The sequence below is a fragment of the Triticum aestivum genome, chromosome 7B (assembly GCF_018294505.1).
Source record: "Triticum aestivum cultivar Chinese Spring chromosome 7B, IWGSC CS RefSeq v2.1, whole genome shotgun sequence".
NCBI classification, from domain to species: domain Eukaryota; kingdom Viridiplantae; phylum Streptophyta; class Magnoliopsida; order Poales; family Poaceae; genus Triticum; species Triticum aestivum.
The window spans coordinates 259,285,938-259,358,026 of NC_057813.1; the positions used below are offsets into that span (position 1 = coordinate 259,285,938).

At 43.4% G+C, this 72,089-nt stretch overlaps 1 protein-coding gene across 3 annotated transcripts; it reads left to right on the forward strand.

Annotated features, from left to right (window-relative positions):
• The first annotated feature begins 41,597 nt into the window (after positions 1-41,597).
• LOC123157026 (protein MULTIPOLAR SPINDLE 1) lies at positions 41,598-48,750 on the forward strand. 3 transcript variants are annotated; one of them, XR_006478658.1, is made up of 12 exons: positions 41,600-42,015; positions 42,097-42,154; positions 42,227-42,376; positions 42,472-42,531; positions 42,712-42,794; positions 42,877-42,934; positions 43,909-44,037; positions 44,931-45,120; positions 46,259-46,329; positions 46,913-47,123; positions 47,286-47,436; positions 48,163-48,750. XR_006478658.1 is itself a non-coding variant. In XM_044575249.1 (11 exons), exons 1-10 carry the CDS (start codon positions 41,698-41,700, stop codon positions 47,095-47,097), a joined length of 1,302 nt encoding a protein of 433 aa, XP_044431184.1. In that variant the 5' UTR covers positions 41,598-41,697; the 3' UTR covers positions 47,098-47,123; positions 48,163-48,750. The 3 variants fall into 3 exon arrangements, 1 of the variants encoding a protein (XP_044431184.1); XR_006478657.1 differs by having other exon boundaries at positions 47,286-47,396; XM_044575249.1 differs by lacking the exon at positions 47,286-47,436 and having other exon boundaries at positions 41,598-42,015.
• Positions 48,751-72,089: the final 23,339 nt, after the last annotated feature.

Consider the following 72,089-nt stretch of genomic DNA (forward strand, 5'->3'; position numbering starts at 1 on the left):
GATTGAAACTGATGTTGATCTTGATAACCCACAATCAAAGAATCAACGTTAGGATAAGAGAGATTTTGTTGCTAGGAAGCACGGTAAATAAAGAGAACCATGGGTTCAGAAACCCATGCCCTTTCCTCCTAAACCATCCAAGTCAAAGGATGATGAGGATTTTGAGCGCTTTGCTGAAATGATTAGACCTATTTTCTTATGTATGCGCTTAACTGATATGCTTAAAGTAAATCCTTATGCTAAGTATATGAAGGATATCATCACAAATAAAAGAAAGATACCGGAAGCTGAAATTTCCACCATGCTTGCTAATTACACTTTTAAGGGTGGAATACCAAAGAAACTTGGAGACCCGGGTGTGCCAACTATACCATGCTCCATTAAAAGAAATTATGTTAGAACTGCTTTATGTGATCTTGGAGGCGGTGTTAGTGTTATGCCTCTCTCTTTATATCGTAGACTTGAATTGAATAAGTTGACACCTACTGAAATATCTTTGCAAATGGCTGATAAATCAACTGTTATACCTGTCGGTATTTGTGAGGATGTGCCTGTTGTAGTTGCGAATGTCACTATCTTAATGGACTTTGTTATTCTTGATATTCCCGAGGACGATAGTATGTCTATTATCCTTGGTAGACCTTTTCTTAATACTCCAGGGGCTGTTACTGATTGCAACAAAGGCAATGTCACTTTTCATGTTAATGGTAATGAGCATACGGTACACTTTCCGAGGAAACAATCTCAAGTTCATAGCATCAATTCTATTGGAAAAGTCCCAACTATTATTTTTGGAGGTTTTGAATTTCCTCTCCCTACTGTCAAGAAAAAGTATGATATTCTTATTGTTGGGGATTTTCATATCCCCGTTGAGGTAACTTAGTGTTATTCGAAATTTCTCCGGTTCCGTGTTATTCGGAATGAGTTTGTTAACAAGACTTGATAAACCTTGTTAGTGGATTCATTTTGATGATTACGAGATGGATGAAACTAGAAGGCACAACCTTCTGTACCCTCTTTTTACTTTTTGTTATTTAGATTAAATAAAGCAAAAATAGTATTATCCGTCTATTTTCTGAATTATCCGTGCAATAAAAAATAGTCCGAAAATAAAATTGCTCCAAATGCCCTGCAAATTTAGTATGATTTTTTCTAGAATATTTGAGGATTTTAGGCACTAAAAACACTGCAGGAGGGGCAAGCACCAGACCACGGGAGTGGAGGGCGCCCCCCTATAGGGCGCGCCCCCCTGTCTCATGGGCCCCTGGTGGCCCCCTCCACTTATGCCAGCACCCACACACTTCATCTTCTACCCAAAAAAAATCCCCATCCAGCTCAAGCACGAGTTCTAGCTCGTCTTGCTGCGATTTTTGATCTCTTAGCTCAAAGCTCCATTCACAAAACTGCTTTGAGAGATTGTTGCTTGGTATGTGACTCCTCCATTGGTCCAATTAGTTTTTGTTCCAGTGCTTTATTTATTGCAATTTTTTGCTGCATAGGTGACCATGTTCTTGAGCTTGCATGTTAAATTTTTAAGGTCCCAAGCAATTCCAATGCATGATATAGGCTCTAGGCACTTGTAGGGGTAGTTGCTACCATTCTTGTTTACTTTTATTCACTTTTATTTCGAAGTTACTAAAATTTCAGAAATTTTCAGAAAAAGAAATATGCTTAGAAGAATGTACCAAGGTGGTTCCTCGGCCAAGAAAGGGCCAAGGATTGCTATACATGAGCAAGATGTTCAATTGCCGAGGGACGCAAATGTACGGGCTTGTGAGTGGCCATCCGATGATTTTATGGTCGAAGCAGGCTTCAAGGAGGAATTTGACGCGTATGTGCGTAATGCCGAGCTGGAGGACTTCTTACAAGATAAGTGTCCTCAATACTATCAATTGACTGATTCTTTTGTGTGGAGGTTCCAATATATCTGTGCGCGTAATTCTCCTAGGGTCATGTTTGATATTTATGATACATCTTATGCCATGGATTTAGAGGATTTCACAACTGCTTGCAAACTCCCGCAGTGGGGTAATATTAATGATCCTCGCAAATCTGAATTTAGAGATTTTCTTGCTAGTATTACTATGAGAGAATCTAGGGACATAGCACAAGCTACCATAGGGAGCATTCATTTTCCTGCTATACATTATTTTGCTCTCTTTATTGGTAGATGCATTAACGGTAAGGACGAAGCATGTCACATGTGTGTCCCTGATCTTTGTGTCCTCAAGAGTGCCGTGTCAGGTTATAAAGGTTATAACTTGGGGGCAATAGTTGCACGTAGGTTGCAGAATAATAGTAGAAGGGGGGGATTTATTTGGAGGAATTTATGCAACCCTTGTGGCTAATTTTCTTAATATAGCCCCACAAGAGGGGGATATGATTTTACCTCCTGTTTATTTGGATAAAGAAACTATGTTCGATCATCATTTTCTTGAGAGGAATGAACAATTCCTCCATTATCGACTAATCTATGATAGATGCAACGTCGTCCCTGTTACTCTTCCTGCTCCCTACCTTTTTGATTATCAGGCAAAAGGAAGATATGTTGTCACCAGGAAAGAAGCAACTGAATATGAGAGGAGAATGGAGGCAGCTCGCCAACACGCTGCTGCTCAGGAGGCGGTCGCCTCTGCATCTCAGTACAACCCCAGTTTCACTTATGGATATCAGCCAGGCGGTCCTTGGTATTAGACCAACTTAGGCCAAAAGTCTAAGCTTGGGGGAGTACGTATTTCTCACCAACTTTACATCCATGTTCACACACTAGTCGTCGGTGCTCATACTCTTTCATTGTATTATCCATGCTAGTTTAAATTTCTTTTTCTAGTTTTCTTCTTGTGTGTTTGATAAACTTTAAGAAAAAACAAAAAAAATAGTTAGTTTAATTTCCATGATTGTAGTAGAAATTAAAATGAAAACCCAAAAAGATTTCTAGTTCTTCTTCTTACTTGTTGGGAGCTTTCCCGTGTAAATAGTTTTGTTTTCTTTTCTTTCCTTTGGGGGTAGAGAAGACTATATTGAAAATGCTTAGTGGCTCTTATATGCATGATTATTTATTTAACTTAGAGCCCATATTACTCTGTCTTCTCTCTTGAGTTGAATGCTTGCAGATTCCAGCTTTGTCCAGTGCACGTACACTCTTATTATTATACACATCGTTCGGTCGTGCAAGTGAAAGGCAATAATGACGATATATGATGGACTTATTGGGATGAGAAAAGTTGGTATGAACTCGACCTCTCTTGTTTTTGTAAATATGATGATTCATCGTTCCTGAGTCAGCTATTATGAAGTAAACATATTCGCAATGACATCTAGAGATTATAGTTGCTTGTGCCATGCTTGATTAGCTATGAGTTATAATTGTTTACCTTGCGTGCCAACATGCTATTAGAATGATTATGATGTGATACGGTGGGATGGTATCCTCCTTTGAATAAATTGAGTGACTCGACTTGGCACATGTTCACGCATGTAGTTGAATCAAATCAACATAGCCTTCACAATATTTATGTTCATGGTGGATTATATCCTACTCATGCTTGTACTCGGTGTAAATTAATTTTAATGCATGTTTACGACTGTTGTCACTCTCTCAGTTGGTCGCTTCCCAGTCTTTTGCTAGCCTTCACCTGTACTAAGCGGGAATACTGCTTGTGCATCCAAACTCCTTAAACCCCAAAGTTGTTCCATATGAGTCCACTATACCTTCCTATATGCGGTATTTACCGCCGTTCCAAGTAAATTTGTATGTGCGAAACTCCAAACCTTCAAATGAAATTCTGTTTTGTATGCTCGAGCAGCTCATGTTACAACTAGGGTTGTCTATATCTTCCATGCTAGGTGGGTTATTCTCAAGAGGACTGGACTCCGCTCCTCATTCACGAGAAAGGGCCGGTAACCGGGATGCCCAGTCCCATGATCCAAAAAGATCAAAGCAAATCAAAATAATTAAACAAAACTCTCCCAGGGCTGTTGTATGTTGGAGGCACTCGTTGTTTCGAGCAAGCCATGGATTGATGCTTGTTGGTGGTTGGGCGAGTATAAACCTTTACCATTCTGTTTGGGAACTGCCTATAATGCATGTAGTACGGAAGATACAACCATCTCATAGTTGTTGCGTTGACAGCGAAAGTATGCCGCTCAAAATGTTATTCAATCTCTATTTTAAAATCGAGCTCTGGCACCTCTACAAATCCCTGCTTCCCTCTGCGAAGGGCCTATCTATTTACTTTTATGTTGAGTCATCACCCTTCTTATTAAAAGCACCCGCTGGAGAGCACACTGTCATTTGCATTCATTACTATTGGTTTATATTGGGTATGACATGACTGGATCTCTTTTATCATGAATTACAATGTTTAGTGAGTCCTTGATCTTTAAAGGTGCTCTGCATTTATGTTTTGCGGTCTCAGAAAGGGCTAGCGATATACCATTTTGTTATATCATGTTATAATTATTTTGAGAAAATGTTGTCATCCGAGTTTTATTATTATGGCTCGCTAGCTGGTTATGCTATTGATATGAGTAATTGTGAGACCTATGTGTTATTGTGAGTATGGTTAGTTCATAATATTTGCTGAAACTTGAATGCTGGCTTTTCATGTTTACAACAACAAGAGCAAACAGAGTTTGTAAAATTTTTTCTTCATCACTTTCAGTTTATCAACTGAATTGCTTGAGGACAAGCAAAGGTTTAAGATTAGGGGAGTTGATACCTCTTCAACGTATCTACTTTTCCAAACACTTTTGCCCTTGTTTTGGACTCTAACTTGCATGATTTGAATGAAACTAACCCGGACTGATGCTGTTTTTGAAAGCACAAGTGCTCCCTAGGTGGTTTTGGTAATTAATGTCAACATATCTCTTGTTGGACTAACACTTTTATCTAGTATGTTTCAGATAAGTTCAACATTTGAGTGGCATGGACTAAAAGATGTGGGAACTCCTTCAAGATGATAAGGACAAAGAATTGGCTCAAGCTTCAAGCTCAAGACTCTTCATCTTATATTTTAGTGATCCAAGATCACATTGAGTCTATAGGAAAAGCCAATACTATCAAGAAGGGATGAGGTGTTGCTTAATGAGTTTCTTGCTCCACAGTGCTTAGTGATATGCTCCAAAACCCTCAACTACTTTCCCACTTCCACACATATGTCCTAAACCTAAAGTCAAACTCGGCCATACCGATTCTTTCTATCCGGCGCCATCGAGTTTAGATGACATAGCCATTGCCACAAACCCTAGGCAAATCGGTCTCACCGATAGGGATCTCGGTCTCACCGAGATGGGATTGTAATCTCTCTGTGTATGACCATTACCAAAATCGGTCTCACCAAGTTTGAGCAATCGATACTACCGAGATTACAATGCAAACTTCCTGGTTGACTCATTACCAAAATCGGTCCCACCGAGTTTGTGTAATCGGTCCAACCGAGTTTGCCTGACCAACTCTCTGGAAGGCTTTTTACCAAAATCGGTCTCACCGAGTTTGTGTAATCAGTCTCACCGAGATTACGTTATGCCCTAACCCTAACCATATCGGTCCTACCGAGTTGCATGTCGGTCCCACCGAAAATCCTAACGGTCACTAGATTTGCTAAATCGGTCCGACCGAGTTTGTTGATTTGGTCCCACCGAGTTTGGTAAATTGTGTGTAACGGTTAGATTTTGTGTGGAGGCTATATATACCCCTCTACCTCCTCTTCATTCGTGGAAAGAGCCATCAGAACAAACCTACACTTCCAACTTGCCATTTCTGAGAGAGAACTACCTACTCATGTGTTGAGGCCAAGATATTCCATTCCTTCCATATGAATCTTGATCTCTAGCCTTCCCCAAGTTGCTTTCCACTCAAATCTTCTTTCCACCAGATCCAAAACCTATGAGAGAGAGTTGAGTGTTGGGGAGACTATCATTTGAAGCACAAGAGCAAGGAGTTCATCATCAACACACCATTTGTTACTTCTTGGAGAGTGGTGTCTCCTAGATTGGCTAGGTGTCACTTGGGAGCCTCCGACAAGATTGTGGAGTTGAACCAAGAAGTTTGTAAGGGCAAGGAGATCGCCTACTTCGTGAAGATCTACCGCTAGTGAGGCAAGTCCTTCGTGGGCGACGGCCATGGTGGGATAGACAAGGTTGCTTCTTCGTGGACCCTTCGTGTGTGGAGCCCTCCGTGGACTCGCGCAACCGTTACCCTTCGTGGGTTGAAGTCTCCATCAACGTGGATGTACGATAGCACCACCTATCGGAACCATGCCAAAAACATCCGTGTCTCCAATTGCGTTTGAATCCTCCAAAACCCTTCCCTTTACATTCTTGCAAGTTGCATGCTTTACTTTCCGCTGCTCATATACTCTTTGCATGCTTGCCTGATATGTATTGTGAATGTTAAACTTGTGCCTAAACTCCACTTAAACTAAAAAGGCTTAAAAACTGCAACTTTGTCACTTAGTGTCTAATCACCCCCCCTCTAGACACCTCTTCTCAAGGTCCTACAGTTTTCAGCAGAACTGCCATGATGTTGTTTTATGTGTAGAAAAGAAAAGTTCTCGGAATGTCCTGGAAATCCACGGAGGCACTTTTTGGAATTAATAAGAATTTTTGACGAAAGAATCAAGGCCAGGGGGCCCACAGGCTGTCCAAGAGACAGGGGGGCGCCCCCCCTAGGGCGCGCCGTCCTATCTCGTGGGCCCGCTGGACCTTCACGTTTGGGGAGAAAAAAATTAGAGAGAAAGTTTCATCACGTTTTATGACACGGAGCCGCCGCCAAGCCCTAATCTCTCTCGGGAGGGCTGATCTGGAGTCCGTTCGGGGCTTTGGAGAGGGGGATTCGTCGCCGTCGTCATCATCAACCATCCTCCATCACCAATTTCATGATGCTCACTGCCGTGCGTGAGTAATTCCATCGTAGGTTTGCTGGACGGTGATGGGTTGGATGAGATTTACCATGTAGGGTTTGATCCCTAGTATCCACTATGTTCTGAGATTGATGTTGCTATGACTTTGCTATGCTTAATGCTTGTCACTAGGGCCCGAGTGCCATGATTTCAGATCTGAACCTATTATGTTTTCCTGAATATATGTGTGTTCTTGATCCTATCTTGCAAGTCTATAGTCACCTATTATGTGTTATGATCCGACAACCCCGAAGTGACAATAATCGGGATACTTCTCGGTGATGACCGTAGTTTGAGGAGTTCATGTGTTCACTATGTGCTAATGCTTTGTTCCGGTTCTCTATTAAAAGGAGGCCTTAATATCCCTTAGTTTCCGCTAGGACCCCGCTTCCACGGGAGGGTAGGACAAAAGATGTCATGCAAGTTCTTTTCCATAAGCACGTATGACTATTTACGGAATACATGCCTACATTACATTGATGAACTTGAGCTAGTTCTGTGTCACCCTATGTTATAGCTATTACATGAGGAATCGCATCCGGCATAATTATCCATCACTGATCCATTGCCTACAAGCTTTTCACATGTTGTTCTTCGCTTATTTACTTTTCCGTTGCTACTGTTACAACTACTACAAAAACCCAAAAACATTTATCTTTACTTTTGCTACCGTTACCTTTATTATCATACCACTTTTGCTACTAAACACTTTGCTACAAATACTAAGTTATCCAGGTGTGGTTGAATTGACAACTCAACTGCTGATGCTCAAGAATATTCTTTGGCTTCCCTTGTGTCGAACCAATAAATTTGGGTTGAATACTTTACCCTCGAAAGCTGTTGCGATCCCCTACACTTGTGGGTTATCACACCACGATCGAGATTCAACAAAAATAGACCACTCTTCAAGGGTGCATGACCATAAAAGATATTATTCATACAAATAGAATAACCATTATTCTCTGATGAATAACCGTCTCGCACTAAACAAGATCCAAATATAATGTTCATGCTCAATGCTGGCACCAAATAACAAATATTCAGGTCTAAAACTAATCCCGAAGGTAGGTTTAGAGATAGCGTGCCGACGACGATCACATCAACCTTGGAACCATTCCCGACACGCATCGTCACCTCGTCCTTAGCCAATCTTCGTTTGATCTATAGTCCTTGTTTCGAGTTACAAATATGAGCAACCGAACCGGTATCAAATACCCAGGCACTACTACGAGAATTAGTAAGGTACACATCAATAACATGTATATCAAATATACCTTGGTTTACTTTGCCATCCTTCTTATTGATACGTCTCCAACGTATCTATATTTTTTGATTGTCCCATGCTATTATATTACCCATTTTGGATGTTTATGGGCTTTACTTTACACTTTTATATCATTTTTGGGACTAACCTATTAACCGGAGGCCCAGCCCGAATTGCTGTTTTTTTGCCTATTTCAATGTTCCGAAGAAAAGGAATATCAAACGGAGTCCAAACGGAATGAAACCTTCCGGAGCGATCTTTTTGGAACAAACGCAATCCAGGAGACTTGGAGTGGATGTCAAGAAGCAGCCGAGGCGGCCACGAGGGTGCAAGGCGCGCCCTAGGGGGGTGGGCGCGCCCCCCACCCTCGTGGGCCCCTCGTGGCTCCCCTGACCTACCTCCTTCGCCTATATATATCCACGTACCCCGTAAACATCTAGGAGCACCACGAAAAACTATTTCCACCACCACAACCTTCTGTATTCGCAAGATCCCATCTTGGAGCCTTCGCCAGCGCTCCGCGAAGGGAGAATCAACCACTGAAGGCCTCTACATCATCTCCAAGGCCTCTCCGATGAGTTGTGAGTATTTTACCACAGACCTTTGGGTCCATAGTTATTAGCTAGATGGCTTCTTCTCTCTCTTTGAATCTCAATACAAAGTTCTCCTCGATCTTCTTGGAGATCTATTAGATGTAACTCTTTTTGCGGTGTGTTTGTCGAGATCCAATGAATTGTGGGTTTATGATCAAGTTTATCTATGAGAAATATTTGAATCTCCTTTGAATTATTTTATGTATGATTGGTTATCTTTGCAAGTCTCTTCGAATTATCAGTTTGGTTTGGCCTACTAGATTGATCTTTCTTGCAATGGGATAAGTGCCTAGCTTTGGGTTCAATCTTGCAGTGTCCTTTCCCAGTGACAGCAGGGGCAGCAAGGCACGCATTGTATTGTTGCCATCGAGGATAAAAATATGGGGTTTATATCATATTGTTTGAGTTTATCCCTCTACATCATGTCATCTTGCTTAATGCGTTACTCTGTTATGAACTTAATACTCTAGATGCAGGCAGGAGTCGGTCGATGTGTGGAGTAATAGTAGTAGATGCAGAATCCTTCCGATCTATTTGTTGCAGACGTGATGCCTATATACATGATCATGCCTAGATATTCTCATAACTATGCACTTTTCTATCAATTGCTCGACAGTAATTTGTTCACCCACCGTAATACTTATGCTATCTTGAGAGAAGCCACTAGTGAAACCTATGGCCCCCGGGTCTATCTTTTATCATATAAGTTTCCGATCTACTTTTATTTGCATATTTACTTTCCAATATATATCATAAAAATACCAAAAATATTTATCTTATCTTATTATCTCTATCAGATCTCACTTTTGCAGGTTCCCGTGAAGGGATTGACAACCCCTTTATTGCGTTTGTTGCGAGGTTCTTGTTTGTTTGCTTGTGTAGGTGCATGGGACTTTTGAGGAGCCTCCTACTGGATTGATACCTTGGTTCTAAAAAACTGAGGGAAATACTTACGCTACTTTGCTGCATCACCCTTTCCTCTTCAAGGGAAAACCAACACAGTGCTCAAGAGGTAGCAAGAAGGATTTCTGGTTCTGTTGCCGGGGAGGTCTTCGCTCAAGTCAAGACATACCAAGTACCCATCACAAACTCATCTCCCTCGCATTACATTATTTACCATTTGCCTCTCGTTTTCCTCTCCTCCACTTCACCCTTGCCGTTTTATTCGCCCTCTCTTTCCCGTTTGCCTCTCTTTTTCGCTTGCCTATTGCCTCTATGTCTGAAACTGGGGAGGTTACCGTTGACAAGAACAATAGTAATAACATGGGAAATTTTGATGCTTTTGATGATCCTGTTGAAGAACCACCCATCTTACATACTAAAATGTTTTGAATCGGTAGTGGTAATATTATTGGAAAAGGGGTTATTCAAGATTTCTTTACTTGTGCCGGTGCTTTACCCGCTATGGGTGGATCTATTCTTCATAGAACAGGTAGTCTTGCGGATGCTATCGCCATGCTTATAGTTGAACTTGAAAGACAATTTATGCATATGCATCCTTGCATTCAAAGGATTTTCCTAGAATTTTCCAATATTGAGCATTCTTCTGTTAAGCGTGCAGCTACTATCTTTTTGGCTCATGAGTTCAGATTTATAATAAAAGAAGCCAAAGAAATTTTTGCGCACTATAGGGTGGACGCTGGCCATCCTCCCATAGAGGCAATCCTCTTCGATCCAGAGGCCATATGCATTTTCAATCTTTAGATTATGCTGCTTTTAATGAAAACCTTAGAAAAAAGGTTCCTACCAATATTCTAGTGGATAGAATTTCTGAACTTAATAATGATTTTGCTATACTAAACAATGAGTTAGGATATTCTCTTGAGTATAGGCTCATGACCTTCTTCCAAAAGAATGCTTATAATGATGAATTGGTTGTGCAATATGAAGGGCCAAAGGAGGAACCCATACCTCCCCAGATTGATCTTGGGGACTTTTGTCCCATTAAATTTAGCCCTTTTGATTACTTTTGGTTGCCACAAAGAAAACTTGCTGCCGAACGTAGAGAATATGAGATGAGTTTTCGTGATCTATCTTATTATTATGGCAATACTTAGATCTATTCTCGCTTTTATGCCTAGCTAGGGGAGTTAAATGATAGCGCTTGTTGGGAGGCAACCCAATTTAATTTTTATTTCTTACTTTTTGCTTCTGTTTAGTAATAAATAATTCATCTAGCCTCTGTTTAGATGTGGCTTTATGTTTTAATTAGTGTTTGTTCCAAGTAGAACCTATAGGATAACCTCCGGTGATAGTTAATTTGATTCTGCTGAAAAACAGAAACTTTTGCGCACGAGAATAATTTTAATAAATCACAGAAACGTGATTTTTAGTTGAAGTAGATGAATAGACAAATTTTCCAGGACTTCCTATTTTGGTAGGATGTTTGGAGTTCCATAAGTATTCGAAAGTTACAGATTTCTACAGATTGTTCTGTTTTTGACAGATTCTGTTTTTCGTGTGTTGTTTGCTTATTTTGATGAATCTATGGCTAGTATCGGGGGGTATGAACCATAGAGAAGTTGAAATACAGTAGGTTTAACACCAATATAAATAAATAATGAGTTCATTACAGTACATTAAGTGGTTGTTTTTCTTTCTTGCACTAACGGAGCTCATGAGATTTCCTGTTGAGTTTTGTGTTGTGAAGTTTTCAAGTTTTGAGTAAAGATTTGATGGACTATGGAATAAGGAGTGGCAAGAGCCTAAGCTTGGGTATGCCCATGGCACCCCAAGATAATTCAAGGACAACCAAAAGCCTAAGCTTGGGGATGCCCCAGAAGGCATCCCCTCTTTCGTCCTCATCTATCGGTAACTTTACTTGGAGCTATATTTTTATTCGCCACATGATATGTGTTTTGCTTGGAGCTTCTTGTATGATATGAGTCTTTGCTTTTTAGTCTACCACAATCATCCTTGCTGTACACACCTTTTGGGGGAGACACGCATGATTCGGAATTTATTAGAATACTCTATGTGGTTCACTTATATCTTTTGAGCTAGACAATTTTTGCTCTAGTGCTTCACTTATATCTTTTTAGAGGACGGCGGTGGCTTAATTTTGTATAAATTATTGATTTCTCATGCTTCACTTATATTATTTTGAGAGTCTTTTAGAATAGCATGGTATTTGCTATGGTTATAAAATTGGTCGTAGAATGATGAGCATCCAAGTTGGCTATAATAAAAACTATCATAGAAAGTGCATTAAACACTATAATCAATTTGATGCTTGATAATTGTTTTGAGATATAAATGTGGTAATGTTAGAGTCATGCTAGTTGGGTAATTATGAAATTGAGAAATACTTGTGTTAAGGTTGTCAAGTCCCGTAGCATGCACTTATGGTAAAAGTTGTGTGACAAATTTGTTGCATGGGGTGCTCTTTTAATTGTCTTCCTTATGTGTGGAGGTCGGGATCGCACGATGGTTAACTCCTACCAACCCTTCCCCTAGGAGCACGCGTAGTAGTACTTTTCTTTGAGGGCAAGTAAACTTTTGCAATAAGTATATGAGTTCTTTATGGCTAATGTGAGTCCATGGATTATACGCACTCTCACCCTTCCACCATTGCTAGCCTCTATTATGCCGTGCAACTTTCGCCGGTATCATGCACCCACCATTTACCTTCCTCAAAACAGCCACCATACCTACCTATTATGGCATTTCGATAGCCACTCCGAGATATATTGCCATGCAACTTTCCACCGTTCTGTTTATTATGACACGCACGATCATTGTCATATTGCTCTTTGCATGATCATGTAGTTGACATTGTATTTGTGGCAAGGCCACCTCCATAATTTTTCATACATGTCACTCTTGGTTCATTGCATATCCCGGTACACCGTCAGAGGCATTCACGTAGAGTCATATTTTGTTTTAAGTATTGAGTTGTAATTCTTAGTTGTAAATCAATAAAAGTGTGATGATCTTCATTATTAGAGCATTGTCCCAAGTGAGGAAATGATGATGAAGACTATGATTCCCTCGCAAGTCGGGATGAGACTCCGGACTTTATAAAAATAAAAGAGGCCAAAGAAGCCCAAATAAAAAAAGACCAAAGAAGCCCAAATAAAAAAAAGGAGGCCAAAGAAGCCCAAATAAAAAAAAGAGGTCAAAGAAGCCCACAAATAAATAAAAAAATGAGAGAAAAGAGAGAAGGGACAATGTTATTTTTTTTCCACACTTGTGCTTCAAAGTAGCACCACGATCTTCATGATAGAGAGTCTCCTATGTTGTCACTTTCATATACTAGTGGGAATTTTTCATTATAGAACTTGGCTTGTATATTCCAATGATGGGATTCCTCAAAATGCCCTAGGTCTTCATGAGCAAGCAAGTTGGATGCACACCCACTTAGTTTCTTTTGTTGAGCTTTCATACATTTATAGCTCTAGTGCATCCGTTGCATGGCAATCCCTACTCACTCACATTGATATCTATTAATGGGCATCTCCATAGCCCGTTGATATGCCTAGTTGATGTGAGACTATCTTCTCCCTTTTTGTCTTCACAACCACCACCCTATTCCACATATAGTGCTATGTCCATGGCTTGCGCTTATGTATTGCGTAAGAGTTCAAAAAGCTGAAGCGCGTTAAAAAGTATTAACCAATTTCTTGGCTAAAACCGGGGTTGTGCATGATGGGAGTATTTTGTGTGATGAAAATGAAGCATGGCCTAACTATATGATTTTGTAGGATGAGCTTTCTTTGGCTATGCTATTTTTGATAAGACATGATTATTTGTTAGTATGCTTGAAGTATTACTATTTTTATGTTTTATAAACTTTTATCTTGAATCATTTGGATCTGAACATTCATGCCACAATAAATAAAATTACATTGAGAATTATGCTAGGTAGCATTTCACATCAAAAATTCTGTTTTTATCATTTACCTGCTCGAGGACGAGCAAGAATTAAGCTTGGGGATGCTTGATACGTCTCTAACATATCTATACTTTTTTATTGTTCCATGCTATTGTATTACCCGTTTTGGATGTTTATGGGCTTTACTTTACATTTTATATCATTTTTTGTGACTAACCTACTAACTGGAGGCCCAGCCCGAATTGCTGTTTTTTGGCCTATTTCAGTGTTTCGAAGAAAAGGAATATCAAACGGAGTCCAAACGGAATAAAATCTTCGGGAGCGATCTTTTTGGAACAAACGCAATCCAGGAGACTTGGAGTGGACGTCAAGAAGCAGCCGAGGCGGCCACGAGGGTGCAAGGCGCGCCCTAGGGGGGTGGGCGCGCCCCCACCCTCGTGGGCCCCTCGTGGCTCCCCTGACCTACCTACTTCGCCTATATATATCCATGTAACCCGAAAACATCCAGGAGCACCACGAAAAACTATTTCCACCGCCGCAACCTTCTGTATCCGCGAGATCCCACCTTGGAGCCTTCACTGGCGCTCTGCCGGAGGGGGAATCGACCACGGAGGACCTCTACATCATCTCCAAGGCCTCTCTGATGAGTTGTGAGTATTTTACCACAGACCTTCGGGTCCATAGTTATTAGCTAGATGGCTTCTTCTCTCTCTTTGAATCTCAATACAAAGTTCTCCTCGATCTTCTTGGAGATCTATTCGATGTAACTCTTTTTGCGGTGTGTTTGTCGAGATCCGATGAATTGTGGGTTTATGATCAAGTTTATCTATGATAAATATTTGAATCTCCTCTGAATTCTTTTATGTATGATTGGTTATGTTTGCAAGTCTCTTCGAATTATCAGTTTGGTTTGGCCTACTAGATTGATCTTTCTTACAATGGGAGAAGTGCTTAGCTTTGGGTTCAATCTTGCGGTATTGTTTCCTAGTGACAACAGGGGCAGCAAGGCACGTATTGTATTGTTGCCATCAAGGATAAAAAGATGGGGTTTATATCATATTGTTTGAGTTTATCCCTCTACATCATGTCATCTTGCTTAATGCGTTACTCTGTTCTTATGAACTTAATACTCTAGATGCAGGCAGGAGTCGGTCGATGTGTGGAGTAATAGTAGTAGATGCAGAATCATTTCAATCTACTTGTTGCGGACGTGATGCCTATATACATGATCATGCCTAGATATTCTCATAACTATGCACTTTTCTATCAATTGCTCGACAGTAATTTGTTCACCCACCGTAATACTTATGCTATCTTGAGAGAAGCCACTAGTGAAACCTATGGCCCCCGGGTCTATCTTTTATCGTATAAGTTTTCGATCTACTTTTATTTGCATCTTTACTTTCCAATCTATATCATAAAAATACCAAAAATATTTATCTTATCTTATTATCTCTATCAGATCTCACTTTTGCAAGTTTCCGTGAAGGGATTGACAACCCCTTTACCATGTTGGTTGCGAGGTTCTTATTTGTTTGTGTAGGTGCGTGGGACTTTTGAGGAGCCTCCTACTGGATTGATACCTTGGTTCTCAAAAACTGAGGGAAATACTTACGCTACTTTGCTACATCACCCTTTCCTCTTCAAGGGAAAACCAGCGCAGTGCTCAAGAGGTAGCACTTATCCACCAAATACTTGGGGTAGTTCCGCTACCAGTGACCAGTCCCTTCACAGTAGAAGCACTCAGTTTCAAGCTTAGTTCCAGCTTTGGGTTTCTTCCCGGGAGTGACAAATCACTTGCCATTCTTCTTGAAGTGCCCCTTTTTACCCTTTCCCTTCTTGAAACTAGTGGTCTTGTTAACCATCAACACTTGATGCTCCTTCTTGATTTCTACCTCCACAGCCTTTAGCATTGCGAAGAGCTCAGGAATAGTATTTTCCATCCCTTGCATATTGTAGTTCATCAGGAAGCCTTTGCAGCTTGGTGGTAGTGATTGAAGAACTCTATCAATGACACAATCATCTGGAAGATTAACTCCCCAGCTGAGTCAAGTGATCATGGTACCCAGACATTCTGAGTATGTGCTCACTAACAGAACTATTCTCCTCCATCTTGCAGCTATAGAACTTGTTGGAGACTTCATATCTCTCAACTCGGGCATTTGCTTGAAATAGTAACTTCAACTCCCGGAACATCTCATATGGTCCATGACGTTCAAAACATCTTTGAAGTCCCGATTCTGAGCTGTAAAGCATGGCACACTGAACTAACGAGTAGTCATCAACACGCGACTGCTAGACATTCACAATGTCTGTAGTTGCTGGGGCAGGTGGTAAACCTAGAGGTGCATCAAGGACATAATTCTTCAGTGCAGCAATGAGGATAATCCTCAAGTTACGGACCCAGTCCGTGTAGTTGCTACCATCATCTTTCAACTTAGCTTTCTCTAGGAACGCATTAAAATTCAAGGGAACGGTAGCACGTGCCATTGATCTACAATATAGATGTGCAAAAACTATCATGACTAAGTTCATGACAAATTAAGTTCAATTAATCATATTACTTAAGAACTCCCACTTAGATAGACATCCCTCAAGTCATCTAAATGATACATGATCCAAATCAACTAAACCATGTCCGATCATCACGTGAGATGGAGTAGTCATCAATGGTGAACATCTCTATGTTGATCATATCCACTATATGATTCATGTTCGACCTTTCGGTCTCTAGTGTTCCGAGGCCATATCTGTATATGCTAGGCTCGTCAAGTTTAACCCGAGTATTCCGCATGTGCAAAACTGGCTTGCACCCGTTGTATTTGAACGTAGAGCTTATCACACCCGATCATCACATGGTGTCTCAGCACGAAGAACTTCCGCAACAGTGCATACTCGGGGAGAACACTTATAACTTGAAATTTTTAGTAAGGGATCATCTTATAATGCTACCGCCGTACTAAGAAAAATAAGATGCATAAAAGATAAACATCAGATGCAATCAAAATATGTGACATGATACGGCCATCATCATCTTGTGCTTTTGATCTCCATCACCAAAGCAACGTCATGATCTCCATCATCACCGGCTGGACACCTTGATCTCCATCGCAACGTCGTGGTCATCTCGCCAACTATTGCTTCTACGACTATCGCTACCGCTTAGTGATAAAGTAAAGCAATTACATGGCGATTGTATTTCATACAATAAAGCGACAACCATAAGGCTCCTGCCAGTTGCCGATAACTTTTACAAAACATGATCATCTCATACAACAACTTATATCACATCATGTCTTGACAATATCACATCACAACATACCCTCCAAAAACAAGTTAGACGTCCTCTACTTTGTTGTTGTAAGTTTTACGTGGCTGCTATGGGCTTCTAGCAAGAATTGTACTTACCTACGACACAAAAACCACAATGGTGATTTATTAAGTTTGCTATTTTAACCTTCACAAGGACCAGCTGCAGTCAAATTCGATTCAACTAAAGTTGGAGAAACAGACACCCGCCAGCCACCTTTATGTAAAACTAGTTGCATATCTGTGAGTGGAACCGGTCTCATGAACGTGGTCATGTAAGGTTGGTCCGGGCCTCTTCATCCAACAATACCGCTGAATCAAAATAAGACATTGGTGGTAAGCAGTATGACGATCACCGCCCACAACTCTTTATGTTCTACTCGTGCATATCATCTACGCATAGACCTGGCTCAGATGCCACTGTTGGGAAACGTAGCATACTATTTCAAAAAAAATCCTACGCTCACGCAAGATCTATCTAGGAGATGCATGGCAATGAGAGGGGGAGAGTGTGCCCACATACCCTCGTAGACCCAAAGCGAAAGCATTTGCTTAACGCGGTTGATGTAGTCGAACGTCTTCTCGTTCTGACCGATTGAGTACCAAACATACGGCAACTCCGAGTTCTGCACATGTTCAACGTGATGCCATCCGGCGAGCTCTTGGTCTACCAGAGGGTCGAAGGAGTAGATGAGTTCTGCCAGCACGATGGCGTGATGACGGTGATGGTGGTGTGATCCGCGCAGGGCTTCGCCTAAGCGCCGCGAGAATATGACCGGAGGCGTAAACTGTGGAAGGGCACGCCGCACACGGCTTAGATCAATTGGTGTGTCTCATAGCCCCCCCCCGGTATATAAAGGGGGAGGGAGAGGAGGCCGGCCTAGGTGCGCCCCAAGTGGGAAAGGGGGAAGGAGTAGGAAAGGGAGAAGGAAAGGGGGCGCTGCCCCCTTCTCCTAGTCCAATTCGGCCTCCTTCCTGTGGGGGGCGCGCCAGCCCCTTGTGGGCTGGTGTACCTCCCTACTATGGCCCATATGGCCCATATCTTTCACCGCGGGGTTCCGGTAACCCCTACGGTACTCCGGTATGTACCCGATACACTCTGGAACTCTTCCGGTGTCCGAATACTTCCTTCCAATATATCAATCTTTACCGCTCGACCATTTCGAGACTCCTCATCATGTCTGTGGTCTCATCCGGGACTCCAAAAAATCTTTGGTCACCAAAACACATAACTCATATAATACATAATGTCATCGCACGTTAAGCTGCGGACCCTACGGGTTCGAGAACTATGTAGACATGACCGAGACACCTCTCTGGTCAATAACCAATAGCGGAAGCTGGATGCTCGTATTGGTTCCCACATATTCTATGAAGATCTTTATTGGTCAAACCGTTATGTCAACATACGTTATTCCCTTTGTCATCGGTATGTTACTTGCCCGAGATTCGATCGTCGGTATCTTCATGCCTAGTTCAATCTCGTTACCGGCAAATCTCTTTACTCATTGCATAATGCATCATCCCGAAACTAACTCATTAGTCACATTGCTTGCAAGGCTTCATATGATGTGCATTACCGAGAGGGCCCAGAGATACCTCTTTGATACTCGGAGTGACAAATCCTAATCTCGATCTATGCCAACCCAACAAACACCTTCGGAGATACCTGTAGAGCATATTTATAATCACCCAGTTACGTTGTGATGTTTGATAGCACACAAGGCATTCCTCCGGTGTCCAGGAGTTGCATAATCTCATAGTCGGAGGAATATGTATTTGACATGAAGAAAGTAGTAGCAATAAAACTGAACGATCATTATGCTAAGCTAACGGATGGGTCTTGTCCATCACATCATTCCACTAATCCTGTTCATCAAATGACAACACATGTTCATGGCTAGGAAACTTAACCATCTTTGATCAACGAGCTAGTCTGGTAGATGCATAATAGGGTCACGGTGTTTTGTCTATGTATTCACACATGTATCAAGTTTCTAGTTAATACAATTCTAGCATGAATAATAAACATTTATCATGAATAAGGAAATATAAAATAACAACTTTATTATTGCCACTAGGGCATATTTCCTTCAGTTGCGCAATTGATAGAAAAGCACATAGTTACTACGATATTCAAGGCAATAATCATGTATATAGGCATCACGTCCAAGACAAGTAGACTGACTCCTGCCTGCATCTACTACTATTACTCCACCCATCGACCGTTATCCAGCATGCATCTAGTGTATTAAGTTCATAAAAATGGAGTAATGCCTTATGCAAGATGACATGATGTAGACAAAGTAAATCCAACCAATATGAATAAACCCCGTCGTTTTCCCCTTAATGGCAACAATAAAAATACATGTCTTGTCCCCTACTGTCACTAGGATATAAAGCACTGCACGATTGAACCCATTACAAAGCACCTCTCCCATTGCAAGATAAATCAATCTAGTTGGCCAAACTAAACGGATAGATCAGATGGAAATACAAAGCTATAATAATCATGCATAGAATAATTCACATAAGACTCAGTTAATATTCATGAATAATCTGATAATAAACCCATAATTCATCGGATCCCAACAAACACACCGCAAAAGAAGATTACATCGAAGAGATCTCCAAGAACATCGAGGAGAACAGTGTATTGAAGATAAAAGAGAGAGAAGAAGCCATCTAGATACTAGTTATGGACCCATAGGTCTGTGATCAACTACTCACACATCATCGGAAGGGAGGCAAGGTTGATGTAGAAGCCCTGCGTGATCGATTTCCCGTCCGGTAAACTATCGGAAAAGGCCTCCAGATGGGATCAAGGAAGAACATAAACTTGCGGCGGCGGAAAAAGTATTTTGGATGGCTCTCTGTTGGTTTCCCGATTTTAGAGAATTTATAGAGGTGGAATTAGGTCGAATGGAGCGACGAGGGGCCCACAAGGCATCAGGGTGCCCCTACCCCCTGGGCACGCCCTATTGCCTTACAGTCTCCTAGCTTGCCTTCTGGTCTCCTCCCGAAGCTTCTAGGGTCCCTCTTGTCCATAAAAAAATTGTCAAAAAGTTTCATAACATTTGGACTTCGTTTGGTACTGATTTCCTGGAAAACCAAAAACGGACAAAAAGATAACAATTGGTTCTTGGCACTAGGACAATAGGTTAGTCCCAAAAAATGATATATGATTGTGTATAAAACATCCAAGATTGATACTATAATAGCATGGACCAATAAAAAATTATAGATAGATTGAAGACGTATCAAGCATCCCCAAGCTTAATTCCTGCTCGTCCTCAAGTAGGTAAATGATAAAAAAAGAATTTTTGTTATGGAATGGTACCTAACATGTCTATCATGTAATCTTTCTTTTATGGTATGAATATTTAGATTCGGATGATTCAAAGCAATAGTCTATAATTTGACATAAAGACATCAATACTCAGGCATACCAACAAACAATCATGTAATTCAAAATAAAAATGCCAAGGAGTGCTATCCCTACAAAACCAAATAGCCTTGTCATGCTCCATCTTCTTAACACAAAATATAAATCATGCACTACCCCGGTGTCAGCCAAGCAATTGGTTCATACTTTTTAACGTGCTTCAGCTTTTTCAACCTCCATGCAATACATGAGCGCAAGCCATGGATATAACACTATGGGTGGAATAGAATACTGTGGTAGAGATTAATCTGGAGAAGACAAAATAGGAGAAAATCTCACATCGACGCGACTAATCAACGGGTTATGGAGATGCCCATCAATTGATGTCAATGCAATGAGTAGGGATTGACATGCAACAGATGCACTAAGAGTTACAAGTGTATGAAAGCTCAAACTGAAAACTAAGTGGGTGTGCATCCAACTTGCTTGCTCTAGAAGACCTCGGGCACTTGAGGAAGCCCATCATCAGAATATACAAGACAAGTTCTATAATGAAAAATCCCACTAGTGTATGAAAGTGACTACATAGGAGACTCTCTATATGCAAAACATGGTGGTACTTTGAAGCACAAGTGTGGAAAAGGATAATAACATTGCCCCTTCTCTCTTCTCTCATTTTTTTGGTGGGCTATTTTTGTCCTCTTTTTTTTGGGCTCTTTTTGGCCTCTTTTTTCCCCTCACAGGGACAATGCTCTAAGAAGAATAATGATGATCATCACACTTCTATTTACTTACAACTCAAAATTACAACTCTATACTACAACAAAATATGACTCTATATGAATGTCTTGCTACTTGTGAGCTGCGTTGGGATTTCCCCAAAGAGGAGAGGATGATGCAGTACAGTAGAGATAAGTATTTCCCTTAGTTACAAAACCAATGTTATTAATCCAACAGGAGAACCAAGCAACGACTCATTAATAACATCTGCACACAAACAATAAATACTTGCAACCCAACGCGCAAAGGGGTTGTCAATCCCTCAACGGTTACGAGCAAGGTTAAATTGTATTGTTTTTGGTAGATAGATCGGACAAAAATACAAAATATAATAAATAAAATAAAATTGCAGCAAGGTATTTTTGGTTTTAATATATGATAAAAGATAGACCCGGGGGCCATAGTTTTCAATAGAGGCTTCTCTCAAGAAAATATCATACGGTGGGTAAACAAATTACTGTTGGGCAATTGATAGAAAAGCAAATAATTATGACGATATACAAGGCAATGATCATACATAGGCATCACATCCGAGACAAGTAGACCAAAACGATTCTACATCTACTACTATTACTCCACACATCGACCACTATCCAACGTGCATCTAATGTATTAAGTTCATGGGAAAATGGAGTAACGCCTTAAGCAAGATGACATGATGTGGACAAGATAAACCCACGTATGAAGAAACCCCATCCTTTTACCCTTAATAGCAATAATACATATGTGTCATGTCCCTTTTTGTCACTGGGATTGGGCACCGTAAGATCGAACCCATTACAAAGCATCTCTTCCCATGGCAAGATAAATCAATCTAGTTGGCCAAACCAAACCAATAAATCAGAGAAGAAATACGAACTATAGTGAGCACGCATAAAAGTTTCAAAGCAAGCTCAAATAATATTCATGTATGGATATGATCATAAACTCACAATTCACCGGATCCCAACAAACACACCACAAAAGGTCATTACATCGAATAGATCTCCAAGAACAACGAGGGGAACATTGTATTGAAGATCAAATAGAGAGAAGAAGCCATCTAACTAATATGGACCCATAGGTCCGTGGTAAACTATTCACACATCAACAAAAAGGCGGCAAGGATGATGTAGAGCCCCTCCGTGATCGAATCCCCCTCCGACATAGTGCGAGAAAAGACCTCCAGATGGGATCTCATGGTTCTGGAACTTGCGACAGTGAAAAAATTATTTCATGGACTCCTTTTTTGGTTTCATGATTTTAGAGAATTTATAGAGGCGGAGTTAGGTCAAACGGAGCCTCGTGGGCCCCACGAGCCACTAGGGTGTGTCCTACCCCCCTAGGCGCGCCCTGGTGCCTCATGGGCCACTACTCCATCTTCTCATCCCCTCCCGAAGCTTCCAGGGTCTCTAATGTCCAGAAAAAATAACCAAAAAGTTTCGTGGCATTCAGACTTCGTTTGGTACTGATATTCTGCAAAACCAAAAACAAGCAAAAAACAACAACTGGCACTGGGAACTAAGTTAGTAGGTTAGCCCCCAAAAATGATATATAATTGCTTGAAAGTGTATATAAAACATCCAAGATTGAAAATATAATAGCATGGAACAAACAAAAATTATAGATGCGTTGGAGGCGTATCAAGCATCCCCAGGCTTAATTCCTGCTCGTCCTCGAGTAGGTAAATGATAAAAACAGTTTTTTTGATGTAGAATGTTACCTAACATATTCATCATATATTATTTTCTTTTGTAGCATGGATTTTTGGACTTGAATGATTCATAGCAATAGTCTATAATTTGACATTAAAACATCAATACTTAAGCATACTAACAAGAAACCATGTCTTTCAAAATATCAACGCTAAAGAAAGCTATCCCTAGCCCATTATGCTCAATGATTGATCCATTCATGAAACACACTCAAATATTAGCTACATCTAATGGACAAGTATGACAATAGTGTTCCCTAGTTGGTGCTTTGTAAGAGAAGATGGAGACTCAAAATAAAAATAAAAATTGCATAAAAGTAAATAGATAGGCCCTTCCCAGAGGGAAGCAGAGATTTGCAGAGGTGCCAATGCTCAAAGCTAAAATTTAGAGATAAAATTATTTTGAGAGGCATGCTTTTCCTATCAATGCCACGACCGAAAGTTCCCAATATCTTTGATGCTAGACACATTATAGGCGGTTCCAAAACAAAAATAAAATTTATTTCTTTTCCACCTTTCTTTTCACAAGCCATGGCTAGCCGTATCCACGGGTGCCTTCCATACCAACACTTTCCAAGGAACTTATTATTATCATCATATTAATTTTTTTTCATTTCGGGACTGGGCATCCCTATTACGTGTCACACTCTCATGCAATGACAAATGGATAAACACTCATCATGAGAATAACCCGCCTAGCATGGAAAACATTGGCCACCCCCTGTCGCCACATGAACAGTACGGGCACACAAAGCGGAAATTTATTTTGAATTATTAGAGTTGGTACATGCAAATTTTCTTAGAACGGCATGGAAGTACCGCATATAGGTAGGTAAGATGGACTCATTTGGCACAACTTTGGTTAAATGAATTGGGTGCACAAGCAACATTCCCGCTTAGTACAAGTGAAGGTTAGCAAATAGATTGAGAAGCGACCAACCAAAAAATGAAAACGGTCATAAACGCGCATTAAACAAAACTAACACTGAATAATGCACCACAAGTAGGGTATAACTTCATTGCATAACAATTGACTTTACGTTCTTGCATAGGGAATCACAAACCTTAATACCAATATTCTTACTAAACCACAATTACTCACCAACATGACTCACATATTACTATCTCCATATCTCAAAACTATTGCAAGGAATCAAGCTTATCATATCCAATGACCTATATGAAAGTTTTTATTATATCCCTCTTGGATATTCATCACTTTGGGACCAAATTCATAGCTTATGCAAATTACTTTTTCTATTATCAACTCTCAAAAATATATAAGTGAAGCACGAGAGTGCAAATATTTCTTCAAAAAAAATCAACTCTCAAAATAATATAAGTGAAGCATGAGAGTACATTTCTTTAGATATTAATCATATCAACTCTCAAAATAATATAAGTGAAGCTTGAGAGTGAATTTCTTTAAAATATAACCACCGCCGTGCTAAAAAAGATTTAAGTGAAGCATTGGAGCAACTGCCTAGCTCAAAAGATTTAAGCGAAGCACATAGAGTATTCTAACAAATTATGATAAGCGTGTGGCTCTCTCAAACAAGTGTGTTCAGCAAAGATGATTGTGACAAACTAAAAAGCAAAACAAGCAAAGACTCATATAATACAAGACGCTCCAAGCAAAACTCATGATATGTGATGAATAAAAATATAGCTCCAAGTAAAATTACCCATGGTCGTGAGAAGAAAGAGGGGATGCCTTCCCGAGCATCCCCAAGGTTAGTTGCTTGGGAGTCCTTGAATATTACCTTGGGGTGGATCGTGCATCTCCAAGCTTAGGCTCTTTCCACTCCTTATTCCTTCATCCATCGTGATCTCATCCAAAACTTGAAAACTTCAATCACACAAAACTTAACAAAACTTTCCCAAGATCCGTTCGTATAATAATAACAATAACCACTTTAAGCACTGTCGCAACCCATTCATATTTTATTATTGCATTATACCTACTACATTCTAACTTTACCATAGCTTTTACCCAATGATACAATCCATAGATTCATCAAAATAAGCACACAATGCAATGAAAAGAGAATCTGTCAAAAATAGAATAGTATATAGTAATCTGAACATTGACCATACTTCTGTAACTTCAAAAATTCTGAAAAATTAGGACAGCGTGGTAAATTTGTATATAAATTATGTGTAAAAAATTCAGAGCAAAAACACGTTTCTGTGAATTTACAAAATTCCAGAACTAGGCGCAGAAGTTTCAGTTTTTTGGCAGAATCGAGTCAACTATCATCCAAACCATCCTAAAGGCTTTACTTGGCACAAACACTAATTAAAACATAAAAAGTACAATCATAATAGTAGCATAATTGTATGTTTATTTAAAACAGAAAAGATACCAAAAAAGATAACTATTGGGTTGTCTTCCAACTAGCGCTATTGTTTTATGCGCCTAGCTAGGCATAATGCATAGTTTCAAGTATTGCCATCTTTGGTTTTAGTTCCATAGGTGGCCCTCATGATTGAATCATATGGTGGCTTAATTCTAGTTCTAAGGAAGTGTTCCATACCTTCTTTAACGGAAACTAAGATTTAATATTCCCTTCTTTCATGTCAATAACGACACCTATAGTTCGTAAGAACGGTTTACCAAGTATTATGAGGCAAGACGGATTGCAACCAATATCAAGTACAATAAAATCAACGGGCACATAGTTCCTATTTGCAAGAATAGGAACATCATTAATTATACCCAAAGGCTTTTTAATACTAGAATATGCCAAGTGCAAATTAAGAGAACATTCATTTATATTGGTAAGACCTAACACAACACATAGAGATTTCAGAATCATGGAAACACTAGCACCAAAATCGCATAAAGTATTGCACTCATAATTTTTAATTTTAACTTTAATTGTAGGTTCCCACTCATCATATAATTTTTTAGGAATTGAAATCTCTAATTCTAGCTCCTCTTCTAAAGCTTTCATCATCGCTTCTACAATATGTTTAGTAAAAGCCTTATTTTGCTCATAAGTGTTGGGTGAATTTAGCATGAATTGCAACAAAGAAATGCATTCAATCAAAGAATAACTATCATAGTTAAAGTCTTTGTAATCCAAGAGAGTGGGCACATCACTAGTTAAAGTTTTACCTCTCCAAACCCACTTTTATCATTTTTTCATCAAATTTTTCACCCTCCGAATTATGGGGACGCCTTCTAGCTAAAGTTGACTCCTCTTCAGTCCCCTTATCTTCAGGTTTAACATTACTAAACAAAGAATCAATAGAATAAACACCATTCATTTTAACATCTCCATCATTGCTACAAAAAAAATCGGGTGGAAACGCTTTCTCTAAAAATTCGTGTTTAGCTCTTAGCATAGCGGTTCTTTTCTTACTCTCATCCATGGAGATATATAAAGCTGTAATTGGCTCATTAATATCAACCTTGGGTGGTAAAAATTTATCCTTAATATTTTCTACATCATGAATAATTCTATCAATAATCCTAGACATATCATAAATTTTACTCAAATTTTCTTTTATCGTAGTGTTGAAAACTTTTTGAGCATTGATAAATTCTTTAATATTACTTTCAAGATCAGAGGGCCTCCTATTATTATTATTATTATTATTATTATTATTATTATTATTATTATTATTATTATTATTATTATTATTATTATTATAAGAATTACCATAGGAATTGCCATAATTATTAGAGGAATTTCCAGGGAACGGCCTAGGATTAAGATTACCTCTATAAGCATTTCTATTAAAATTGTTTCACGAGACAAAATTCACATCTATGGGATCATTATTTTGCTCAATCAAAGTAGACAAAAGGCACATCATTAGGATCAATAGGAGCATTTTTACTAGCAACCAATTTCATAAGCGCATCAACTTTATCACTCAAAGTACTGATTTCTTCAATAGAATTCACTTTTTTACTAGTAGGAGCTCTTTTAGTATGCCATTGTGAATAATTTGACATAATGTTAATTTAGTAGCTTCACCCAATGTAATCTCCATAAAAGTATGATAACTCACAAGTATAGGGGAGCAATTGTAGCCTTACTCGATAAGTAAGAGTGTCGAACCCAACGAGGAGCTAAAGGTAGGATTTGTATTCCCTTCAAGTTCTATCAACCACCGATACAACTCTATGCACACTTAAAGTTTGCTTTACCGAGAACTACTATGAAACTATTTTGTTGGTGATATGATAGGTTTGCAAAGATAAAACTAGATGTACTTAGCAAGAATAAAACTATGAGTAATTTGCAAGATAATAAAAGTTAGTTGTTTAGTAGATAGCTTTTTGTAACACAAGAAAGTTATTTGTCCGTAGGCAACCGATAACTAAATCGGTAATCATTATTGCAATTTTATATGAGGGAGAGGCATGAGCTAACATACATTTCATACTTGGATCATATGCACTTATGATTGGAACTCTAGCAAGCATCCGCAACTACCAAAGATCATTAATGATGAGGACATGGCTAGCACAGTTACACCCACAACCCCTGCTACTATACCTATTAGACCAATTACTAGAGCTCGCGCACGCCAGTTAAATTATCAGGTACTTTTGTTTCTTGGTAATGTTTCTAATGTTCATGAGAATGCGATGCTGCCTAACTTAGATATACTAGATGACGCCCCGCGCGTTGCTGCGGGAATTTGTTGTTGATTTTTGAAGAAACATCCACGTACAAAAGAAGACAACAATTTAAATAAATGATATGATATATTTCATATATGGCTGATGATTTAAAGATATTACTACACTACAGATTGCTAGTGTAGAGTCTAAACTGCACCTTTTATTTTTTTCTAAGGTAACTGAATTCACTTAACCCATAGATTATTGGTGATGTATAGCATTTGGATTGCATGGAGACGAATATTGTATAACAGAAATTAAATTCCATAGGTATAACAGAAAATAGTGACAATTTGTGTTAGAAACATATGAGGAAAATCATTGGATTGAAGAACCACCTGGCTATACACTCGTTCCTCTTCAATAGAAACCTGGATGAGCGGGGCAGAATAAACGAACGCCTCAAGAAAGACTGCAGCCTAGCACAGAGAGCAAACAAAACTTCAAGGACCGCAGATGTATCATGGCCAACACGGGCGGCACCAGATTGAGATGGGTGTGAAATATCAATGTCTTTGATGATGGTAGATCACAACAATGAGCCCAGTTGCTCTACATAATTTCATACGGAAATTTTATCAACATTCAATAAATCACGAAGAATTAGTGTTGCTTGTAGTAACCCTGCAATGGAAAATAAAATAAGAACTTTTGGTACAATTGTGTGGTTCATATGTGATTCCTAGCAGAATGAAAAGAAAAAAAATCTCATGGATCCTTGTTCTCTGGTAATACCACCAAACTTCGATGGTAATATCACAAGTATGAATAGTTGTTAAAGATCAATGTCAAACAAACAACTGAAACAATAATGCGTTCAAACGCTTAACCAATCAACTGAGACTGAAATTTGTGCTCTTCTATAAACATCTGATAAATCATCGGTTCGATTGTTAGCTAAGGGAGGCATACAACAGAAAAATCATGAAACACTCTCTTGTAAATGAAAATTAGTGGAAGAAACAACTACAATCGGTGGAAAATAAACAACTAAGATCGGTGGCAAAAAAAATACTGAAACAATAGTACGTTCTGGCACTAAACCAATCAACTGATTAAGAACCTTTACTTATAAATCACGTGGAGCTTTGCAACATACTACAGAATTAGTGGTAGAAATAATGCAGAGTTAAGAAGTACAAAGTAGAGGAGCAGCTTGAGGACCTTGGTGTTGGTCGGCCAGCAACCGAGGGACCGATGAAAGAGTATGTAGAAGCTGGAGGACATTGATGCTAGTTGGCACTCTGTTGGGGAAACGACAGAGAACAATGTCCGTGTAGGAAATGAGACTGGGGGAGCGGCTGATGAATAGCTTGAACTGCTACACAGTAAGCTTTCGCCCTGTACCAGCCTTGTGGAGCTCGAACTCCTACCTCACCATGAACTGGTGAACGCCTCTAGTCCGAGGCTTTGCCGTGGAGGCCGATGTGGCCTCGTCAGATCTGGACCGTGCGACAAGGGAACCTTACGACCCATTTTAAATCACACGGGAGAAGGGTCACCGGACGCCCCATCAGTTGGAGCAGCTGGTGGCGCCGCTCCTGGATGGGTGCCGGCTATGTGCCCTCCCCGTCAGACCTGGACCATGCGACGGGAGAAGGCGGCGGCCCCATCTCGAACCACACAAGGAAGGATCACCGGGCACCCCTTAAGTTGGATCAGCCGGTGGCGCCGCTCATGGATGTGCGCTCGCTGCCTGTCGTATCCCCGGCTCGGCGGTTTTGCAGATTTTATGAGGAGGTGCGACAACAGATGGGGTGGCGAGGACGGCTGGTCTTCCGACTTCCACGGTTGCCGGTAGGTGTTATTCGGCTGTTACTTTTGGAAACAAAAACGAACAAAAAGGTGACGCTTCATTTGTGGCTTCGTACATCCCAGCCCGCCGAGTTAAGAGGGATTAGCGATGGAAAACCATGCGGGTGGAGGATTAGTGCTAACGTGGCCGCACGGGAATGGATGCTGACGTGGATAACTTGCATGTTGAAAGAATTGGTAGTGATGGGGAGCAACTTCTTAAGAATGTAAGATTTGTGTTGGTTACAGTTGAAGCACCTAGCATGGACAAGAAGAATGAACACTGGAGAATGATCAAGCACTATGATGAAGGCGCGCGTGAACAGAACAAGAACATAGTTTCTAAAGGAGATTTTCACACTTTGAAGCCACCATGATGATATACAAGAAAATGGATGAAATATACAACATGTCTTTCATAAATTTCGTCCATAACTTATTATTGGTGTTGTGTCACCTTAGTTTTGGGCTAGGCCCATATATTTTCAAAATACCTCTCATTTGGCTATTTTTAGAGTCCATATTATAGGGAAAATGACTTAGGAGGTGTTTTTAGTCCCACCTTGCCAAGGGTGGACGAAATCCCCTCTCTTTCCCCCTAGAAATACATCCCTTAAGGCACCGTTTAGACTTGGGTTTTATTTAGTTAAAAGTTATCCATTGCTGCAACTTCGTGTACTTCATTTGTGTCCAACAACCAGGCCAAGACCGCTTATGAAACCCCACTTTCATGAACACTTTATCTAGATTTCAGAAAAGATCAATGATTGGCATGGCATGGACTAATGGTCGTGGACCCCTCAAAATGTGAAGAACAATAACTGGCTACGCCAAGTCTCTACATTTTTGGTTCAGTGATCCAAGATCACATTGCCCTTAGGAAAGCCAACACTATTAAAAGGGGATGAGGTATTGTTGATGAGGTTGTTTCTCAAAGTGCTTAGTGATCCAAAAACCCTCCATCACTTTCCCAAAACACATCTGTCCAAACCCTAATTCATCATTCCAGTCCCATCGATACAATCCACTCCGAACACACCAAGATGATCCTTCTATTGCCACAGCCAAAACCCTAACAGATCAGTCTGACCAAATTGGTCCTCGATCCCACCGAGAAGGCCTTGACAAGCTTCTGTAATGAAGTCGTTTCATTTTAGAATTACCGAGATGAATCAATCGGAATTACTAAGACAAGACTCTGCCCTAGCCATTGCACTTCGGTCCCATCAAGTTGGTATAATCGGTCTCATCAAAAATCCTAACGGTTAAGTCTTTTGCACTAGTCGGTCTCATCGAGATTATCATATAGGTGCTACCAAGTTGGATCAAAAGCTTGTACCGGTTGGATTTTTGGTGCTGCCTATTTATACCCTCCGCCACCACTTACTCTCTAAGAGAGCCATCAGAATGAAACATAACCTCCACCATTAATTTTTCGAGAGAGAACCACCTACACATGTGTTGAGATCAAGAGATTTCATTCCTACCATTTGAACCTTGATTTCTGGCCTCTTGAAGTTGCTTTCCACTCCAATCCTTCTCATACCCAAGCCAAATCTATGAGAGAGAGATTGAGTGTCGAGGAGACTATCATTTGAAGCACAAGAGCAAGGAGTTCATCACCAACACAACATCTATTACCTTTTGAAGAGTGGTATCTCCCAGATTGGTTAGGTGTCACTTGGGAGCCTCCAAGACCATGTGGAGTTGAACCAAGGAGTTTGTAAGGGCAAGGAGATCGCCTACTTTGTGAAGATCTACCCGAGTGAGGCTGGTCCTTCGTGGACGGAAGCCATGGTGGAATAGAAAAGGTTGCTTCTTCGTGGACCCTTTGTGGGTGGAGCCCTCCATGGACTCGCGCAACCATTACCCTCCGTGGGTTGAAGTCTCCACCAACGTGGACGTACGATAACACCACCTATCAGAACCACGCCAAAAATCATCGTGTCTTCATTACGTTTGAAATCTCCAAACCCCTCCTTTACTTACATGTGCAATGTTTTACTTTCCGCTGCTATACTCTTAGAATTGCATGTGTAGGATGATACTTGACTTGCTAGATTTGCTAAAATCGGCCCACAACTAAAATTGGGAAAAGGTTATATTTTTATTTGATCAAGTAGTCTAATCACCACCCTCTAGACATACCTTCAATCCAACAACGGGGTCTTGCATGGTTCTCCTACTGGATTGATAACCTTGGTTCTTAACTGAGGGAAATACTTATCTCTATTGTACTGCATCATCCTCTCCTCATTGAGGAAATCTCAACGTAGCTCACAAGTAGCAGGAAGAATTTCTAGCGCCGTTGTCGGGGAGACATCACCAAAACCTATCAAGTACCATCACATAAAATTTCATCTCCTTACATTCACTTTTATTTGCCATTTGCCTCTTGTTTTCATCTCCCCCACTTCTAAAACAGTTTTACAAAAAAACACACAAAAAAATTTTGTTTGCCTTTTTGCTTGCCTTCTTGTTCATTTGCTTGCTTGTTTTGCCACTATGACCAACATTACTATCCCTCCTTTGTCTCCAGACTTTGAAGTTATTTACTTCAAGCAAAAGCAAGGAGAAAATTTGGAAGACACTTGGTATAGGATGATGGAATATTATCGTGTTTTCCCTATAAAAGGGGATATGAAAATTTTGCTTTGAGACTTTTACGTAGGGCTCACCATGCCTAATAGACAACTTTTGGATTTTGCTACAAAAGGGAATTTTATTGAAACTGTTGCGAACATTGCCAATGAAATAGTAGAAGGAATAGTGGGAACCCCACTTCCATAAAAATGATTTAATTACACCCAAGAGGGAATTCAAATCTTGGAGAAGTTGGGTGATATGCAGAAAAATTTGGTTGAGTTACAAAAAACTAGTGAAACTCTTAAAAATGGTAGTGGGAACCTCAATCGCATGAATAATCTTCTCACTATTTGCAATAAGCGTCTAGATACCTTGGACAATAGAATTGCTTTATTTTCCAAAAATAGTGGGAAGCGTAAAGATCCTCCTGGCTTTGAAAAAAGTCCCACTAGGGTGGTGAAAACTAAAGATGACAACACTTGAAACTATGCATTATGCCTAGCTAGGGGCGTAAAACAATAGTGCTTGTTGGGAGGCAACCCAATAGCTGTCTTTATTTTTCTTGTTTCTTTTCTGTTTTTTGTGTGCACACAATTATGCTACTATTATGGTTGTGTTTTTGTGTTTAAAATTAGTGTTTGTGCCAAGTAGCGCCTTTGGGATGATTTGGTTGATGGTTGACAAAAGAGAAACTTTTGCACCCAGTAGCAGAATTGTTCAAATTCATTGGAACATGATAAAATTCTGAATTTTTTACACATGATTTACATACAAAAATTGCCCATGTTGTCCTAATTTTTCAGAATTTTGGAGTTACGGAAGTATTGCTCTTAGCCAGATCAATATAGACTGTTCTGTTTTTTGTAGATTTTGTTTTCATTGCATTGTTTGCTTGTTTTAATGAATCTATGGATTGTATCGGGGGGTATGAGTCCTGGTGAAATTAGAATACAATAGGTATAATGTAATAATAAAATATGAATGGGTTTAAAACCGTATATAAAGTTTATGATTTGCTTGTTATACTAATGGATCTCATGAGTTTTCTGTTGAGTTTTGCATGATGAAGTTTCCAAGTTTTGAGTGAGATCACGATAGATGAAGGAATGAGGAGTGGCAAGACCCTAAGCTTGGGGATGCCCAAGGCACCCCAAGGTAATATTCAAGGATACCCAAGACTCTAAGCTTGGGGGTGCCCCAGATGGCATCTCCTCTTTCTTCTACCAACCATCGGTAAATTACTTGGAGCTATATTTTTATTCATCACATGATATGAGTTTTTCTTGGAGCATTGTGTATTATATGAGTCTTTGCTTTATTTTCTTTTTAGTTTGCCACTATCATATTTGCTGGACACACCTTTTTGAGAGGGACACACATTATTCGTGATTCTTTAGAATACTCTATGTGCTTCACTTATATCTTTTGAGCTAGGCAGTTGCTCAAGTACTTCACTGCTATCTTTTAGAGCACGATGGTGGTTATATTTTAAAGAAATAGTTGCACACTCATGGTTCACTTATATCATTTTGAGAGTTTGGTAAATATTAATGGCAATATGCACGAGTTATGAAATTGGTCCTAATATGATAGGTATTCAAGGGGGATATAATAAAAACTCTCATGTAGATCACCAAATATGATAAGTTTGATTTCTTGCAATAGTTTTGTGATATAAAGATGGTAATATGTGGGAGGTACTAGTGAATGATCATGGTTTAGTAAGAATATTGGTGTTAAGGTTTGTGATTCCCGAAGCATGCACATATAGTCTCTTGTTATGTTAAGAAGTTGGAGCATGATTTATTATTGAGTGTCTTCCTTTGCGTGAAGGTCGGGGGTGCGATGGTTAACTCCTACCAACCTCCCCCCTAGGGGCATGCGTAGTAGTACTTTGCCTCGGGGGCTAATAAACTTTTGCAATAAGTATGTGAGTTCTTTATGACTAATGTGAGTCCACAGATTATACGCACTCTCACCTTTCCGCCATTTGCTAGCCTCTCCGATATCATGCATTGCCATTTCTCACCTCGAGATGTGGTGCAAACTTTACTGGTGCATCCAAATCCCGTGATATGATACACTCTATCACACATAAGCCTCTTTATATCTTCCTCAAAACAACCGCCATACCTATCTATTATGGCATTTCCACAGTCATTCCGAGTTATATTGCGATGCAACTTCCACAGTTCTGTTCTTATGACACATATCATAATTGTCATATTGCTTTGCATGATCATATAGCTGACATAGTATTTGTGGCTCAGCCACCATTCATCATTTTTCATACATGTTACACTAGATCATTGCACATCCCGGTACACCGCCAGAGGCATTCATATAGCACTACTATGGAAAAGCTTATACACAGTATCTTACCAGCAGCGCTCCTCAAAATACAACGCTACTGCTATTTAGCAGCAGCGCGTGAAAGCAAAACGCGCTGCTGCAAGGAAAATAGCAGTAGCGCGTCCACACCAAACCGCACTACTGCTCTAATTGCCATGACCTCGCAACCCAGCTAGTTATAGCAGTAGCGCCCTATACTGAACTGCGCTACTGCTATAGAAGTTAGCAGCAGCGCGCTTCTAAGAAAATCGCTACTGCTAAGATCAGCCCACAAGTTTAGTCCCACCTCGCTCCACGAACAGGGTGTTTACCACCTTAAATATGTTACTTCTAAAACTATCACAACCAGTTGGTCTTCACTGAACTCTATGTGTAGAATTTGTGGCCGCAATATGAGTCCTCTCCGGTTCCTACCGGAAAGGACTCATATTGACAATTCAGATTGTACATAAAAAGATCATTGATGGCCAATGTATTTTTGCATTGACGTATTTTTGTATACTTACACTTAGCAGTAGCGCTTTATCTGCAAGGCGCTACTGGTAGTCCAACTTAGCAGTAGCGCGTAACAATGCACTGCGCTACTGCTATTCAGATTAGCTGTAGCACATTTTGGCAAATGCGCTACAACTATCCCTACCTTATCCCCACGCGCACGACCGGCCCTCTCTCTCACTCACACTCTCACTCTCGCCCGCGCGCCGATAACCATCGTCGTGGGTCGCCGCCGCCGCCGCCTTCGTCCGTCCGCCGTCGAGGTACTCCCCTCCTTCCATCCCTCCTCCCTCCACCTCGCACATCCTCCCTTCGCCTGCGGCCGCCCCTCTCTCCTCCGCCACCGCCCTCCTCCCTTTGCCTGCGGCTGCCCCTCCTCCCTCCTCCGCCGGCAGCCCTCCTCCCACCGCCCTCGACCTCACCGCCGTCACCCGAGCCCACCCAGCACCGCCGCCTCCCGATCCCGATCTCACCCTCGCCGCCCCTACCCCCTTTCTCTCTGCTTAGTTAGTACTAGATGTTGTTTAGTAGTAGTAGTAGTAGGTGTTAATTTAGGGTTCATAGATAATGATTTTTAGTAGTAGTAGATGTTAATTACTAGTAGTGATGGTACTAGTTAACTAGGGCAGTATGATTAATAGTAGTTGTAGTTGAACTACTTTAGTTGTAGTTGAATTAGTTTAGTAAGTAAATTAATAAACTAGTTGAACTAGTTGAATTAATAGAACTAATGTATTTTTAGTAAGATAATTAATATAACTAGTTGAACTACTTTATTTTTAGAAAGAACTAGTTTTTTTCTATTTATAGTAAGTTTATATTTAGTAAGAACTAGTTGAATTAATAAAACTAGTTGAACATGTCATATTTGTTGTTATTTTTTAGTTTAAGCAATTATTCGGCATGTATTAGTGATAACTTATACGGTTTTTGCTTTTCTAGAAATCAAGGAGCCCCTCCATCATCCCCGCTGTCGTCCCCATCACTGACCCCTCCGACATCGAGGTGAGACCAGCCAAATATCCATGTATATCTTGTGTTGCTCAAATAGGATATGTGGTTGCCCAAGTGGCCGTTCATGTTCAGTTTACACCTCCGAGTGGCCTATGTTTTGCCGGAGTGTTGATTTATTTCCGTTCCGACAAATTTCAGGCGCTCGATATGTCCTTTTTTAGCAAAGGTCATGCCGGATTTTTCCATGAATTCTGGCATGACTTGTGCTAGAATATGTAGGAAATATCGAGTGGCCTGGATTTTCTCGAAAAATAATGATCTAATTTAGGTTTTTTAGTACATATATTTAATTGTACAAGTTTAATCTTTGAATTATGAACGTAGGAAATGTTGTACTCGGACGACGACAGTCTTCCGGGGGAGTGCAGCTGGTGCCACGACGATCGAGGTATGTGCGACAGGTTCGTTGAGCTGGACGAAGATCGGCGCTTCAGCATTAAGCTCGAGGAGACCTTCGATGTTGAAACAGTACGCAACAATGACAAGAGTTTTTTTCGTAATTAAGCATGACTTCAACTATTTTAACGTCTAATTTTCATCTTTTACAATTCGACTCGCTTATCCCATGCCATGCAAGATGCTATGTCTTGGAGAGGATGGATTTTGAAGACCATGAAAATTTTAAAACAAAGAAAATACACCTAAGGACCCATCATGATATGGATTTTGAAGTAAATCTGTGCAATGCTCAGAGCGTAATCCATTTTGGTTGCCAAAATTGGGAAGCACTTTGCAAAATGTATGGTTTTTATGAGGGTATGATTGTCACCATGAATCTTGGTGATCCTGACATTGAGCAAGACAATATGGACATTTGGGTCCTTGTTGATACGCTTCCGATTGTACCGCTATGTGAGTTTCTCAAACATAGTTATTAACTAATTTATATTGTTTATTTAAAAATTGTTGACAACTTATTTCCATTGACAGCTTATTTTGATTCTTCAAAGACTGTGCGGAAGATGGTAGACAAAACCCACTACACCGATGGCTCCGAATTAACTTATAAGGAGAAAAATCATCTGATCGCATTTTATACTCTTCTTGGGGATTACAATAACTATTATCGAACTCCTCCAAATTATGGTGAATACGTGCCACTAGTGCACGTGTTGAACCAGGGTAACTTCTCTGGAGATACCCTGATAAGATTTTTTACTATTATGACATCCGTGCATCTTTTGCATACTTCTAAAACTAGTACATCATTGCTAACTACGAAGTTATTACTATGTTTTTCAACAAAAACTCCCGATGGATTGTGTGCCTCATCTGATGTATCTGAATGGTCGCCTTACAGTTCTAAACATACTGCCAGGTAAATCTAGGGAGCTCACTTGTGCATATCGGATTTCTAAAACCGGTGAACACATGCTCATCAAAGAATGGAAGAAATGTATGGACATTCGCAAGGAGGTTCTTGGAAGTAACATTCAACGAAAGGCAAGAATTGGAGACAGGCTAATCTCCATTCTCCATAATGGAGAGTCCGGGGCTATCTTGTTTTTTTGCTATTTTACCTTAGAAAATGTAGTAGGTCTTAATCGAATGTAGTAGGTCCTATGAGGTACAATATGTTTATTATGTGGTAATGTGTTAGAGTTGATAATGAGGAGTACTTGTGATTACGACTAGTGACCAATTTGCTATGTGATGTCATTGATGAAAACGATGATCTTGAGGAGGTGTTATATAACAATGATGTATTATGATGATAAGTTGTTAATGATATGATGATGATGATATTATTATATTATTGGGTGAAAGAATCACGGATTAGTTTCAAGTGGATGGACATCCACTTGAAACTAGTCCACCGTTCTTTCACCCCGTGATGTAATAACTCATTATTATGTAAAAACAATCTCTAAATTCCTGTTGTATGAAAACTTGTGTAAAGGTGTATGGATACAACATGAAATAAAAAACTAAATAATAGTAGTAGCGCGGGAAAGGAGAAGCGCTACTACTAATTACTAGTAGCGCTGTTCTGGAGAAGCGCTACTACTAAGTCAATTTAGCAGTAGCGCGGGCCTAGGCACGCTATTGCTAAGCTTTAGCTATAGCGCCTTATCAGTAGCGCTCCTGCCCGCGCTACTGATAGGCCTAAAACCCGCGCTGCTGCTAGGCTTTTCCCTAGTAGTGTAGAGTCATATTTTGTTCTAGTATCGAGTTGTAATTTTGAGTTGTAAGTAAACAAAAGTGTGATGCTCATCATTATTCATTATCAGAGCATTGTTCCAAGTGAAGAATGAAAAAATGAGGCCAAAAAGAGCCCAGAAAAAATATAGGCCAAACAAACCCAACAAAAAAAAGAAAAAAATTAGAGAAAAAGAGAGAATGGGCAATGTTACTATCCTTTTCCACACTTGTGCTTCAAAGTAGCACCATGTTTTTCATATAGAGAGCCTCCTATGCCTTCCTTTTCATATACTAGTGGGAACTTTTCATTATAGAACTTGGTTTGTATATTCCAATGATGGGCTTCCTCAAATGCTCGAGGTCTTCGCGAGCAAACAAGTCGGATGCACACCCACTTAGTTTTCTTTTTGAGCTTTCATACACTTATAACTCTTAGTGCAGCAGTTCCATGGCAATCCCTACTCCTTGCATTGACATCAATTGATGGGCATCTCCATAGCCTGTTGATTAGCCTCGTCGATGTGAGACTTTCTTCTTTTTTTGTCTTCTCCATATCATCTCTACCACCATCCTCTATTCCACCCATAGTGCTATATCCATGGCTTATGCTCATGTATTGCGTGGGGGTTGAAAATATGAAGCGCGTTAAAAAGTATGAACTAATTGCTTGGCTGACACCAGGGTAGTGATGATTTATATTTTGTGTTAAGAAGATGGATCATGACAAGGCTATATGATTTTGTAGGGATAACATTCTTTATCATTGATATTTTGAAAGGCATGGTTGTTTGTTGGTATGACTAAGTATTGATGTCTTTATGTCAAATTATAGACTATTGATTTGAATTATTCGGATCTAAATATTCGTACCACAAAAGAGATTACATGATGAATATGATAGGTAGCATTCACATCAAAAATTCCGTTTTTATCATTTACCTACTCAAGGACGAGCAGGAATTAAGCTTGGGGATGTTGATACGTCTCCAACGTATCCATAATTTTTGATTATCCCATGTTATTATAGTATCAATCTTGGATGTTTATTATGCAATTATATACCATATTTTGGGATTAACATATTAACCTAGTGCCCAGTGCCTGTTGCAGTTTTTTGCTCTTCAGAAAATCAGTAGCAAACGGAGTCCAAACATTACAAAACTTTTTGACGATTATTTCTAGACCAGAAGGGACGCTAGAAGCTTCGGGAGAAGACCTACGGAGCCACGAGGGAGCTACAAGCCCGCAGGGCGCCCCCCCCCCTCGGGGGGGGGGGTGCCCCTAGGCTTGTGGGCCCCTCGTGGCCCCTCTTAACATAATTCCAGCTATATAAATTCCCAAATATTCCCAATACATCAGAGAACCACCCAAAAATACTTTTTTCGCCGCCGCAAGTTTCTGTTTTTCGGAGATCCCATCTGGAGACCTTTTCCGGTACTCTGCCGGAGGGGGAATCGATCACGGAGGGTCTCTACATCAACCTTGCTGCCCTTCTAATGATGTGTGAGTAGTTTACCACCGACCTACGTGTCCATAGCTAGTAGCTAAATGGCTTCTACTCCCTCTTTGATCTTCAATACAATGTTCTCCTCGATGTTCTTGGAGATCTATTCGATGTAATCCTTTTTTGCGGTGTGTTTGTTGGGATCCAATGAATTATGGATTTATGATCAGATTATTCATGAATATTATTTGTGTCTTTTCTGAATTCTTATATGCATGATTGTTATAGCTTTGTATTTCTTTCCGATCTATTCGTTTGGTTTGGCCAATTAGATTGATTTATCTTGCAATGGGGGTGGTGCTTTGTGATGGGTTTGATCTTGCGGTGCTCAAACCCAGTGACAGAAAGGGACATGACACGTATTTGTATCGTTGCCATTAAGGATAAAAATATGAGGTTTATTCATATTGATTGGGTTTACTTTGTCTACATCATGTCATCTTGCTTAAGGCGTTACTCCGTTCTTTATGAACTTAATACTCTAGATGCATGCTGGATAGTAGTCGATGTTTGGAGTAATAGTAGTAGATGCAGAGAGGAGTCGATCTACTTGTCTAAGACGTGATGCGTATATGCATGATCATTGCCTTGAATATCGTCATAACTATGCGCTTTCTATCAATTGCCCAATAGTAATTTGTTTACCCACTGTATGCCTCTAGTGAAAACTATGGCCCCCCGTGTCTATCTTTATCATATATTAAAATCCAAAAATACCTTGCTGCAATTTATTTATCATTATTTTATTTTGTGTTTTTGCTTATCTATCTATCACTACGAGATTTGATCCTTGCAGTTAACCGCCAAGGGATTGACAACCCCTTGTTTGCGTTGGGTGCAAGTATTTGTTCTTTTGTGTGTAGGTGTTGTTCACGAGGTCTTGCATGGTTCTCCTACTGGATTGGTAACCTTGGTTCTTAACTGAGAGAAATCGTTACTGTATCGTATCATCCTCTCCTCTTTGAGGAAATCCCAACGCAGCTCACAAGTAGCATTGAATGTGGTGGCGACGAATCTGGCACGTGGTGGGCCCCTGCGGCGATGGCTGGGAGCGGCGCGATCGGGCAGCCCTGGGTCGTCGGGTAGGGGCAGCTGGCGGCGACGGACGGCCTTCTCGCGGGCAAGGAAGGCGGAGCAGTGGGTAGTGGGTGGAGACTTGGGCCTTGACTAGTGGTGGCGGAGCGTGCGTGGGGAGACGATGGGAAACATGGTTGGCATGGGTGTGGAGTGACTACCCGGCGGCCGGAGTTGCCGGCTGCCATGGGCAACCCCCCATCTGGATCTGGGCTTCGATCTGATGGGGTGGCGCCCGCCTCTTCCGCACGTGTTGACTGGCAGTGGGCTGGCAACACGGACTAGCCGTTGGTGTGGGAGTTTGATGTGGTCCTCTTGCCCGGGGTTCGTTTCTCCTCGCATAAGGTCCGACGCTTGGTCGCCCTGGAATCAGTGCTCGACTCTAGGTCGTGTCCGGCTCGGGCAAGGTGGGAGCTTGCGGTTCGATTGGAGGGCGTCTTCACGTTATGGCGTCGGTGAAGGTCCGTGGCGGTGGTGGTCATGATAGAGCTAAGCCGACAGTCAGGTCAGTGTTGATGGTCGTGGACTTGGCGTCGTCTGAGCTGTGGGCTCAGTGATTGCCGTCGGCAACCTTTGGGTCATGTACCCCTGGTCCATCGGGATTGGAGGGGACTCAGGCGTCGGTGCCCCTACGGTGGTGGCACCGACCCTGGCTCAGGGGCTGGTTTTCTCAAGTCGCGGTCCATGCACTGTGAAGCCGGCGGTTGGCTATGTCTCGTGCCTTAGATCTAGGGGGGGCTGGAAGGCGGTCCACATGGTTGGCTCTCCACGAGCCCCATGGTGGTGGCGGTGGCGGTGCCTCTTGGTCGTGTGGGCGGCGAGAGGCACGACGGAGAGTGGCTCGGGAGCGCTCTCTATCTCTGGCATTGGAGGTGCCCCGATCCAGATTTGGGGTTCCGATCTCGTCGTGTTCCTCCTGAAGACCTCGTGGTGGCACACGGGAGCTACCGGGCGAAAGCTCTGCGCTCTGACGCCGACAACGGTGACGCTCGCGGGTGCCGCTCTCTTCTTGAAGATGTCGTCATGGTGTTTCCCTTTGTGTCCGGGTTCTGGGTGAAATCCTTTTTGTCCATTGTGGACCCGGTAGCGGTGACGTGTTGCGTTAGTTTCCCTCCTGAGGGCGTGGTTGTGGAGATTAGGTGTACTAGGGCGTGGCATTGTCGTTGTACTCAGTTCCTCTTGTCTTATCTTGCGGTAGCGTAGTCGCTTGCAGTGTGCGTGTGCCGATTATCCTAGGATCGGCTTTGTAAGAGAGCTACTTTTTCATTTTGTATTGCTTGGCCGTATACTTGTTCGGTTGTTGTTTTATATTTCTTTCGGCTCGTAATACACTCATGTATTGGGAGTTCATTTGGTTATATAGGTGGTATAGTCGAGTTTTTTTAGTTATAAATTTCAAATTGCGCTCTCTTGTGCTTCCGGTTCTCATCTGGGCTTTCGCTCTCTCCCTCCTGCTCGTCGCCGAAATCGCCATGGCTCCCGCCTCCCGCCCGCCGACGGCGACGCCGCTGGCCGCATCCTCGTCCCGGATAGACTCGCCATCGCTGAAGGCAGCCCTCGCAATGGCTCTCATCCACTACAAACGCCTCCCCTCGACAACCGCCGCCGCCGCGGGCACCTCCTCCCCGCCTCTTATCCACTGGAAGCGCAAGGTCTCATACCCACCCCCCCCCCCCCCCCCCTCCTACCACAAACCTCTAATTCATCTCACTTCATCCTCTTCTCTGACCTAGGCTAAGGAGCGGAAGCGCGAGATCCTCCGCCTCCGCGAAGAGCTCAAGCTCCTCCAAGGTAAGTGCGCGCGCCCGCGTTCGTTCAGTTTCCGGCGCCCAGTTGGTGTGACTTAGATGTGTTGTCGATCAGATGGGGTGCGAGGGGAGGCGATGGAGCCGCCGGTTGCGTCATGCCGCTGCCACTTCTTTGACGGGTGCAGCGACCTGCAGCCGCCGCCGCCAACGGGTGGAGGAGAACATTGGGTCGACGAGGTGCTGCGGAGGAGGTTCCTCAGATTGGGTACAGTTTTAGAGTCTGTGATCGAGATGAAATTAATTGGCCACTATGCAACCCCCCAAATTTTAACAATCGTGTTTGTAATTTAATCGCAACAGCGCGGTGGAAGGAGAAGCGACGGAGACTGGATCGATCTCTTCCCGTCACTAGTTTGATGGGTGGGTGCTACTCAGAACATATCCTTATGCTTTAACTTTTTATTTTTTGTTCCACGAGTGTGTATGAACTGTGCGCCATTTGGAAGTTTGGATCGTTCCCCTCTTACCACTCCCTATTTGAGGTTACCGCAGCAAAATTTTATCTGCTTGAACCTTCGTTTGAATTCTTTGATTGTGCAGACTTCAATAGCGAGGATGAGATACAACAGCTTAGCTTGTCAACTGATTTCCTGGTGGAGCTATCAGATGGGATTTTTGCGAAAGTATAATTCTATCCTCTCATTGTAACTGAGATTCCCATATTTTGTTTCTTCTATGTTTCTAACGTTGGATTAGCTTGTGCAGAGAGAACCTTGCTCCACATTTGGTACATTCTCTCACCAAGCAGTAGACTTCATTTTGGGTAAGTCAGAATTCTGCTATAATATCATCATTGAATCTGAACGATAATCTAAGCTATGCATAGTGTGATGTATAATCCAGTGAGATATTAAGAAAGCACTCAACTATGATGAACACGACATTCCTGCCTTGGTGTGTATTGATCCGAAATAATTACTGTACAGTCAAGTTTTAGTATTTTCATGGGTATAATATTTGAAGGAAGAAAACACAAACTTATCTACACTACCAATTCAACCTTCTACATTTCATTTGTGCTGAACTATCACCATTTGGTCCATATGTACATTTACGTGCTCAAAGAGTGCAGGATATAATGTGGTCGTTTGAAATAATGGAATTTATGGGACACAAAGGCCAATTCTAGATTTTTCTTTCCAGATTATATAATATAGAAGTCTAGTACCCTATTAGTTACCACTTATCAATTCAAGCAGGATAGAATAGGCATGCAGGCACACCTTACATGTACATAATAAATCATGGTGCTCATAAATTTCAGTGTGTTGACATGGCAAACCAATGGCATGGAATAAAAAAAGGGCAGCCCGGTGCACGTAGCGGGTCCGGGGTAGGGTCCGACCCTTTGGGTCTTTTGTATGCGGCCTTTCCCTGCATTTCTGCAAGAGGCCGTTTCAAGACCAATGACATGGAATCTAGGCAACAAATCAATATTGCCATATTCTGCAGAATATGACTTACAAATTCACTTCCAGCTTCCAGCCTTATTTTCTGTTGTCTTAGTGGGTTGCTATTTACTGTTTACTATAGACGTACACTACTGTAGCGTGATCCAGAATCTTTTTTGAGTTCTTAAATCTGCAATGTCAGACCAAAACATGCATGTTCAAAATACAGTGCAGACAAAATTACCATTATGTTAATGATTAAATTTTCTGTTTATCTTATCTGTTCAATCCATATTTGGTTGAGACAACAGTCTTTTATCAATTTGTAAAATATTTTTTCTTTCAGCTTTATTGAAGAACATTCTATCGTCGAAAAGGGAAAAGGAACTGGTTGAGGAGATAATTGATGGTTTAGTGACACGTTTGATGAAAAGGATGTGCACCATTCCTGAAAATGCTGGTACTTCAGATTCAGGTGATACTTATTTGATATACTCTTTAAGTACTTTGGATGTTTTGTCTATATTCTTTCAGAACAATACACACAAGGTGATGGTCTGACAGAAACATGCAATTCAACCTTACGCCTGATCGAAATCCATCATCTCATCGAAAGACGGGAACCTCCGCCTCTATCAGATTTCTGGCATGCAAGTTACTCTAGTTAGTTCATACAGAGTGTTTTAAAATTTGTAAATATTTACTACGACCACAATCCCAGGCTCTTTTGCAATACATCAATATAGCACAAGTTGCTTTTTGCTCCAACGATCTGGTAGTATTTTACTCAGGGTCATGGCTTTCTTGAGGTCAGCCCTAAGTTATGCTGTAAAATCATCAATGATATGCTCTGGGAGAAAGTAATTATGCTTTCCTTATTATTTCGGTTTACAGTACACTAGGTAGCATTCTAGCTTGCAGCCTCCATCCCAACTTATCGTCAAACAAATTTCCAATCCCAACTAGAGATAACAAATGTATGTTTACTTTATATATTTATATGCTGTCCACAAAATAACTTGAAATACTTCCTGCGTATCAAAATTGAACTTGTAGTACGTGTGGAAGTCCCACCAAGTATGATAGATTAGTTATAGGCTTCATGGTGTTTGTTTTACATTATTTCTTATAGGTAAATCATATCAACATATTCTTTTACATGATCACTTTGAATCATGTTTTATTCTGAATAGATCTGCTGAGTGGTCACATCTGTAGTTTTATTTAGTTACTTTTGGTCATTCCAATGCCGAGTAAACGCAAATACGCAATGACATAAACTATAAATTTTGGCATTCATGTGTCTGTGCTCCTAATATCAACCAATAGTACATTGATTGTCGCCTTCCATTTTGTTCAAGTTTGCAGGGCCAGTTGACTGCTCAGATGCCCAATTCAATGTGCAGCACTTGTTCCGCAAGTTAGGAAATGAAGAGTTCATTGGTCAGCGGATAATCCTTGCAGTTTCTCAAAAGATCTCAAATGTATCAGAAAGCTTGCTTCTCTTAGATCCGTTTGATGATTCCTTCCCTGATATGCATGGCAATATGTTCATGTTGTAAGCTTAAGCTGATCTTCTTTTAATTCTAGTTTATATTACAGTCGAAGAATTTTAACTTCTCCAAAGGCACTCATGATTCCCTGTTCTCCAGTGTACCCATTTTAATTCACTAGTTTATAACAGACGTTTTGACCTGTAGCATTGAAATCTGGATGAAAAACTATACCAGCAGTTTGCACAGGGCAGCTATTCCTACATGTGCAGTAGTTCATAGTCATTTAGTCTTGAATTATTGGCATGGATTTCGAGTCGCTCGACTAGTCGCGACTAGTCGACGACTAGTCTATGAGTCGCAAAAATATGGTCGACTCAGCTTAGTGTCGACTCGCGACTCTGAGTCGCGACTAGTCACAACGCAGGCTCGACTTCTTCCGAGTCGCTGCCCCAGAGCGACTCGCATGAGTCGCGACTCAAAAACCATGATTATTGGGTGAAGAATAGTTTGAAGAGGCTACCATTACCACTTTAGCAGTATAGTGAAAAATGCTTTGAATAGGCGATCAGTTGCCCATTAATTTGGCGCTGGCCCAAAGTGTCGCAATTAGGATACACAGAGGTTAGTTAACGGGTTTGAGCTTTCACTGGCTGTCAAATCTGGTTAATTGACAGCCTACAGCCCATTTAGTTTTTTTGTTTTGCGGGATTGCTCATTTAGTTGGTGCCTGTAACTTTTAGCATCCTGCATGTGCATCAGCTATGTTATTCTTCATTGGTCCAAATTTATTCCTTTTGTCTTATTGATCTTCACAGACTGTATGGTTGAATGTGTAGAATTAACTGAACATTTGAAGGGGGATATACAACAGTTGCTACTTCCTGCAACAGTTTCAGAAATAGATGATGGTGTAGAAAATGTATTTTCAAATTTGTCAGACAAGTAACATATAAGAAACTATTTTGGTTGGCTACCTGGAAACTTTATCATTAGATCTGTGATGGAAAATATTTTTACAACATGCTCTTAAATAGTAACATATTCACACACAAAATAACGGTCAAAGTTACATATTAAGAATGCGATGTGTGCTCATGTATGGAATGTCGTCTCTATAGTTCGTATGAGATTTTTTTTGTTACCTTGATTCTGACTGTATAACTAAATGTTGCGTGTGGTCATCCTATTCATGTGTTGCAGGATACAATTAATCGAGTTCCTCATATCTGATTACATGAAAATTTGGCTATGTTGCGAGCAATTTGACAGAAGTTAGTGTTTTCTTACCCCTGGCCATCCTTTTCCCTATCTATTAAGTTTTCTGAATTGTGTTTGCATTCAACCCTTAAAACAACAACAGAGTCTTTCAGTCCCAAACAAGCTGGGGTAGGCTAGAGTTGAAACCCATAAGATCTCGAAACGTAGTCATGGTTCTGGCATGTGGATAGCTAACTTCCACGCACCCCTGTCTATGGCTAGTCCTTGGTGATATTCCAGTCCTTCAGGTCTCTCTTTATGCACTCCTCCCATGTCAAGTTTGGTCTAGCTCAACCTCTCTTGACATTATCAACATTCAACACGACAGTGTGAAAAATAGGGTTGCATCACTTGATTTAAAGAAATTGCGTCGTATCAAATATCTAAATACAGATACTGTGTTTTAGTTGGCAGCCACAGTTGAGAGCTTTTTATTATCTAGATGTGCATCTTTAATTACAAATTTGAATCGATAAATACTGAAATGTATATCCAAATAATACACTGCTAATAGAGCTTCTTTGCATCATACTATGCTATATCTTCCCGGCAATTCATTGCAGAGAGTTTGATCAAACTTTACAAACTGTTATCCAGAAATATTTGAAGAATGGGTGAGATCTATTCTGAAGGCACGCAAAGACCTGGAAGTCCTAGAAAACATAAATGGGCTGTATGTAGTGTACATTGAGCGAGTGGTCGGAAGGTTGGCGAGGGAGGTGGCTCCTGCTGCTCACGAGGGAAAGCTGGACCTGGATGTCTTTTCCAAACTCCTGTGCTGATCACTTCCAGCCTCAGACTTGAAAATGTATTACTCACAAGTTACTTGACTGACCTGTTTACAGTTTGTTTTTACTCCAGAAATTAGCTATTGAATCTATTGTTTTGCTGTTATTCTGGAAGCACATATTGTTCCATTACCCTTTACTCACATATTCATAATATATCATGTTCTGCATATCAATTTCAGGATGCTTACCTACAGAAAGATTGTCCAGAAAGCTGGCATTCTGTAACATCTGTTCGCCACTGAACAGCCAGAATCAAGACATAACCAAAGAATGTTTAATTATGTCATCTTGTGAGTGTGTATTTACTGCAAACCAGTTTGCTATAACCAAGTACGTATGATTAATTTGTTCTAATTAGACTTAAATATGCGGATACTAGTCTATAATAAACTTCAGAATCTATGGATGGATCTAACATTGGCAGTGTTTGATTCATAAATCTTTATAACCGTGGCATCTTTCACTTCACACCGTTGCCTTGCATTTCTTGTCTTCTATTCTCGAGACTTGCAAATACAGTTTTTAGTTTCAAACTATAGAAAGAAAATAGATCATACAACCCGATTTTCTATTTATTATCTAGATGCTCTAAAAAAGAGGCAAAGCATCTTACTCCTGTACCCTTGTGTCATATTCATAAGTCATACAAGATCATGCCGTATCTGCTTTAAAAGGGAAGAGTACTTTTCTTAACTAAGAGAGTGTAAGACCATTGCATGTGCGGTGGAGTGGGCGCTGTTGTCTGTTACTCTTGATGTGCATGTTCCTTGCTTCATTTCTAGTTGTGATGTTGAAATCACGGCGTCAACTGGTGACGCCAAGCTAAATGACTAGTCGCATTTTGGGGGTACTTTGCTCAACTGTTAACTTCTTGCTTTACAATTATTATCTGATCAGACTTCTTGTGGCCGAAAATACAATGGCCTTCTGGAACTAGAATCATAAATGAATTGGCTGTCTTTTTTCCCCTTACTATTGCGATCGCAAATGAATCCCAAACTTATTTTATCGAAGATTGATCAAAAACTACTAATATGTGCATCGAACATTTTTCAGGAACTCTGGCAGTGCTCTGGGGCATAGCGAGGACAGCAAGCGGCATGAAAGATATGCGGGGGAATAGTGTGAGCATGCTCAAATAGCATTAGGTTGGAGACACAAAAAGTTTGGACATGAGTAGAAGTGCTTCCGCTCTTGTTTGGGGAAAGAATGAAGTTTCACTCCTCACCCTAAGGCAAGCAGATGAACCCTAGCAAGCTTTATTGTTCAAATCAGTGTTTGAGGAGTTACATCACCTTTCTAGCCGGCCTTCTGTTGACACCCTTGTCGGTAGAATCAAAGTGAGGCCAGGCTTTGGGCTAGGGCAGGTGCCACCGGGCTTAGAACTGTCCTACCGACACCCTGGGACGTGCATTATTCTTGCTCCTTGTTTGTAACCTCTTAGGCCTTGTTCGGTTGCGGGTGAATCCGAGTGGATTGAAGGGGTTTGAGGGGGATTTAAACCTCTTCTAAGTCAAAATATGAACCAATCCCTGCCAATCCCCTCCAATCCTCTTGGGGAGAGGATTAACCGAACAAAGCCTTAGGAGGGCTGTAACCTTTGTGTTTTCTCGGAAAAAAAACCCGTCACCTTTCCAGCCAGCAGCTATGATTGCCCCCTTTCTCTACTTGCATAACAAGAGCAAATCTTGTGAAGAGAGATGACAACTAATCAATCTGAGGCTCTTTCAAGTCTTTGCATTATCTTGGTTAATCTCAACCGCCCTCTTCGCCTCATTGACAGGACGTCTATGCTTGATCAGTGCGAGGTCGTTTTCGCGAGGGCTGATATGATCCAGCATCTTATGCCTCAGTGGCAAAGGGGGAAAAGGAAAAACAAGTGGCGTGTGCTGCTGTTCCAGCGCCTGGATCTGGCCTTCTTCCCCAGCTGTGAAACATCTGAATCCCAGGTTTGACACACGAGCCACTCATCTTCTTATTGCCATTTGGATGCGAATGAGGCAAACGAAGGCGAGTGCACTTTACTTGGTCACCGTCGAGGCTAACTAACCAAATACTCCTATGAGATCGATTATTGCTCTTTTGGAAATCAGATCTTGTACAGTTTAAATTCAGTAACGTAGGGACTGCGTTGTGTGGTTGTGACTAGTCCGTTATGCCACGGTTAATGGAAATAGTTGAAACTCATTAGTACAGTTATTACTGCCCGGTTGCCTTGGTTTCCCACCGACCAGGCGACCAGGCTAGCCACGTTAGGTGGTACTAGTATCTGAATAATTCCAACCTATGGGATGGATCATAAAGATAGATAGGTAGATAGATAAGATAACACGAGTGTTAATAAGCCGATGGACGGAGCAAGACAAGTCGATGGAAGTGTCCGGCCCCCCAGTTTGTCCATTTGCCTCTTGCGACGGCAGCATGCATCATATTGATCGATCGATGGTGTGGGACTGGGACTGGTCCTTGAGATACCTGAATCAATTCCCAAGGCCCCAGTGGAATAATGGAGGCACCTAACTGCAGCAAGGTGATTGCGTAGGAGCATGCGTGCATCCCTGCATGCCTGGGACGATGGCCTGTCTTTGTGTCCGTCACTTGCATGCAAGTGCTACCACAAGCTACCAGCAAGGGAAAACGATGTTGCTTACAGTAGAAACACCTCTTTACTTTGTTCCTGAGGGCTCCACTGTGGACCGGTGCTCCAGCCCTATACGTCACTCTCAATTGTCTAGCTCAGCTCAACAAGCAGCGTGCAGACTCCCCAGGCGATTTATTTGCGCCGGCGCTGAAAAAACGGTCCAGTCGCGCCCCCAGAACACCGAATTCTGCTGGCTCGACCCGTTTTTGCGCCCGGCGCTCACAGGCCGAACCCGGCGCACTGGGGGGGGGGGGGGGGGGGCGCTCGGGGGCTCCAGCGCAAGGGAAAAGCGTTTATGGGGCCACATTGACAGGCGAAAAGTCAAGCCACCCGCCCAGATTCGCCTCCTACCCCCGTGCTCGGCCGCCACCCTGCGCCACCATACCGATCCCGGCGCCGACCACCGCCCGCCGCAGCTAGGTAGACCGTCTCTAGCCGAAAAAAAGAAGGGGTTTCGCCGAGGCAGCCTCTTCGCCGCCGCCCCAGGCACCTTTTCCGGCGCTCCGGCCGCGCAGGGCCTGTACGCCGGCGGGCTTGCGCCCACCTCGCCCACAAGGTGTTCGGTGAATTGCCCGGCCTGGCGACGGACTCCAAAGATAAGGAGGCGCTCGCGGCGTTGCTGGATGAGGAAGCCGAAGTCGGCGTCCAGGAGCAGGAGCACCTCGTGGTGCTCGCCGCCCTCGCCGGCCTGCTCGCGGGCAGTGAGAAGCCGCGGCGAGGTGGCTCGGCGCTTGAGCGGGTGAAAGCAAAGAACCGACATCGTTTGGAAGGCTACTGCATGCTCTACTCGGACTACTTCATCGACGCTCCATTGCACGGTGAGAAAACATTTCGGCGCCGTTATCGGATGAGCCGAAAGCTTTTCCTCCGGATTGTGAATTCCATCCGGGAGTTCGACAGCTACTTCAAGTGCAAGAAGGATTGCACCGACACACTTGGATTCACCTCGATCCAGAAGTGCACGACAGCTATGAGGATGCTTGCATATGGAGCTTCCGGTGATTCACTCGACGACTATGGGCGCATGGCCAAGTCCACCACCATTGAGTGTTTCTACAAGTTCTGCAGGGCAGTGGTGGCAGTGTTTGGACCGCAGTACTTGCGAACACCCAATGCGGAAGACACTGCTCGGATCCTAGCACAGAATGAAGCAAGATGATTTCCTGGAATGCTTGAAAGCATCGACTGCATGCATTGAAAATGGAAGAACTGTCCATTTGCTTGGCAGGGGTTGTACAAAGGCGCCAAAGGCGGTTGCAGTGTGGTGCTTGAGGCAGTGGCCACACAGGACCTCTGGATTTGGCACTCTTTCTTTAGGATGCCAGGAACTCACAATGACATCAACGTCCTGCAGTGCTCCCCAGTCTTTGCAAAGCTTGTTGAAGGTCATTCTCCTCCGGTGAACTTCGAGGTCAATGGACGACAGTACAACAAGGGGTACTATCTAGCTGATGGCATCTATCCGAGATGGTCGACATTTATGAAGACCATCTCAAACCCTGTGCCAGGAGGCAAGAACGCCTGGTTTGCGAAGATTCAGGAAGCTTGCAGGAAGGATGTCGAGCGGGCATTTAGTGTGCTCCAATCTCGATTTGCTGTTGTCGGGTTCCCTGCTCAGACCTGGTCGAAAGATCAAATGTGGAGATCATGACTTGCTGTGTCATCTTGCACAACATGATCATTGAGAGCGAGCAGGAAGAGCTAGTGTTTGACACTGAACCATACCACAGGCAGGGTCCTCTTGCCCAAGTTGATCACCAGCTACCGGCAAACTGGACTGACTACCTCCAATATGCGTCAGGAGATCCGAGACCCACAGGTGCATCAAGAACCGCAACACGATCTGGTGGAGCACCTATGGAGGCTCAAGGGCGAGGCCGGGAATGACATGTGATGAAACTTGAGTTTTTATTTGTTAAACCATATAATTTGTAGTAAACTATTTGATTTATGTGATGAAACACGCCGAACTATGTGAGGAGCTAATTGATTCCTATTTCTTTGCGAAAATTCACGCCGAAACCCGCCGAACCGTGCCGAATATGGGCCGATTCACGCAGTTATCGGGCCGTTTTTAGACATATTTGGGCCGATAGCTGGGCTGATTTCGACGTCTGTGGGCGACGGCTGAATGCTGAACCGCCCCCAGCGTCGAGTTTTTCGTCGGCGCACCCCCAGGACGCTTTTTTCCGGTGCCCTGGGGGGCCGAACGGCTGGAGATGCTTTAAGATGAGATCTTGCAGAGGAAGTTGGCTCTTGGCTGACAGAACTAAGAAAGAAAGGGCAAAAGCGAGAGAGATGAGGCGAGCAAGCCCTCCACGTTCAGGTGAAGTACAGGAGTAGTGTGCTAGAATAGAATGCACACCTCAAGCCAGGTGATGTGAACACGTGAGAGTGAGACGAGGATGACGCTAGCTGCATGTGGGTCGAGCTAGCTCCATCTGAGCATTTGGTGAATTAGGACATGTATAATGGAGGCATCACTTTGGTGCTGCCCCAGCTCGTTACCTAAGCAAAAATTAATGAAACTATCGTTCGTGAACATTTTAGTCCAACCGAGGCTGCACTCTAGTGAACTCCATCTTGCATCACCTCTTTCTCTTCACACGCATGGCATTTTTCTTCCCTTCTCTGTCTCTCTCCTTTCATGCATCAGCGTTGCTTCTCTTTTCTCCTTTCCGTCAGCTTTCTCAGCCGAAGAGACCGGCTCTTCTACAGGCTGCACCTCCACCTGCGAGGCTATATTTTTTAATCCGAGCCTAGCTCCAAACCTACATGGACCTCTAGGGCAGCACGTTGAGGCTACCCGTTGGCCATGCCCTTAGAGCGTCTTCAATAGGGCTGGACAAATTTCATCTTTCATATATCCGCGGACAGGAGGGGATCGACCTTTATTTATTCACCCTCATAGCTGTTTTCTCATACCCGAACCCTTAAATCCATACAAGCAATACGTAAATAGCATACATAGGACATAGTTCAAACAACGGACATCATAGGATAATGAAGGCAACATTTAACTAAGACTAGATAGTTTGATAGTGTAAGACAACATTTAACTAAGAATAGATAGTTCCATAGCATAACTAAACTAGGACTTACATGGGGAAAGTTCATGGGCGGCCGTCCTTGCCCTTGTTTTCTTTGTTGCGGAAGTAGCACTCGAAGGCGACGTAGGAGTCGAGACGGATCTTCTCACTTTTCGGAGCTGGATGAGTCGGAGGCACCGGACATGTTCTCAAACGATTTCAGGGGTAGGTCGACGAGGATACGGACAACCCGGATTGCTCCACCGTGAGGGCAGGGGCGGTCCGGCTTGCCGCTTCACCAGGATCTGGGCTTGGGCATCCTTCTTATCCGCGGCGTGGCGCGGCTCCTCAATGCTCCTCAATGTCTTGGTGTTGATCTGTTGGCGGTCGAGCATGTCCAACTCCTTGGAGGATACGGGCCGTGTCATCGGATTCAGATGGCACTGGCACCACAACTGATGCGACAAACGAGCAGGAGTCATGGCGCGCCTAAACCCTCTCACGGTAGGCACGCCGTGCCTGGACCACGAAGTAGCCGTCGCATTCGTATCATCGTTGTTGTTGTTGGCCTTAGACTCCGAGGCCGATGTTCCGGGGACAAGCACCCTGCTAGGTTGGCTCCAACGTCGCGGATCCGCTCTCACCAACTCACAATACAACTAGGAAGACATTTCAAATACCATACATGAGTCGTGAGATATGCAAGTTTGATGTATCCCATTTGATATCTTCGTGTACGAGAATCCACAAATTCTACCCCGCATTTTTGGCAAAATATTTTGTCTTCTTTTTTAGCTTCACTTGCTCGAGAATTGCCACAAGCGAAAAACCCGCTTTCTATGGGTCAAAATATTCTTTCGCTAAACAATTCATCTTTTCCATTACTAGATTTATAATAAAAAGTAGAGGGCCTTATGACTTCGCCAACGGCTTCTCCATCAGTAGGTCTTTGTTAGCCCTGCTGCAAAGACCGAGCGGACATGGGCGCGAGCTTCAATCGCATGCAACACCATAGCCGGACTCGGGCCGGAGTGGCAGAGAAGGCGCCTGACTACTGGAACTGTGCCTCCGACGACGGAGCTCGAGTCTTGACCCAGGAACGACGAAGCGCAAGCTAGACGGTTATCTCTTCGTTGCCCCCAAATAGGCGACGAGCTCCTAGTCAACATCGTCCTTGGTTCGGGACCGAGCAGACTCAGATCTGCTATCCACCATGCCTGAGAAGGCTGGAGATGACCGAAGATGACCAAAGAGGAGGGGGAGGGGGCGGGGAGCGGACCAGAGCAGAGTCCAACATATAGGCTAGGTTTGGAGGGTCTAGTTGTGTGGCGATTTTCTATCCGAGCCGTGTCCCGGCTATTGCCTGGAAACACGGGGGAGTAGGGGGTTGGGTTGAAGATGGTCTTAGCCACTTCGACATTTGTCCAAAATGGTTGCTTCAGCATGCATTTCCCTTAATTCCAGTTGTGACGCCCGGATAATTAGGCTACAGTAATCCCGCGTTAACGATGCCACGTCACCTCGGTTACTGTTGCTAACCTCGCGTTAGATCGAAACTGATTTGAAATCAAATTCAAAATCAATCAAAATAAATAAATAAAAGTTTTCAAATTTTAAAACTAAAATGTTCAGAGTGAACCAAATATTGTATAGGTAATTATGGTGGAGAAGCCACACCTTTATAAAATGTTTAAATACTATAAGATGAATAAAACAACAACAAAAACAATTTTTTTAAATACCTTTTGTAATAAATAAAATGTCAAACTAATTTATTTGAGGACTAGACTTCTTGTGACTATGGACTAGGTTGAAATACTAATTTAGATACTAAGTGTATATTTTACTAAAACTAAAACAATAGGAAACAAAACTAAAACAGAAAAGGTAAAGTAAATAAAAAGTAAAAACAAAACAAAATAGGAAAAAAAGGCCCCCCCTCAACTGGGCCGACTGGCCCAGCTGGCCACCGCGCCCCCATGGGCCTCAGCCCACCTGGCAGCCCACAGGCCATGTGGCCCACACCCCCCCACCAGGTCGCCTTCCCCTCCACCGTGCGAGCGATCGCGCTCGCACGTCGCCGCCGAACCACCTCGCCGGCCATGCCGCTAAGGGCGCCGCGGGAAGGATAAGGGCAGCCCTGACGCCTCGGGCTCCCTCCCCACTCGCCCACTTGCCCCCTCTCCCCCTCGTCGCTCTCTCCCTCGCTCTCCAGATCCCCTCCCCTCCTCAACCGACGCCGCCGTCGCCATGGATGTGCCGTAGCCGCGGCCACCGGCCACCCGCGCCTCGCCAGCACGTCCACGAGACGCGCCGTCCTTGGCTACACCCTCTGCACCAACTGGAGCGAGAAGGGAGCCACCACCGTGAGCCCGACGACCCCTTCTTCCTCCTGCGACCGTCTTCGTCTCCAGCGCGATTCGCCGTTGGTCCTCCCCGAGCCCGCTAACGCACACCTACAGGCTCACGGTGAGCAGCCGCATCGCCTCCCCCTCTCTCCGGCCTTTCCCCGTAGCCGCAGCCGCCGCTTTTGCCGCGCCCGAACACCTCGCCGCCGATGAGCTCATGGCCGTCGCCATAGCCGCTGTCACGCTCGCCTGAGCACAGCACCGTGCTCCTGGAGCCCCAGGAGCACAACGAACACGCGCACGCGCTCCGCCGAGCTCCGTAGCGCCGTTTCCGTCGAGGTCCCATACGCGCCGCCGCCGTAGCTCGTCGTCGGCCTCGTTTCCGGCCACCTCCGGCCACATAACCACCACGGTTCGACGCGGCTAGCTCCGCTCGTTCGACACGCGCCCTTGCGCCGTGAAACGACCCCTGTGGACGCCGCCCCGCCGTGCGTCAGCCTCGTCGGAATGGTCGCCGGAGTTTAGCTCGGCGGCCCGGCCGGTGCCGTGGCACCACGGTGGCACCGTCCCGTGCCACTGACTGTGGGCCCAGCCCCCTGTTGACCAGTTGACAGTCAACTGCTGACTGGGCCGCCCCTGCACTGAACATGGGCCCCTCCTTAATAGAAAATAAATAATAAGCTATTTAATTAAGTAATTTAGACTCACTGACGGGGGGCCCACTGTAATTAAAACTATTTTTGTTAGTTTTAACTCTGTTAACCCCTGACAATGACATATTGGTCCACTGGACCACCTGTCTGTTTGACTTGTCAAACCGACAGTTAACCCGTGACCATCACTCTGATGTCATGCCTGCGTCATCATTTCACTGTTTTGGATAATGATAGAATTAAATAAATAATTAAAATCAGAAAATAATTTAAATCTTTGGAAATCATATCTTTTAATCCGTAACTCGGATGAAAATACTTTCTACATGAAAGTTGCTCAAACGACGAGACGAATCCGGATACGCAGCCTGTTCGTCCGCCACACACCCCTAGCATACCGAACACGCAACATTCCCCTCCGGTTCATCTGTCTGAAAACGCGAAAACACCGGGAATACTTTCCCGGATGTTTCCCCCCTTCATCGGTATCACTCCTACTGCGTTAGGGCACACCTGGCACCGTACTTGTTATGTCATGCATCATTATGCATCTGTTTGCATTGTATTCATTGTTTCTTCCCCCTCTTCTCTCCGGTAGACTACGGAGACCGACGCTGCTGCCGCCCCGTTCGACTACGGAGTTGACGACCCCTCTCTCTTGCCAGAGCAACCAGGCAAGCCCCCCCCTTGATCACCAGATATCGCCTATTCTCCTCTATACTGCTTGCATTAGAGTAAGTGTAGCATGTTACTGCTTTCCGTTAATCCTATTCTGATGCATAGCCTGACATTGTTGCTACATCTTTGATACCTTACCTGCAATCCTAAATGCTTAGTATAGGATGCTAGTTTATCATCATTGGCCCTACATTCTTGTCAGTCTGCCTTGCTATACTATTGGGCCGTGATCACTCGGGAGGTGATCACGGGTATATACTATACATATATACATACTACAGATGGTGACTAAAGTCGGGTCCGCTCGAAGAGTACCCGCGAGTGATTCACGGATTGGGGGCTGAAAGGACCTTTGTCCCGACGGCCCTCTGTGTGGATCTTTGTGGCGGAGCGACAGGGCAGGTTGAGACCACCTAGGCGAGAGGTGGGCCTGGCCCTGGTCGGCGTCCGCGGTTGCTTCATAATAACACGCTTAACGAGATCTTGGTATTTGATCTGAGTCTGGCCATTGGTCTATACGCACTAACCAACTACGTGGGAAAGATATGGGCACTCCGACGTCGTGGTATCAGCCGAAGCCTTCTAGACGTCAGCGACTGAGCGTGCGCGCCGGATTGGAACTGTAAGCCTGCTCTTGTATTAGGGGCTAGTTCTGCTTTCCGGCCGCCCACGCAACGTGCAGGTGTGCAATGGGCGATGGGCCCAGACCCCTGCGCCATAGGAGTTAGACCGGCGTGCTGACCTCTCTGTTAGGCCTAGGTGGGGCTGCGACGTGTTGATCTTCCGAGGCCGGGCATGACCCAGGAAAGTGTGTCCGGCCAAATGGGATCGAGCGTGTTGGGTTATGTGGTGCACCCCTGCAGGGAAGTTAATCTATTCGAATAGCCGTGTCCCTCGGTAAAAGGACGACCTGGAGTTGTACCTTGACCTTATGACAACTAGAACCGGATACTTAATAAAACACACCCTTCCAAGTGCCAGATACAACCCGGTGATCGCTCTCTAACAGGGCGACGAGGAGAGGATCGCCGGGTAGGATTATGCTATGCGATGCTACTTGGAGGACTTCAATCTACTCTCTTCTACATGCTGCAAGACGGAGGCTGCCAGAAGCGTAGTCTTCGATAGGACTAGCTATCCCCCTCTTATTCTGGCATTCTGCAGTTCAGTCCACTGATATGGCCTCCTTACACATATACCCATGCATATGTAGTGTAGTTCCTTGCTTGCGAGTACTTTGGATGAGTACTCACGGTTGCTTTCTCCCCCTTTCCTTTCTTTCTGGTTGTCGCAACCAGATGCTGGAGTCCAGGAGCCAGACGCCACCGTCAATGACCACTACTACACTGGAGGTTCCTACTACTACGTGCAGGCTGCTGACGACGACCAGGAGTAGTTTAGGAGGATCCCAGGCAGGAGGCCTGCGCCTCTTTCGATCTGTATCCCAGTTTGTGCTAGCCTTCTTAAGGCAAACTTGTTTAACTTATGTCTGTACTCAGATATTGTTGCTTCCGCTGACTCGTCTATGATCGAGCACTTGTATTCGAGCCCTCGAGGCCCCTGGCTTGTATTAAGATGCTTGTATGACTTATTTATGTTTTTAGAGTTGTGTTGTGATATCTTCCCGTGAGTCCCTGATCTTGATCGTACACGTTTGCGTGCATGATTAGTGTACGATTGAATCGGGGGCGTCACAAGTTGGTATCAGAGCCGACTGCCTGTAGGAATCCCCTTTCCAACTCCTTGGCCGAAGTTGAGTCTAGAAGCCGAAAACTGTTTTACTAACTTGGCTGTGCGGCCCTGGGCCCACGTCGCCATTGGGTGGTATTAGGATCTTTTATTCCTTGTCCATACTCTGGGATTCTAATCTCTCTTCTATTCGGGTTAAATGATTTTGCTGAAACCTAACTCTAGGTTCTCGTTATCACGTCCTGCCAGATAGCCCCTTCATTACAGATGATCGACCGCTTCAACTGAAGATTCTGACAATACTCTCCGATGTTTCCCCGAGACTATTGTGCCCTTCGCCGTTGCAATTCCATACCACCGATAAATTCCTATGGAAAGCTACATACACTTGCCGTTCTTACTTTTATTCCCAGTCGATCTTGTTATAACAAGATACCCTGAAATCCCCTCTATTGTTTCGAGAATATTTTGTGCCTACTGCCTTGCAGTTCCTTGCCACCTGAATACTCCTACGGATAATTTCTCGCCCTTATCGAGTATCCGCTCATCCCCATTTGTTCATGTGTTTCACAATAGTCTTGAAATACTATTCGATCCTCCAAAATTCCTCAGTAGCTTATTGCTCTGCAATACTTGTCTGCTTGCATTATGGATGCTTTCCATATGTCTGGCAATATTCGTTAGTATCCTTAGACACCGTGATTTTGATCCTATTGATTCAACATGAGTGCGAATGCACGCAATCATCAGTTGATCCTTTTAAATTATCTTTCCGGCTCAGACTGAGCTGGTTCTCAACCAATCCAATTGTCGTCGATTGTACCCCTAAGGCTATTCAACTTATCTACCCCTAATCAGAGCCTTGCTTCGGACCCCTTGATTTGAAAATCATAATCCCTTTGTTAGTTAATCGTTGGATTATTCAAATGTTCTATAAACCGATGCATTTGCATTCTTTCTCCCTCTGGTTGGGTACCGATGCTCACATCAGCTCCGTTATGGACCGTTGGGTCCTTTGATGAATTATCATCTGACAGTGTCCTTCGTATCCAAAAATCTCGAGAAGTTCTGATACATAATACCATTGATAAATCTTATTCTCTGTTTCGGCCAACCATGCTCTGCTCTCGAGCTGGTGATGTTTACTATGAAGTTTGTGGTATATGTTCCTATGATGCCCCGATGGGTTGAACCAATGCCTTACCTAATCTATGTGAGCCCGAAAGATTTCACGGGCCATACTCTTCTGGTATTTTGCTAGATAAAATTTCAACATCACAACTTCTTCGAAAATGGGAAGTGAATGAAAGATTATGCATTAGAGAAGTGGGAGTCGACCTTGAACTTTGTGTTCATGCCCATGGACACGATGTAGATCTTATCATGGAAGCTTCTCTTAAATTAATTATCCCCTTGGTATAAGTTCATCTTATATCTGGGATTTGATCTTTTGCAATCGTGGTTCCGGCCATATTGTTCTTCTTTGATCCCGTTTCTCGGACAAGTTAAATTACTTGTCTTCTGCACATCATTTCACCTGTCAAGCTTCTATTCTACTCTACTTCAAGTATTACCCACTGGTATCTTAAGGATATCAACCCATTGCACTTCATCTTATGAATTTCTGACGAAGTAATACCTTTCCCCGTCATAGTCACTCCACGGGTTCTAGGTTGTCGTCAACCGAAAACACCGGGTTGTGAATCGAATCAACACTGAGATTCAGTACTCCCAGTACTTTGTTGTTGAGAATTTTAATACTCCATCAAGTCATTCCTAGCCTGATCGGCTATATCGTTATCATGCTAAATTTTAACCGTGCTACCTGGTCCTTATTCCCGGAGCACAACTTTCGACGATAGCTAAGCTTACGGCGATCGTCCTCGGCATATCATTTCGCCTTGAACAACAATCTTTGATTTCAAGTTTGTATTGTACTAGTGGTTTCAATAACCTTTCGCTTCATCATTCCTTTGACTTGTTGTCATCGCCGATCAATTACACCTTCATGAAATGTCTCGACAATTGTGTCGGATCACCTTCAACACTTTGACTTCTTCCGAGATGTTAACTGTGTTCATGATGAGAAATACCCTCCTTGCCCTCGATGATTTTATTATCATCGACAACACCCTTGACTTCCTTTCATCGCGAGCTTGTCCACATTATGAATACAACCTGCTCTCCAGCTAATGTTGTGTTCTGCCTTGAAGTATTACTGTCTTTTCTATCAAGAATGTTGTGAGGATTGCTCCACCTCTTAAGAATTCTTGAAATAGTGATACTTCTCTCCATCACTTTCTTTCTTGGTCCCCGTGTTGTTTCTAACCAGAATACCAAAAATTGAACTATGATGTGTGAATTCAAAATTCCTAGCAACCCTATTGCTTTGAAGTAAATGGTCAATAACTCCATTCTAAGTCTTTTGGTTATTGAATCGCCATTCTAACATTGATCATGCTACCTAAGCCCATATTTCGGGTGCACCTTTCAACCAATGTTTAATTGTGTATGTTTCCCTCGAGCATACATCATTATATCATCAGATCTGACAAATGTTATCTCCTTGTCCGCATAATTGTGGGAACCCATCTTTTTGGAAATCTCAATGAATTTTTGCTGAGTCCATCAGCCACCTCCTCATCCCCTCCTTGGTGTAATGATGAACTATTGTTTCAGGAACCCGCTCCCATAGTTCATTTCTCGAGAATCTTGCAATGTCATTTCATCGAATTTGTGTTGCACCTTTTCTTCTCGGACATCCCGAGTCTGAGGTATCATGACACCAACCGGATCTGAATCTCGGTCAGATATGATGGTTGGGACAACTTTCCAGGAGTTATGATGTTGGTCCTTTGATGACCCGGTAATATGATGTCATGCCTAGCACCCCCCAGCTGGAGGACCTATCATTATAATTTCTTTTGCAAGGATAACCATTCTTCCTGGAGGAAACTGTAAAACTTATTTTATAAGTTGCTCCTAATGGATCATTTGTGTATCCAAAGTCAGACCCTTGATTGAAACACCATATCATTGCTACCTCGAAGCATGACTATGATACCCCGCTCATCAACAAGAACATTGGAGGCGCGATGCTAAATGTTTCTTGGTCAGTTATCCAAACACCATTGTATGGGTAACATCTTGATGAATCCTTGCCTCTTTATCTGAATGGTTGGGTACTTGCTCTCCTACCCTGTATGCCATGTTCTACTTGCCCATGAGAAGGATATACTCCTAATAATTGTGTGTAATCACAATTTTTCTTTCCATTGGTCTGTTTAATCTGATAATCACGTTTTCCTTTCCATTCTTTTGCTTAACCTTTCCTGTAATCTGACTTAACTGAGCAGAGATAATTCCCTGCTTAGGTAAGCACCTTGTTGTACCACTCTGTCTGTAAGACCCTGTTACTATTGTTGATGACATTCCGGTAACCACCGATGGGTGAGAACTTTGCCAATTGGTTCGCCTCATTCAACAAGCAGGAAATGGTTTCTCTTTGTTCCTTGTCCTTGGTACCGACATTGTTGCCCACATAGCTGACAAGCTATCCACTGACATGCCTCCCTGTCGCGGTTGTGCAAGATGTCACCACCTTTCCTACTTTCAACCCACATGGTGGGCCCATAACCCACAGATCCACTGGATCGAAACCTGACTCTTCTTCACAACCCGGATTCTAATGTATCCTTTGCACCTGGCTTCGTGTGTGATTCATGAGCTAAATGCTATACCATTATTCATCCTGGGATCAAACACCATGTTATTCTCCTTGTTCAAACCCCCATTCCAGCTTCTGTCTAGTCATCGAATGATTGCCTACCCATTTGAAACTTTGGTACCAGCGTATATTGCCTCAACGAATTCACTGAAATACAACTCGTGGGGTACCTTGTGTATTTCCCATTGAGTTCACCGTCAGATGCCCAGCTTTGTGGAGATGCGTTCTTCCGAAGTTTTTTCCCCTTGGTCGCGTTCGTAGGACGATGGAGATCCCGAAGAAAGGATGACAACTTGGTCATGGTGACTTGAAGCAAAGAAACGAAGACATCAACATAATGGATCGACCTCTTTGAGAAGAGCAACCAAGACTGGGAACACTCGCTAGAATTTCGTAACCAAAACTTTCCCCCTTACACCCCTCTTAAATCTCGGGACGAGATTTCTTGTAGTGGAGGAGAATTGTGACGCCTAGATAATTAGGCTACAGTAATCCCGCGTTAACGATGCCACGTCACCTCGGTTACTGTTGCTAACCTCGCGTTAGATCGAAACTGATTCGAAATCAAATTCAAAATCAATCAAAAAAATAAATAAAAGTTTTCAAATTTTAAAACTAAAATGTTCAGAGTGAACCAAATATTGTATAGGTAATTATGGTGGAGAAGCCACACCTTTATAAAATATTTAAATACTATAAGATGAATAAAACAACAACAAAAACAATTATTTAAATACCTTTTGTAATAAATAAAATGTCAAACTAATTTATTTGAGGACTAGACTTCTTGTGACTATGGACTAAGTTGAAATACTAATTTAGATACTAAGTGTATATTTTACTAAAACTAAAATAATAGGAAACAAAACTAAAACAGAAAAGGTAAAGTAAATAAAAAGTAAAAACAAAACAAAATAGGAAAAAAGGCCCCCCCTCAACTGGGCTGACTGGCCCAGCTGGCCACCGCGCCCCCCCATGGGCCTCAGCCCACCTGGCAGCCCAACAGGCCATGTGGCCCACACCCCCCACCAGGTCGCCTTCCCCTCCACTGTGCGAGCGACCGCGCGCGCACGTCGCCGCCGAACCACCTCGCCGGCCACGTTGCTACAGGCGCCGCGGGGAGGATAAGGGCAGCCCTGACGCCTCGGGCTCCCTCCCCACTCGCCCACTTGCCCCCTCTCCCCCTCGTCGCTCTCTCCCTCGCTCTCCAGATCCCCTCCCCTCCTCAACCGACACCGCCGTCGCCATGGATGTGCCGTAGCCGCGGCCACCAGCCACCCCGCGCCTCGCCAGCACGTCCACGAGACGCGCCGTCCTCGGCTACACCCTCTGCACCAACTGGAGCGAGAAGGGAGACACCACCGCGAGCCCGACGACCCCTTCTTCCTCCTGCGGCCGTTTTCGTCTCCAGCGCCGATTCGCCGCCGTTGGTCCTCCCGAGCCCACTAACGCACACCTACAGGCTCACGGTGAGCAGCCGCATTGCCTCCCCTCTCTCCGGCCTCTCCCCGTAACCGCAACCGCCGCTTTTGCCGCGCCCGAACACCTCGCCGCCGATGAGCTCATGACCGTCGCCATAGCCGCTATCACGCCCGCCTGAGCACAACACCGTGCTCCTGGAGCCCCCAGGAGCACAACGAACACGCGCACGCGCTCCGCCGAGCTCCGTAGCGCCGTTTTCGTCGAGGTCCCATACGCGCCGCCACCGTAGCTCGTCGTCGGCCTCGTTTCCGGCCACCTCCGGCCACATAACCACCACGGTCGACGCGGCTAGCTCCGCTCGTTCGAACGCGCCCTCTCGCGCGTGAAACGACCACCTGTGGACGAATTCCGCCGCTCTCCCGTTCACTCGGCCGTCGGAATGGTCGCCGGAGTTAGCTCCGGCGCGTCTCCGGCCGGTGCCGAGCTGGCACCCACGTGGCACCGTCCCGTGCCACTGACTGGTGGGCCCAGGTCCCCCTATTCAGTTGACTGAGTCAACTGCTGACTGGGCCGCCCCTGTCTCACTGACCTATGGGCCCCACCTTAATAACAAATAAAAATAAATAGATAATTTGCTAATTAATTAATTAGTTAATTAAACACTAACCTCTCACTGACTACCGGGCCCCACCTGCTAATTAACCCATTTTGTTAGTTTAAACCCTCTATTAATGCCCTGACAATGACATGTGGGTCCCACTGGACCCACCTGTCTGTTTGACTTGTCAACCGACCAGTTGACCTGCTGACATCACTCTGATGTCATGCCTGCGTCATCATTCACTGTTTTGGATAATGATAGAATTAAATAAATAATTAAAATCAGAAAATGATTTAAATCTTTGGAAAATCATATCTTTTAATCTGTAACTCGGATGAAAATACTTTCTACATGAAAGTTGCTCAAAACGATGAGACAAATCCGGATACGCAGCCCGTTCATCCGCCACACACCCCTAGCATACCGAACACGCAACTTTCCCCCTCCGATTCATCTGTCCGAAAACGCGAAACACCGGGAATACTTTCCCGGATGTTTCCCTCCTTCATCGGTATCACCTCCTACTGCGTTAGGGCACACCTGGCACCGTTACTTGTTATGTCATGCATCATTATGCATCTGTTTGCATTGTATTCATTGTTTCTTCCCCCTCTTCTCTCCGGTAGACTACGAGACCGACGCTGCTGCCGCCCCGTTCGACTACGGAGTTGACGACCCCTCTCTCTTGCCAAAGCAACCAGGCAAGCCCCCCCCCTTGATCACCAGATATCGCCTATTCTCCTCTATACTGCTTGCATTAGAGTAGTGTAGCATGTTACTGCTTTCTGTTAATCCTATTCTGATGCATAGCCTGTCATTGTTGCTACAGTCATTGATACCTTACCCAGCAATCCTAAATGCTTAGTATAGGATGCTAGTTTATCATCATTGGCCCTACATTCTTGTCAGTCTGCCTTGCTATACTATTGGGCCGTGATCACTCGGGAGGTGATCACGGGTATATACTATACATATATACATACTACAGATGGTGACTAAAGTCGGGTCGGCTCGAGGAGTACCCGCGAGTGATTCACGGATTGGGGGTTGAAAGGACCTTTGTCCCGACGGCCCTCTGTGTGGATCTTTGTGGCGGAGCGACAGGGCGGGTTGAGACCACCTGGGAGACAGGTGGGCCTGGCCCTGGTCGGCGTCCGCGGTTGCTTCATAATAACACGCTTAACGAGATCTTGGTATTTGATCTGAGTCTGGCCATTTGGTCTATACGCACTAACCAACTACGTGGGAAAGATATGGGCACTCGACGTCGTGGTATCAGCCGAAGCCTTCTAGACGTCAGCGACTGAGCGGCACGCGCCGGATTGGAACATAAGCCTGCTCTTGTATTAGGGGGATAGTTCTGCTTTCGGCCGCCCACGCAACGTGCAGGTGTGCAATGGGCGATGGGCCCAGACCCCAGCGCCATAGGAGTTAGACCGGCGTGCTGACCTCTCTGTTAGGCCTAGGTGGGGCTGCGACGTGTTGATCTTCCGAGGCCGGGCATGACCCAGGAAAGTGTGTCCAGCCAAATGGGATCGAGCTGTTGGGTTATGTGGTGCACCCCTGCAGGGAAGTTTATCTATTCGAATAGCCGTGTCCCTCGGTAAAAGGACGACCCGGAGTTGTACCTTGACCTTATGACAACTAGAACCGGATACTTAATAAAACACACCCTTCCAAGTGCCAGATACAACCCGGTGATCGCTCTCTAACAGGGCGATGAGGAGAGGATCGCCGGGTAGGATTATGCTATGCGATGCTACTTGGAGGACTTCAATCTACTCTCTTCTACATGCTGCAAGACGGAGGCTGCCAGAAGCGTAGTCTTCGATAGGACTAGCTATCCCCCTCTTATTCTGGCATTCTGCAGTTCAGTCCACTGATATGGCCTCCTTACACATATACCCATGCATATGTAGTGTAGCTCCTTGCTTGCGAGTACTTTGGATGAGTACTCACGGTTGCTTTGCTCCCTCTTTTCCCCCGTTTTCCTCTTCTTCTCGGATGCCGCAACCAGACGTTGGAGCCCAGGAGCCAGACGCCACCGTCGACGACGACTACTACAGTGGAGGTGCCTACTACTACGTGCAGGCTGCTGACGACGACCAGGAGTAGTTAGGAGGATCCCAGGCAGGAGGCCTGCGCCTCTTTCGATCTGTATCCTAGTTTGTGCTAGCCATCTTATGGCAACTTGTTTACTTATGTCTGTACTCAGATATTGTTGCTTTCGCTGACTCGTCTATGATCGAGCACTTGTATTCGAGCCCTCGAGGCCCCTGGCTTGTATTATGATGCTTGTATGACTTATTTATGTTTTAGAGTTGTGTTGTGATATCTTCCCGTGAGTCCCTGATTTTGATCGTACACGTTTGCGTGCATGTTTAGTGTACGATTGAATCGGGGGCGTCACAAGTTGGTATCAGAGCCGACTGCCTGTAGGAATCCCCCTTCCAAACTCCTTGGCCGAAGTTGAGTCTAGTCATTGCAAAACTTTTACTAACATGGCTGTGCGGCCCATGGGCCCATGTCGCCATTGGGTGGTATTAGGATCTTTTACTTCTCGACCTTTACTCTAGGACTCTAATCTCTCTTCTATTCGGGTTAAATGATTTTGCTAACTCTAACGCTAGGTTCTCTTAACTATTTCTCCTGGAGAGCCCTCATTCCGGAAGATCACCTGCTTCGTCAGAAGATTCTGAGGATATCCCTCGATTTTTTCCCCGAGACCCTTGTGCTCATCGGCTTTGCAATTCCCTACCACCGAAATATCCTTATGGATAATTACATACACTTGCCGTTCTTACTTTTATTCCCAGTCGATCTTGTTATAACAAGATACCCTGAAATCCCCTCTATTGTTTCGAGAATATTTTGTGCCTACTGCCTTGCTGTTCCTTGCCACCTGAATACTCCTACGGATAATTTCTCGCCCTTATCGAGTATCCGCTCATCCCCATTTGTTCATGTGTTTCACAATAGTCTTGAAATACTATTCGATCCTCCAAAATTCCTCAGTAGCTTATTGCTCTGCAATACTTGTCTGCTTGCATTATGGATGCTTTCCATATGTCTGGCAATATTCGTTAGTATCCTTAGACACCGTGATTTTGATCCTATTGATTCAACATGAGTGCGAATGCACGCAATCATCAGTTGATCCTTTTAAATTATCTTTCCGGCTCAGACTGAGCTGGTTCTCAACCAATCCAATTGTCGTCGATTGTACCCCTAAGGCTATTCAACTTATCTACCCCTAATCAGAGCCTTGCTTCGGACCCCTTGATTTGAAAATCCTAATCCCTTTGCATTTGACCTCTGAATTAGTCAGTTGCTTCTATAATCCAATGCCTTTGCATTGTTTCTTTCTCTGGTTGTGTGCCGATGCTCACATCAGCTCCGTTATGGACCATCAGATCCTTTGTTGAATTTATCATCCGACAATGTCTTTCATATTCAATAACCTTGTGAGCCTTTCCATGGGTATATAATGCCTTTGGTAATTTGTATCCTCTACTTTGATAACCATACTCTAGTTTCGAGCTTGTATTATCTACTCCGAAGCTTGTGGTATATTTTTCTAAGAAGCCCTTATGGGTTGAACATATGCCTTCTCTAAACCGTGTGAACCCGAAAGTTTTCACGAGTCATACAATTCTAGTGTTTTTACCAGATAATTTTCTGCTCTATAACTTCTTCGAAAAACAAGAAGTAAATGATAGGTTAGGCATTGAAGAAGTGGGAGTCGACCTTGAACTTTGTGTTCATGCCCATGGACACGATGTAGATCTTATCATGGAAGCTTCTCTTAAATTAATTATCCCCTTGGTATAAGTTCATCTTATATCTGGGATTTGATCTTTTGCAATCGTGGTTCCGGCCATCTTGTTCTTCTTTGATCCTGTTTCTCGGACAAGTTAAATTACTTGTCTTCTGCACATCATTTCACCTGTCAAGCTTCTATTCTACTCTACCTTCGAGTATTACCCCCTGGTATCTCAAGGATATCAACCCATTGCACTTCATCTTATGAATTTCTGATGAAGTACTACCTTTCCCCGGCATAGTCACTCCATGGGTTCTAGGTTGTCGTCAACCGAAAACACCGGGTTGTGAATCGAATCAACACTGAGATTCAGTACTCCCAGTACTTTGTTGTTGAGAATTTTAGTACTCCATCAAGTCATTCCTAGCCTGATCGGCTATATCGTTATCATGCTAAATTTTAACCGTGCTACCTGGTCCTTATTCCCGGAGCACAACTTTCGACGATAGCTAAGCTTACGGCGATCGTCCTCAGCATATCATTTCGCCTTGAACAACAATCTTTGATTTCAAGTTTGTATTGTACTAGTGGTTTCAATAACCTTTCGCTTCATCATTCCTTTGACTTATTGTCATCGCCGATCAATTACACCTTCATGAAATGTCTCGACAATTGTGTCGGATCACCTTCAACACTTTGACTTCTTTCGAGATGTTAACTGTGTTCATGATGAGAAATACCCTCCTTGCCCTCGATGATTTTATTATCATCGACAACACCCTTGACTTCCTTTCATCGCGAGCTTGTCCACATTATGAATACAACCTGCTCTCCTGCTAATGTTGTGTTCTGCCTTGAAGTATTACTGTCTTTTCTATCAAGAATGTTGTGAGGATTGCTCTACCTCTTAAGAATTCTTGAAATAGTGATACTTCTCTCCATCACTTTCTTTCTTGGTCCCCGTGTTGTTTCTAACCGGAATACCGAAAATTGAACTATGATGTGTGAATTCAAAATTCCTAGGAACCCTATTGCTTTGAAGTGAATGGTCAATAACTCCATTCTAAGTCTTTTGGTTATTGAATCGCCATTCTAACATTGATCATGCTACCTAAGCCCATATTTCGGGTGCACCTTTCAACCAATGTTTAATTGTGTATGTTTCCCTCGAGCATACATCATTATATCATCAGATCTGACAAATGTTATCTCCTTGTCCGCATAATTGTGGGAACCCATCTTTTTGGAAATCTCAATGAATTTTTGCTGAGTCCATCAGCCACCTCCTCATCCCCTCCTTGGTGTAATGATGAACTATTGTTTCAGGAACCCGCTCCCATAGTTCATTTCTCGAGAATCTTGCAATGTCATTTCATCGAATTTGTGTTGCACCTTTTCTTCTCGGACATCCCGAGTCTGAGGTATCATGACACCAACCGGATCTGAATCTCGGTCAGATATGATGGTTGGGACAACTTTCCAGGAGTTATGATGTTGGTCCTTTGATGACCCGGTAATATGATGTCATGCCTAGCACCCCCCCAGCTGGAGGACCTATCATTATAATTTCTTTTGCAAGGATAACCATTCTTCCTGGAGGAAACTGTAAAACTTATTTTATAAGTTGCTCCTAATGGATCATTTGTGTATCCAAAGTCAGACCCTTGATTGAAACACCATATCATTGCTACCTTGAAGCATGATATGATACCCCGCTCATCAACAAGAACATTGGAGGCGCGATGCTAAATGTTTCTTGGTCAGTTATCCAAACACCATTGTATGGGTAACATCTTGATGAATCCTTGCCTCTTTATCTGAATGGTTGGGTACTTGCTCTCCTACCCTGTATGCCATGTTCTGCTTGCCCATGAGAAGGATATACTCCTAATAATTGTGTGTAATCACAATTTTTCTTTCCATTGGTCTATTTAATCTGATAATCACGTTTTCCTTTCCATTCTTTTGCTTAACCTTTCCTGTAATCTGACTTAACTGAGCAGAGATAATTCTCTGCTTAGGTAAGCACCTTGTTGTACCACTCTGTCTGTAAGACCCTGTTACTATTGTTGATGACATTCCGGTAACCACCGATGGGTGAGAACTTTGCCAATTGGTTCGCCTCGTTCAGCGAGCAGGAAAATGGTTTCTCTTTGTTCCTCGTCCTTGGTACCGACATTGTTGCCGACATAGCTGACAAGCTATCCACTGACATGCCTCCCTGTCGTGGCTGTGCAAGATGTCACCATCTTTCCTACTTTCAAGCCACATGGTGGGCCCATAACCCACAGATCCACTGGATCGAAACCTGACTCTTCTTGACAACCCGGATTCTAATGTATCCTTTGCACCTGGCTTCGTGTGTGATTCATGAGCTAAATGCTATACCATTATTCATCCTGGGATCAAACACCATGTTATTCTCGTTGTTCAAACCCCCATTCCAGCTTTTGTCTAGTCATCGAATGATTGCCTACCCATTTGAAACTTTGGTACCAGCGTATATTGCACTCAACGAATTCACTGAAATACAACTCGTGGGGTACCTTGTGTATTCCCCATTGAGTTCACCGTCAGATGCCCAGCTTTGTGGAGATGCGTTCTTCCGAAGTTTTTTTCCCTTGGTCGCGTTCGTAGGACGATGGAGATCCCGAAGAAAGGATGACAACTTGGTCATGGTGACTTGAAGCAGAGAAACGAAGACATCAACATAATGGATCGACCTCTTTGAGAAGAGCAACCAAGACTGGGAACACTCGCTAGAATTTCGTAACCAAAACTTTCCCCCTTACACCCCTCTTAAATCTTGGGACGAGATTTCTTGTAGTGGAGGAGAATTGTGACGTCCGGATAATTAGGCTACAGTAATCCCGCGTTAACGATGCCATGTCACCTCCGTTACTGTTGCTAACCTCGCATTAGATCGAAACTGATTCGAAATCAAATTCAAAATCAATCAAAATAAATAAATAAAAGTTTTCAAATTTTAAAACTAAAATGTTCAGAGTGAACCAAATATTGTATAGGTAATTATGGTGGAGAAGCCACACCTTTATAAAATGTTTAAATACTATAAGATGAATAAAACAACATCAAAAACAATTTTTTTAAGTACCTTTTGTAATAAATAAAATGTCAAACTAATTTATTTGAGGACTAGACTTCTTGTGACTATGGACTAGGTTGAAATACTAATTTAGATACTAAGTGTATATTTTACTAAAACTCAAATAATAGGAAATAAAACTAAAACAGAAAAGGTAAAGTAAATAAAAAGTAAAAACAAAACAAAATAGAAAAAAAAGGCCCCCCCCCTCAACTGGGTCGACTGGCCCAGCTGGCCACCGCGCCCCCCCCATGGGCCTCAGCCCACCTGGCAGCCCAACAGGCCATGTGGCCCACACCCCCCCACCAGGTCGCCTTCCCCTCCACTGTGCGAGCGACCGCGCGCGCACGTCGCCGCCGAACCACCTCGCCGGCCATGCCGCTACAGGCGCCGCGGGGAGGATAAGGGCAGCCTCGACGCCTCGGGCTCCCTCCCCACTCGCCCACTTGCCCCCTCTCCCCCTCGTCGCTCTCTCCCTCGCTCTCCAGATCCCCTCCCCTCCTCAACCGACGCCTCCGTCGCCATGGATGTGCCGTAGCCGCGGCCACCGGCCACCCCGCGCCTCGCCAGCACGTTCACGAGACGCGTCGTCCTCGGCTACACCCTCTGCACCAACTGGAGCAAGAAGGGAGCCACCACCGCGAGCCCGACGACCCCTTCTTCCTCCTGCGACCGTCTTCGTCTCCAGCGCCGATTCGCCGCCGTTGGTCCTCCCCGAGCCCGCTAACGCACACCTACAGGCTCATGGTGAGCAGCCGCATCGCCTCCCCCTCTCTCCGGCCTTTCCCCGTAGCTGCAGCCGCGGCTTTTGTCGCGCCCGAACACCTCGCCGCCGATGAGCTCATGGCCGTCGCCATAGCCGCTGTCATGCTCGCCTGAGCACAGCACCGTGCTCCTGGAGCCCCCAGGAGCACAACGAACACGCGCATGCGCTCCGCCGAGCTCCGTAGCGCCGTTTTCGTCGAGGTCCCATACGCGCCGCCGCCGTAGCTCGTCGTCGGCCTCGTTTCCGGCCACCTCCGGCCACATAACCACCACGGTTCGACGCGGCTAGCTCCGCTCGTTCGAACGCGCCCTCTCGCGCGTGAAACGACCACCTGTGGACGAATTCCGCCGCTCTCCCGTTCGCTCGACCGTCGGAATGGTCGCCGGAGTTAGCTCCGGCACGTCTCCGGCCGATGCCGAGCTGGCACCCACGTGGCACCGTCCCGTGCCACTGACTGGTGGGCCCAGGTCCCCCTGTTCAGTTGACTGAGTCAACTGCTGACTGGGCCGCCCCTGTCTCATTGACCTATGGGCCCTACCTTAATAACAAATAAAAATAAA

Excerpts from the sequence above, each read along its gene's own strand:
- LOC123157026 (XM_044575249.1), top strand. The coding sequence starts at position 41,698 with ATGTATTGGGAGTTCATTTGGTTATATAGGTGGTATAGTCGAGTTTTT. Across the intron at positions 42,155-42,226 it reads AGAGCTCAAGCTCCTCCAAG|ATGGGGTGCGAGGGGAGGCG; the intron begins GTAAGTGCGCGC and ends GTTGTCGATCAG. Across the intron at positions 46,330-46,912 it reads TTGCGAGCAATTTGACAGAA|AAATATTTGAAGAATGGGTG; the intron begins GTTAGTGTTTTC and ends ACTGTTATCCAG.